Source organism: Carettochelys insculpta, chromosome 29 (assembly GCF_033958435.1).
Source record: "Carettochelys insculpta isolate YL-2023 chromosome 29, ASM3395843v1, whole genome shotgun sequence".
Taxonomy (NCBI): Eukaryota; Metazoa; Chordata; order Testudines; family Carettochelyidae; genus Carettochelys; species Carettochelys insculpta.
In genome coordinates this window covers 2208861-2269849 of record NC_134165.1, presented here as the reverse complement: position 1 = coordinate 2269849, position 60989 = coordinate 2208861, and the positions used below count along the sequence as shown (strand labels likewise).

The window sequence follows — 60989 nt, the reverse complement described above, 5'->3', positions numbered from 1 at the left end:
TTGCGCGGCATGGGTCCCAGGCCTGCAGCAAGGCTGGCGGGGCTGGCAGCTGGCCCCACCCACACCTGCTCCAGGCCCTTGGCTATAATGGGCCAGTAGGGCTGGGCCCCGGGCTGTGTAACGGAGCTCCTGAGCCCCCACCTAGGGTCAGGGCTGCTGAGTGTGTGGGGTGTAACGGGAGAGCGCCAGGGCAGGGGAAGCCCTAAGTGCCCGGCATTGTACAGACAGTGAAGGGGACGGTATCTCACCCCAGCCCATTAAATAACCAGCGGGGGGGGGGGGGGCGGGGTGTGTGTGTGTGTGTGTGTGAGAGAGAGAGAGAGAGAGCGCGCGCCAGAGGCTGGGCTCTGGAGGCGCAGCCGGGGGGCGGGGGGGGGGCAGGACGCCTGGGTTCGCTGCCCAGTTCGGGGAGGGGGGGCAAGGGGCAGGACGCCTGGGTTCTGTGCCCAGCTCGAGGCGGGCGCCGGGGGGGGCGTGCAGAACGCCGGGGTTCGGCTCCTGCCTGTGTACCCCGGTTAGCAGCTCCCGGCCGCCTCTGCCCCTGCGGCCCGCTAGGGGGCGCCAAGCCCCCACCGACCGGCCCGCGGGCGCCCGGCAGCGCCCATTCCCGTGAGCTACGTGCGGCTGCGCCGAGTTCCGCTCCGGGGCTGTTCTCGGCCCTGCCCGCCCACTGGCGGCTCCGCACGGCGGGGAGGGGGAGCGGGGACTGGTGGTTACCGGGGGGGGGGCAGCCCGGATTCCAGCGCTGCTTTTGCAGCAATGCCCCCCCCCCCCCCGGCGCTGTGCCTCAGTCGGTGTCTGTCTGTCTGTCTGTCGCTCTCTCACACACACACACACACACGTGCACCAGGCCCTGCCCCGCGCCTGGCTGGTGGGCGGTGTGGGAAAAACCAGCTCTCCGGCACGGGGCACTGGCGGGCCCGGTTTTGAGGGCGGGGGGGGGGGGGCCCGGCCCAGCAGCGCCGCCCCCTCCCCCCAGGTGGTGTGAAACCAGACCCTGGCGCACGCTAGGGCTGGCAACGGAGCCGCTGCAGCAGCTGGGCTGGGTGCGGGGTTGCGCGGGGGGGAGGAGACCAGACGGGCTATTGTGCCCTTGGCTGTGCCTGGGCTCCTGGAACCGGAGCTCGTCTCACAGCTGGGTCCGCTCAGCCACAGGCCCAAGAGGCTCATCCAGCGCCCAGGGCGGCTGCGCTCACAGCCCCACAGCCCAGCGCTGGCACTAGCCCCAGCCCCAGCCCCATGCCCTTGGCGCGGGGCTGGGCCTGGCTCAGATTTGCGCTGGGGTCGGGTGGGGCGGGGGGGGGGGCAGCTGGCTTTGGTTTCAGGAGCACCGTTTCCGTCAGGGCTATTTCCAGCACCAGCTCAGATCAAAGCGGCCCAGGCGGGTGGTTTCCTGACAGGCCTTTCTCAGCTGCTGGTGTGTGACCCCCGCTTGCCCCCCCCCCCCCGCCGCCCCACCTGCTGCCCAGGCCTGGGCTGGGGAAGGGGGCAGCCCGAGGCACCGCTAGGCCCAAACACCCCTCGATACCTGTGCCGTGCCCCCGCCCCACCCACCCACACACACAGTGGGGGCGGTGGCAAGGTGGGCCAGGAACCCAGGCATTCTGGCAGGAAGCCGCTGGCGGCCTCTGGGGATGGCTTTGGGGGTGGGGCGGGGGCTGGGTGGTGCCTAAGAGGCCTGTGGTGCCCATCGGCACAAGCCTTGGTGCGCACGGCAAAACTGATTCCGGCCTCTGCCGGGCAAATAATTCGCGCCAGCCCTGGTTGTGCTGAGGCCCAGAAACCTCACTCCATGCAGGGCAGAGACCAGCCAGGCCGAGTGAGCCTCGGACTTGGCCAGGCTTGGCTCATGGACCCAGAGGCACCAGGTCCTGCACCCAACCCTTTCTGTGCTGACTGGCGAGGCCACATAGTGTAGGACCAGCCTGCCTCCGCACAGTGCAGCCGTACCACCGCCTGCCACAAGGCCACACTGGTCTAAGCACCAACCAGCCCGTGACTCAACATGGGTGGGATCGGGATCAGCTCCCCTTAATCCACTAATGGGCCACGAGGCCTCAACTTGCTGTGGAACGTTCTTTTGAGCTGCGCTGGGCCAGGAATGCGCCCAGGGGGCTGCCCTGGAGGGGCTGCGTGGGCCGGGGCTGAGCTGGGCGGGCGGGGGCCGGGATCAGCTTTGTGCACTGCTCATTCAGTGCTTCCAGGGCTGTTTCCAAGACCCTGTCCTGGCTTGTTTCACACACCTGGGCTCATGGGCATCATGTAGCGCAGCAGCTGAGGCCATGGGAAGAACATTCCTGTGTCTGAGCAAAGGCCACCCTGGCACCGAGGCCCCCCCGCACTGAACAGGTCAAATTCATCACCACTTTACAGCTCAGTAAACTGAGGCACGGCGGGGGGGCGGATATGCTCCCCACATCACGTGGTCAGTGGATTAGCCTACTTTGAGCCCTTCCAGGCAGAGGGTGCTGCCTAAGCCGTCCCCTCACCTTGTGTCACAATATCCCTGCAGTGCCATGTTCCCGCAAGGGGCTGCTCCAGGAAGCCTGTGGTTCTCCCAACCGTCTCCTCTTTGGGCTGCACGTGGAGGGCTGCGGGGAGGGGCACAGGCACTGTACATCCCCTCCCACTGCTTGGTTTCTTAACAGTGCTGCAAAGGAGGAACCGAAACCCACTCCCGTCCCGGGACACAGGGCTGTGGCTTTGATGGCCTGCACCGGCTTTGGCGGGGGCATGGAAACCATCCCTCAGTTCCTCCTCACTGTGCAGGAAGGAACAGGATCTGACCCCCAGCTTCTCGCAGGAGCCAGGAGCCCCCTCCATGCTGGGCAGGTGGCAGGGGTCCCTCTAATTTTTTCTATCCATGTGCAGAATAAATTTTAGGTGCATGGATGTGTGTGCAGATGTGCACGCCCCACGGAAACACATGCTGCCAGGTGCGGGTGCTCTGCGAATCTGCCGGGCGGCACTTCAGTCTCTTGGGCGGCCACCCAAGGCCTCAACTTACAGGGACCGCTGGTGGCATTCCAGTGGCCTGCTTCCGCCTGTGTCTCAGGAGATCCCCATCCATTCCTGGCCTCTGGGGCTGTTCCTCAGTCCCCCCGTGCACAGCTCCTGGGAAAAGGTGGCAGTGGTGATGGAGAAACCACCAGCATAGGAGCCGGGTCTCCTGGGGCAGCTCTCATCCCAGCTGGACGGCCTGGAGCCTACGCTGGGTTCCAGAACCACAAGTCTCAGCTGCACAGAGACTGGCTTAGAACCAATCCCGCCCCCCAGTCCACCAGGTCACAGGACACTCCGGCCTCTGGGAAGAGGACCTGGGGGGCTTGGCTCCCTGAGCAGCTCCCCTCCCTTCCTGAGGTGGGACTGGAACCAGGACCTTGGATTCCCAGCCCCTGCGCTCACTCTTTGCTGGGGGACATTCCCCCCCTGCACACCCGGCTGCTCCCCCGCCCCCCACGGGACAGGCCCATTCTGCACATCCATCAGGCCACCCTGCAAGAAGTAACGCGAAGACTCAGTCTGGTCAGCCGTGTTTATTGCAGGGGCAGCTGGCGCGTCCCCTGGTGCAGACAGCAACCGCCCCCTCCCTCCTGCCCTGCCCAACAGCGGGCGCCCCAGGCCCAACCTGATGGACAGCAGAGGCAGAGCGGAGATGGAAAGCACAGAGGAGGAGGGGGAAACAGGGAGGGGCTCAGGATCCCCCCCAAGACCAAGCACCTGGCTGGGGAGAGATCACCTGGCACGTGGGCTCTCAGCGAGGCTCGTGGGGACTCCAGTCCAGCGCGAGGCTGGGGCCAGACTCCTGTTCCTGCTGAACTGAGCCAGTTTAACCAAAGCGACTGAGTATCAGCTCAGTAGGCACAGGAGGCAGAGCCCAGGAGCGCGGCATACAGGGCCCCCAGGGGACAGGAACCCAGGAGTCCTGCTGCCCCCCCGCCCCACAACGCCAGGCACAAGACGCTCCCCCTGCCCCTGGGGAACCGCCCAGCTGCAGAGGAGGGGACCCCAGGGGGCGGAACTTAGCCACTGTGAACACGATGCAGATGAGAACTCTGTTCACAGGTGAGCTAAGCCCTGCACCCCAGCGTCGGGCGGCACTGGGGCAGGGGGCAGCTCAGGGATCGGCTACACCAGGCCCTGGTCCTCAGTTCCCCCCACCCCCGAGCATCCTCATCACCTGCCCACAGCTCCCCTCCATTGTCCTGGGTCTCCCCGCCTCTTGCCCCGTACCGGACCCACCAGCGCCTCCACGCCCAGCTGCCTGCAGCCAGCTCCGGCCTGGGTTACTGTGATAGGTGCTCCTCTTCACCTCGGCTCCTGCAGCTGGCAGCAGAGGGCAGGAATGGCTCTGGCCGTCCCGCTAGCCAGTCCGTCCCCAGGGTGCTGTGGCTCACTGCCCGTTGGAAATCCCTGGCAATGTGATTTCGGGTGGTAGGATAAAAATCGCATCACCAGGAACCCCAGCTGGCAGGGGCAGGAGAAGCTGGCCTGGCTGCTGCCCCTGCTGGGGGCAGACCCCAGACCCATCCAGCAAGCTGAAAAGACAAGAGAGGAAGGAGACAGGATCAGGAGCAGCGTCCGCCCGCGCCTGTGATTGGTGAGTCAAGAACAGGTCAGATACACTCGTCTGCAGCGCCTCCCGCCCCCCAGCATGGTGCCCTGTGCTCAGATGCAGCCACCTCTGGGGTGGGGCGCGGGTGCCATGTATACAGGGGGGCCCTCCCTGACTCACCTCCAAGCAGCACAGCACCCCCTAGTGCTGTGCTGGCTCAGCAAGGAGTGAGCCTGCCCTTACAGCTCACCCCCAGCACACCAGTCCTACCAATCCCTTGTGAATGGGGGGGGGCGGGTCTCCCCACACCGTCTGCAGAGGGGCCTGGGGCTATGGCTGGTGCACATGGGCCACTCTCTACCTCCCAGGGTGCTTGGGAGGGGGCACAGTGTAACTTTGTAACATATGCTGGGGTGGGGCAGCCCCCCATGGGATTCAGGGAATAAAAAGGGGGGGTGTCAAAGTTTCTCCCTCCCGCTCTCCTCCTGCCTCGACCTCAGGATTGGACTCGCTGCCGGTCCGATGCCAGACCAAGCTGGCTGCTCTTTTGGCTGGGAAATGGCCGCCCCGCCCCGCCCCTCCCTCACAGCCTGGGGTGCCGCCCGGGTGCCCCGCTGCAGGGCTGGGCATGCAGCATGCCCCAGGGGCGGGGAGAGCAGACCTCCAGCAGCACAGAGGGGTGCTTTTCCTTTCCACTCCAGCAGCTGTGAAGTCTGGCTCAGTGCTGGGCCAGCCGGGGGAGGCTGCGTCTCAGCATCCCGGGATGGGGCAAAGCCAGCGCAAACCGCACTGGGCCCCAGGGAGGTGGGACACTGCCAGGGCTGGGCAGAGCGGGAAGGGGCACCAGAGGGAGGCCCGGACCAAGCTGTCCCGAATTGTGAGGCCCAGAACAGTGAGCACCGTAGGCCTAGGGCACCGGGCACGGCTTCACACCCTGCGTGGCGGGTGGCTGTGCTGTGCTTCAGCCTGGGCCCACAGACAGCTCACACCTGTGCTTCCTGACAGGCTCCCTCGTACGAAATCTCACCCGTGCCACACCCGAGCGCCAGCCCCAGGCCGATCACAGGCCGACACGCTGAAATCATACACGCCCTATTTGCACAGCCTGACTCACACACAGACGGCCAACCCTGCCGGCCCCAGGCCGATCATGCTCCCACACGAAGAAATCACACCCCACATGCAGAAATCACACCCCACTCACACAGACCACCCCCCACACAGACAGCCAACCCGCCAACCCCAGGCTGATCACACATCCCCACAGAAATCACACCCCACATGCAGAAATCACTCCCCTGGACACAGAAATCACATCCCAGGTACTGAAATCATACACACCCCGCTCACACAGACTAACCCATGCACACAGCTGGCCAGCCCTGCCGGCCCCAGGCCAATCATGCTCCCACACGAAGAAATCACACCCCACATGCAGAAATCACTCCCCCAGGCACAGCAATCACACCCTGCTCGCTCAGGCTGTCTCTCACACACACACACTCAAAGAGGCAGAGACCATGCCCGCTCTTCGTCTTGCATGCAAACGTCTCTTCCCCGTGCCACGTGCACTCTCTGACGCCGTCTCATGGCCAGTGAGGACGGGCAGGCCCAGGGCCAGGGGAGACTGGCATGACATCGGGTCTGAGCACCAAGCAGACTGGCGACTGGCACAGGGGCTGCTAAGCTGAGCTGCCTGCGCCACTCCCCGGCCCTGCATGCTCCAGCATTGCTGCTGGCCTGGGACAGGGCCCCTTCCCGGCCCTGGACCCGCCTTGGACCCAGGACCGGGTGGGCCAGGCCTGGCACCCAGGGGAAGTTGGCAGCTGCACCCATGGCGAGGAAATGACTTTGCGCTGCTGGGCTGGGCTGACGCTGTTTCCTAGAAGCCGGCGGAGGCACCCACCCGCCAAACCGCAGCCCCATCCCCCTCTGCCTGGCACTGCCGTGGGCTTAACTCCTTCCTCCTCCAGCCGCAGCCACGCTCCTTATCACCGTCCTCCCCGCAGATGCTGGGGGATCTGACCTGACGGGGGCCCCACTCCTCCCTCCTGCGCCTCCCCCGCTCATTCCTTCAGCCCCCACAAGCCCGCAGAGGAGAATCATTCGGTGACCTGTCCTTCTAGCTCCACGCCTGTCACACATGCTCCACTAGCAGAGCAGCGCGGCCACCTCTGGGGTGGGGTGGGAGGGCTGTTTATATAGGGACCCTTGCCTGGTGCTGGGATGCAGCTGCCTCTGGAGTGGGGTGTGGCAGCTGTTTGCAACATAAAACAGCAGCACTGCACAGGGACTGCTCATCCCAGCCTCGGGCAGCTGTGTGCTGTGTCTGCTGTCTGCAGAGACAGGAGGCAAAGATTTGCTACGTGGGGGAGCTGGGTTCCAGCCACAGCTACTGTACCCCTGGGCAGCTCAGGCCCCAGGCTGGGCGGTGAAAGGAAGCAGCATCGCCTCCTCCATGCCCCAGCTAGCTAGAGCAGAGGCGCTGTGTGCCGGTCCCTGGGGCACCCCAAAGCCCTGGGGGAGAGCAGGGACTCACCAGCCAAACAGGGGCATGGGCAGCCTCTGGGGGGGGGCAGGGGCTCCCCGCTCCCTTCTGGGTTCACCACTTCAGATCAGAACCACCAATACCTGCGGGGAAGAAGGCAAGGCACGGTGAGCAGCTGCCCAGGGACACTCCCTCACCTGAGGGAGACGACCCCCCTGCTCCATCCAGAGACCCCCCCAACTTCATCCAATTGGAGACCCCCATCTGATCAGAGACCCACCCCCTGCTCCATCCTATCTGAGACCCCCCCCATCTGATCCGCACCCCACCTATACCCACGACTGCCCTGGAGCCAAGCCCACACTGGGACCCCCAGCTCTGCGAGACAGACTGGAGTGTCGCCCCCCCAAGCCGCCCCCTCCACTCAGCCCTCCTTCTCCCCTCCCCCCAGGGCCGCCCAGCTTGTTTCTGGAGCAGTTAACGATGACCCTAAAAATAGCTTTGAGAAAGCACTGAGATTAAGTGGCAGCTCCGGAAACCCCGTCTCAGCAGGGTGGGGCCCTGGGCCTTCGGCTGCTCCCAGCCACCCTGCCCGAGCGCCTTTTCATTCTCAGGCCTCGTACTCTCCAGCTGCGCCTGCCAGGGCCCCCAGCGCCCGGCGACCCTTCCCCTGCGAGCGATGCTCTGCCCGCCCGGCCTGCCCGCTCCAGCTGGCGCCGGGCTGCAGGGCAGGGTGGCCTTGGGAAGTCAGCGCAGGGCAGGCGCGGCTGCCTCTGCTCAGGAGGCCCAGGACGAGGACAGCAGGGGTCTGTTTGGGGCGGAATGACGGGGGGCTGAGGGAACAGGATGGAGGGGGCCCCGTGTGGCGCAGCAGCTGAGCACAATCACTGCTCTGCAACGGCTGACAAGAGCCTGCTGTGCGCCAAGCCCAGGCTGCGCCGATTCCACTGCTAACAGAAGCCAGGCGCCCTGGCCTCCAGCCCCGCTCCCAAGAGCCAGCACGCTGCCAAGCCCTGCCCAGGACCCTTCTTCACCTGCCTCGCCACGCCCCCGCCCAGGGATGAGGAAGAGGGGCAGGCGCTGGAGTGCCTCTTCCTCCCAACCCCACGGCCAGAGCGGGGCACGCCGGGAGAAACTGCTGCGGGTGGCTGGCAGAGTCGGCCTGGGCCGCGTGCGACCCGAGGGTCATAGCCGGGCTCTTGCCCCAGCACCTGCACAGCTAGTAACAAAGGAGGGGACAAGAGCAGGGCTCTCGGCTCTATGAGACCAGAGTGACACCCTTGTCCATGTCTGGGTGCCTCGGCGCTACCGTAAAACACCTAATACGTAGCGTACAGCTCCCGGCACAAGGGGTTGTGGGCCATGTCTGGGTGCCTCGGCGCTACCATAGGACTAATTAATCGGGAAGGTGACACTCTTGCTCCAGACACCTCGGGACATTTCAGCACAGACCCCGGGCTGAGTTACCAGGGGGCTCCTGCCCCATGGGCACATCTGGCCAGCTGGCTTTCTCGTGGCGTTATTTTCTGCCAATGGCCTGCTACCGATCTATGAAACAGGCGTTGCCAGCAGGGCCTGGAGACCGTAACCCATTATGCTGAACTTCACAGACCCCCCCACCCCCCGAGATGGGTGCCTACACTGTGCCAGTGGGAAGCAGCCCGTGCCCCAAAGGGTCTACAAACGAAACACCCCCAGGCTGGGAGAAAACAGGCCCAGAGGGGGGATGTGCACCCACGTGTCCTGAATTCCCATATGCCGCACTACCCACTAGACCACACTACTGCATTCCAACAGCTTTCACCACCGAGAGGCAACTCCAGGGGACCAGGGCCAGGAGCCCTGCAGGGAGCCCACCACCAACCAACACAGCACCAGGCAGGAAGGATCATGGCATGAGTGAGTCAAGGAGCCAGGAAGCAGAAGCGGCTCCATGAGACCAGAGCCGTCTGAACATGGAAGCAACGGCAGCGGCTGACACGGCGTCACCTTTTCCTCCCAGGGTGAACAAATTCGTGAACACGGCGCTGAGGGAGAACGACTCCAATGCTGCTTGGGAGAGGCTACATCGGGAACACATTACGCTCCTCGTAACAGCCGAGGCTCGGCTGCGGGGCTAGCTCTGAGGACAGGAAGCCCTCCAGCGAGTTAGCTAAACTCTTTCTGAAACATTTTCCATCGCTTCCCTGGGGTTGGAAAATGTCAGCTCATTTTGTGTGTTTTCTAACCATCTCCAGAGGTTCTGGAGGAAAAAAGTCCTGTGTAAACTGAGAAACGATAATAACAATGATTTAAATTGAGCAAATTCTCCACAATTCAGAGCATATTTTCCCCACCGCTCGGAAATTGGTGATTCATTTAAAAGGAAAATAGGCAGAGAATGCCCAAAATAAATTACATTTCGTGTAAAAGGCCTTTTTATAGCAACTTCTCGCCTGTCTGACTCAGTAGTTATCCGCATTGTCTATAGCAGGTTTTCACCCAGCACTAAGATGCAGACAGCTCTGAGGAGGAGCATTGGCACTGCAGTGCTACAGGAGGCCTGTTTACCCAGCACTGAAATGCAGCTATGTCTGGGGAGGGCTGAAACAGCTTTTAACACAGCAATGCTGCTGCACAAGGCTTGCTAATTCAGCACAAAGAATCAGTCAGCGCTGGGGTGGAAAACGGCAGCTGTTTCACCATCACACACCAGTCGCGCAGGGTGCAGGAAGGGGACAAAGGAGCCAGCGTGTGGCTGAGAACATGGGCCAGAACGTGAGGGTCGGTGTCAGGCTTTGGCGCTGAGTAACTTACTAAAGCTGCCACCACCCAAAAGCTGGCTCTCCAGGAGCCCTGGGTCCATGGAGTCGCTGGGCGAGAGAGTCCCTTGCTCATTCCCCGCTGGCTTTTCCGGGGAAATTTAGCCCCATCAAGTACCTGCCCGCCCTGTCTCTGCTTGAACGTGCGAGCAGTGAGCTCCTCCCTAGCAGCGGTGCTGTTGTGGCAGGCCAGTGACTAAGCGCCGGCAGCGTGGATTCCAGGGTGGGGGTTTAGGCCGTTCCCAAAGGAGTATTTCACTGCCACGTGGTCTCAGAATCAACCTTCGAGGGGATCCTTCCCCCCGGCTGGTGTTTCCCCCCAGGACAGCTGGGCTCCTTCCCCTTCCCTGCCCTGACAGAACCCGACCTACCTCGCCCCTTCCAGCCCCGGATCTCATAGAGGTTTACAAGGCAGCTCTGGCACTGTTCCCACCCCCCCACAGGGGGACACTGATGCTCTAAGTGGGGCAGCCGCTTGCTCCAGAGCACCCCACGGGCCTATGGCAAAGGCAGGAACAGAATCCAGCACCAGGGATGAGTAATCTTCATGTCCTGATCTTGCAGGGCCTCAAGGGCTATTTGTCCTCAAATAACCCACTCCTATCTCAGCGCCTCGGTAAGGTCTGGAATTTCCCGTGGCAGCCAGGGCCCAGAGAAGGCTGTGCCTCTTATGGCCAGATTTCTTCAGCTCCAGATATTGTCGAGCCACCTTGGAACAATCCATCCCAAAGTTACAGGTTCATTTTGTCCCAACAAAATCTCTCCCTCCCCAGTCCCAACACACGGCCACAGATTGAAACGCTTGTGGGGGAAGATGACCCCCAAAGTGGATCAGAAACCAAGATCCAAAGGACCAGGCGATAGGGGGCCAGGTGGGGAGAGGTGTGACCTTGCTGTTTCTCATGCTATGGAGTTTCCTGCTTCAAGCACCAGCTTCTGGAGTCATGTGATAATCTCAGCCTCCGTTTAAAAAATGCTAACAGAATGTGCTCAGCAGCGATGGGGAAGGAGCAGAAGGTTTTGGGGGGCCAGCTCCAAGGCTCAGAAGCTCACCCACATGCTAGTGGGCATTTCCCTTGTGCCCCAGATTCTCAGTTTTCAATTTTTTTAAAATGGGTATTGGGGTCAGCATTCCCTCTACACTGAGAGGTGGGCGGCTGCCCGGGAGAGATTCAGGTGCCACCCAGTTGACAGCAGAGTGCCCACAGTTGTCAGCGTGTGTTTCTATTGGCGGTGCACATTTGCACATGCCTGGGTGCACCTAATAAAATTTATTCCACTAATGGATGGAAAGAACTAGCGGGAACAATGGTCGCGGTCACGAAGATACCTGCTGAAATGTGACCCAAGTGGAAGCAATGTCTGCCTGAGTTTGTAGAGAGCCTGGAACAAGAGCTAGGTGAGGTGTAACCTGACTCGTTCCACTCTGGAAAGAAAAGCCGATGCCCCAGTGCTAAAAGCCAACTCCGCTCACTATTCGATCCGTCACTAAGGGAGGCTGGCCGAAGGGCCTCGTTCACTGCAAACCACCTCCCATTTTGGTGCCAGCGATGGGTGTCCTTTGGGAGACGCCACTGCGGATTTCTCTGCTCCAGGCTGGGACCAGCTGAGCCCATGGACAAGTCTCCCCAAGGGAGAGCCCAGTGGAGCAGGGTCCATGTGTACGCACGCGCTACCCACCCTCATCAGCATTTCATTCTGCATGTTGGGTGGGCAGAGCTTTGCGGAATTCCCACCCCCCCGCTCTGTCTCCGCGGCGCAATGGGGAGCATCCGGGCACACAGTCTGTCCAGAAACGATGTCACCAGCCCCAGCCAGAAGAGCTTGGTTGGCATCCAAGCCCAGCGGGGGTGGTTTTTTACAGCTGAGCTGCAGGCTTCCTGGGTGGGAGGTGGGCTGGCAGGGTGGGGGGCAATGCATTTCAAGCTCTGGGAGGTTGCGGGCTGGAAATCCACAGCTGGTTTGAAGCTGGGTTCCAGCGGGAGCTGTGAAAGTCACTCCCATGAAGAGGGCTTTGCCCAGGGCGACTAGCTACAAGTCCAGCCCCCAGGAGTGACTTGGCTCTTGCTGAGGAAGGAGATGATCTGCATTTGGGGTCGAGGTGGGGAACCAGCCTGGTTTCAAGCTGTGCTTGCACACGGAAAGCAGCAGAGTGCATGGGCTGAGCTGGACAGGCTCCGACATTCCCACTCAGCTCCCAGCTGAAGCTCTGGCTCCTGCCGGTTGCGTCCAAAGCACTTGCAAGTAAAACCCAGCGGTTCTCTGTTTCGGCTATTTCCCTGGAAGGGGCTAGTCCCACCCGGGGTGCATCTTGCTGTATGAACAGGGGACGCTTCCTGGAGAGATGAGTTCGAGGCCTGTGCCAACAGCCCCAGAGGAACACACCTTTCCAGTCCTGCCCAAGGTTCAAAGCAATTCTATTTGCCCACATATGCCCCAGCCCTGCCAGACCCGACCACCTGTAGCCACCCCTCGTCCCCACCTGGTCCCCAAGGGAACACAAGGGAAGTGCAAGGAAATCTTTTTCCCGCCCGGCATTTCCTTGACCTGTGGAACTCCCTGCAGCAGGAAGGCCCCGAAGCCAAGAGCTCAGCCAGGCTCGCAGAGCAACTGGAGACAGAAACAGCGGGCACGGCTAACGCGTGTCATAAGCGTTCCCACCACAGGCGTTTCAGAAAGGAAATTAAACCTCCTGCGTCAGGTTTAGAGCTGGTCCATAAGCAGCAGGGATCGTTCTGTGCCTGTGCCTGGCCACACAGGGTCCGTCTCTGGGCCTGCAGCTCCCAGGCCCTGCCGTGATACCCCTCCTAAAGAACAATCTATCAGGATGTTTCCAGCTGCTGCCGAGGCATCTGGATCTGGCCACCAGGAGAGACAGGAGGCTGTGACAATGGGCCTGAGAATGCTTCGCCCGGGGCGAAACAGCCAGCAAGGGGTGGATCTAGAGACACAGCCCAAGTGCTCTGGTTCCCATTAGCCTGCCCACAGACCCCAGCAGCCTCCAGTCAAATCACATGAGGTCTGTGATTTACAGTCTTAAGGGACCTGGTGCCTTTAATTCCTGCATTGCATCCCAGTGGGATCCAGCCTCTTTATCCCCCGCTGCAGCCTTCGCTGGGAACATGGCCTCTCCAGAGGCTGGGGTCTGGCAGGGCTGGGACCATGGGTGCTGCTGCTCAAGGACTGGCACAGCCCTGCCAGCTGACTCCTGGCACTCAGGAGGCAATGCTGTCTGGTGGGAAGAGCTGCCATCCCTGGGGGCTACGGCTCTTCCTGGTTCGGGGAAGGGAGTGGAGTGCAATGGTTAGAGTGGCGGAGCCGTGAGTCACGATTTGGGGGTTCTGCCCCTGGTGAGAAAGCTCTTACCCAACAGTGCACAGTGGGGGTGGGGGGCAGCACACAGCTGGCTTTCCTGGGTTGCCCAGCACTGGCCCTGCTTTCCCAGGCCTGCCTGTGTCTCCAGACAGCCGAGTCAGGCTGGGTCACAACCTGACTGCTCCCTCTGGGCCCTGGCGGGTCTATATCGGGGCCGCCCCTTGTACGGTACTGATGGAGCCCTAGTAAAAATAACCCCAGGCAGCCGCGTGCCATGTGCTGTGGAGAATGCACAAACCTGCTCTGCCGTCTGTCCATCTGCCCTCGTGGCTCAGCCCCTGGGGCCTTCCCTTGCATGGGGTCAATCTGATCCCTTGGGCCACCATGCCTCTGCAATCTGGCTCTGCTGGGCTGCAGCCCACCAACGACAGGTGCCCTGAAATCTCTCAGCCCCAAGTCACAGGGCTGGGGGCTTGAGCATGCAGTCCCCCCAAACGCCACAGGCTGGGAAGCTGGAGGCAAACAATACCAGAGCAAAGACAAGATGGGGCGGGAAAGCAAAGTCAGCTCAGCTGTGAACTTTGCCCTCCCACCTCAAGCAGCAAAGAGCCGCCGGGACAGGACCGGCAGGACGGGAGTGCGTGGGGGCTCCGTGGGAGCCACCTGGGCTGGGGACAGGGTAGAAGAGCTGCCATGTGGCATGGTGGTGGGGTTAGAGCTGGAAGGCAGGAGTCGACTCCTAGCTGCGGTCCCCCACCTTAGCCCAGGAGCTTCAGGATCTACGGATAGGTCTACATGAAGCAGAAGATCAATTCTTTTAGGGTTCCATTTAGCGTGCCTGGTGGGGGGATGCGCTAAATCGAACTCTCAGGGCTCCACTGGCAGCCCTGGTGCTCCCGCAAGGCGTAAGGGAAGTCGAGGGGAGAGTTTCCCCCCTTGGCCTCCCGCACTGTGGACGGACAGAAAACTCCATCTAGGATACGTCGGTTCCGGCGACGCAACTGTCGTCGCTGGAATTGCACATCTGAGACCGACTTTTCGGCCTAGCTGAGACCTGGCCTCGGTCTCCAGGGCTCTGCTGCGGGAGGTGAGCTGGACCAATTGAAGGAAGAAGCAGGGACCGTGACGCAGGCCTCCCGGGCAGGGCCCCTCTAATTTTTTTCCATTCACTGGCGGAATAAATTTTGTTTTGTGAACCTTGTGCGGATCTGCAGCACTGACAGACACACGCTGCCGGCGGGGGGTGCTCTGCTGATCGGCTGGGCAGCGCCTGAACTCTCCTGGCTGCCCCAGTGCTCTGCGTCCAGGGAACCCTGCCCCCGGGTTTTCTCTCGGCTGAGGCATGAGATGGGGAGAAGGTGACCGCCATGGCTGTGAGAGAAGCAGCAGCAGGGGTGGTACCCGGCATATCCTTCCCCCACAGCAGAGCTCCTGCAGCAAACCAACAGACGAGTAAATTAAAGAGACTAGAAACAGGAGGGAGTCTGGGGCAATCAGCCCTTCTTCCTGGGAGAACGACAGGGCCCCCCTGGGCTTGATGCAGTCACTGGAGCCAAGAAGCATCAGTCACCCTGGGCCTCTGAGGAACGACAGAACGCTAGAACTGGAAGGGACCTCGCGAGGTCATCGACTGCAGGCCCCTGCCCGGCTCGTGGCAGGACCAAGCACCATCTAGATCACCCCTGACAGATGTGTCTCTAACCTGCTCGTCAGTATCTCCAGCGATGGAGATCCCACAACCTCGCCAGGCAGTTCATTCCAGCGTTTGGCCACCCTGACAGGTAGGAACTTTTCCCTGACGTCCAACCTGCACCTCCCGTGCTGCATTCTAAGCTCCTTGTCCTAAATGCAGGACCAACACCAGCCGGCACGAAACCCTGTAAGTACTAGGAAGCCTACAGCCAAGGGGGTTTGACCCCACACCTCCACAGGAGACTAGGAGAGCACCTCAGACCACACAAAGAGAGAGGACTGAAGTGTGCGCACTCAGAGTCTGTCTGCAGGGAGACCTTGGGAAGCCTGAGGCAGAGCGCCCAAAGATGAGCACCCAATGGTGACACGCCCTGGAGGCTCTGGCTGGGGCGTAAGGCAAAGCTTGTCGCAACTTTCCTTCACCTGCAGGGATTTCTTGCCGGCAGTTATGTCGCTGTCCACAAGGTGGAGCCAGGTTGGACTAAATGATTGGCCTTTGGGGAAGGAGAGGGGCAGAAGGTGATGACTTAGCAACTGCTCTGTTATTTACTGCAGCCAGGACGAAGCCAAAGGAGCATTGTTCCTGGCCCCGGCCCCACCCCGCCCTTCGCAGGGTAGGTGTGGAGGAGCTGGTTTGGACGGAATCGCTTCTGCAAACATTGACTCATGGTGGCCAAGTTGAGTCTCGCTGGGATACATCTGCAGCCGAGGATTGGGATCAGAATCGGGCCCGGCCCCTGAAAACACGGTCTGGGTTGAGGGGTAAGGGCTAGATTCTGACCAGCAAATGTGGAGTGACTCCAGGGAAGTCGCTGGCTGGAAATCTGACTCAAGTTAGACTTTCTGTTCTCACTGCTAGATAAAACTCAGCCCCAGGTGGATGGAGAGATTTCTCCAGCGATCTGCAAACCCAAACAAGTGATAGCGGAGGATCAGCACAAGGGTCAGGACAAGGCCTTCTCTGCCCTGCCACAGACCTCCTGTGGACTATACGTCCAGGTTCTCAGTCCCAGTGCCTAACTCCCTGGGATTCACTTTGTCCCTGATCTTTCAAATACTCAAAGCAAAGCTCAGTGGACTCTGTTGTGCTGTCATCTGATTTATCTTGGGCACCACCCCATCTGCGATCTCAAACAGGAGGCATGGAGATCTCCAGCACTCCCCAGTGTGGTCTCATTCAGGCTGCATTTGCTAAAACAGGTTTGCAAACTTCTGTCTGAATTTTAGATTTGCAAACAAACGTCACATCTTGATCCTGCCCACGTGAGCACCGTGGCCCGGAGGTTCCTCAGCTTTCTGGCAATTAGACCTGGCTGAAGTTTTTCAAAGAAACATCCCGCCACATCAGGAAATGCCGTTTCTTTGTCTCAGCTGAAAAGGTTCAATTCCATTTCTTTTATTTAAAAAGGCAAAAAATGTGAATTTTCATCTCAGTTCCAAATTGGTATTTTCATTTCATTTGGGTTTCCAAAACCCAGGAAGGGAAAGTCCCCCTTCTGGACCCCAACTTCCAACTACTTCTCCCCTTTTTTTCAGTCAAAGAAAAAGAGGGAATGTTTCTTTTTTAAAAGGTATAAAAGTACCCCCGATTTGCAAAATCAGACATTTTTCCGAATTCCAAAAGAAAAATTTCCATTCAGAACAATTCAGCACGAAAAGTTTCTTTCTGCAAGTTTCTCTTGAAAAAGATCAATGGATTTTCAGTCCAAAATGTTGATCAAAATAGTTTCTCTCAAATCTAGTCAAAGAAATAACACTGGATTTTTCCACCAGTTCTGTTCACAACTATAACAACCTTGAAATCCTTATCAATTGCCTTCTGCAGAGAGACATTTTGCCTGTCTCTTATCTGAGGTTCCTGCAGTCAATCCAGGACTCCTGGGCTCTGTACCTAGTTTAAGTTTAAAGCCAGAAAGGACGTTTAAGATCATCTGGACTTGATTTTTATTGGTAAACGGCAATTTCACTACACACAAGCCGAGGGGAAAATATTTCCATGGATAGTAACTGAAACTTACAGACAGGCAAAGAAAGAAAAATGGTTCTTGGGAGCTAGAGGCTGACTGAGGGAAATTTACTTTATGTATTTTGATGCGGTGGTGACAATTTGAGTTTTAGCAGTTAGAAAACTTTCACTTTTTGCATTTCAAACATCACTTGTCATGAAATAATTATTTTCTGACCCCCCCGCCACATAATTTCCCAAACTGTAAAAATTGAAACTGAAAAATATACAAAAGCCTCAAATCCAGAATTTTGCATGACTGTCAAAACGTAAACAGACAAAAACTGAAAAAAAATGCTTAAAATAAACATGACTCTTACCCCCCAACCAAAAATTATATAAGTACAAAAAAACCAAATTCTGCCAAGCCTATGCATGACTCAAAGCCTTCATTTTTATCCAGATAACGAGAACAAAGACCTGAGCAAGTCACACCCCTGCCTGATGCCTCAGTTTCCCCACATGTAAAATGGGGGTAAAGACACTGAGTTGTAAGGCGCTCTGGAGTCAGTGCCCAAGCGAACAGTCTTATTAGGATGTCGCTCACACATACAAGACCGTGCTAAATTTCTGTGCACAAAAATGCTCACTTAACGAGGCAGCACAGCCCCTAAGAGGAACTCCCTGAACATTTATCTTTAAAGTCTGTGCCGAAAGCAAGCTGTGCTTGCACGCTGCGAGTGTTGGGTCCCAACATCTGCTCATGTGCCTATTGACACTGGCTGCCCAAGGGAAGACCAAGAGCTGAGAAATGGAGCTTTAAGGATCTTTTGTCGTTTCCATGCTCCCAAACCAACAGGAAGTCAAGTCCACCCAGAGTACGAAGGAAAGGGATCAGCAAAGAGAACTGGAGACATCCTGACTCTCACGAGGGCTTGTCTATACTTACCGCAGAATCACTGCTCCAGAGGCTGATCTTCCGGGTTCGATTTAGTGGGTCTAGTAAATACCTGCTGAACCGCACGCTGAGGGCACCCCATCAACCCCGATACCCCTCGTGCTCATGAGGCGGAAGGGAAGCTGATGGGAAAGTTTTGCCTGCTGACTTCCTGCTGTGGGGCTTGTGCGGAAAATCGATCTAAGCTACACCGACTCCAGCTACGCAATTCACGTAACCGGACTCGCGTACCTGACACACATTTGCTCCCTTTGGGCAGGCCTGGCTTAAACAGGAGCTAAGCAGGAATCATTCCAGCTGACTTACACGCTCCAGAAGCTACAGCTTCTAAAGTGAGTTGGAGATCCCTTCCCCAAGGCCCTGATTCGTCACAGCACGTACACACATGCTGAACTGGGGCCTTAATAACCAGGGATGCTGCCTCATATCTTTCAGGTAGATGAACGTGATCAACAAAGCAGGAGTACTTAACTGCACGGGTTGGTTACGAGTGTTTATCACGTGTGCAGCGTCACCTGGTTTTATAGGTATGGCTACGCTAACCTGGGGTGTTTAGCAGGGCTGTGGTTTTCAAAAGCAACAACGGGTTTGACGTGCCACAACGTCGTGCATCCCAGCAGAGAGGCTTTTAAAGAGGTTGATCATTTTCAGAGGCGCTTCGAATATCAGGCCTCTAATTGGCTCCCCAAAATCATTAGCCAACAGCAGCCCATCTTGTCCCATTAACATGTGTATATACACAGGGTCCCGGTCCGTATGTGGTCACTTCCGGATTGTCTATACAACCGTGGCCTGTGTATACACGCAAACATAAAAGGTATAGCGTGCGGTGACCTCTCTAGGAGCCAGTGCAGCCTAGTGGAAGGAGCACAGGACTGGGACATAGAAAACCTGGTTCTTAGCTTTACCAACTGCCTGCTGGGTAACCGGGGTGCACACCTCTGAGCCTCACCATCCCCATCTGTACGACACGGGCTTGGAGATCTCCTGCTGGAAAGCGCTGGCTAAGTGCAAGGAATTACGTAAAGTTGCCTAAGTAGTTACATTCTAAAAGATCTTTTCCAACAGCTTACAACTTTCACTTTCAGGCTAAGCCCTTCCACCTCTCGCCTCTGCTGGAAACTTTGAACAAGACCAAGTCAGCTGGTTTTGAGCACAAAGTGGAAAGAAGGGGGCTGGTTGGTTTCCTTCCCTTAAAACTGGCATTGTGGGAACTTCTCATACGCCCGCGGAGAGGGAGCAGAGTTGCACATGTACCGGTATCACTGTAATCGTATCGTTTGCTCACATGGTATATTTTATTAGGAGACCGTGGAGCTCTTAGCGGGGGCTGGGGCGGTGCCAATAGGCCCATTTTGCAGACAGGAAAACCAAGGCACAAAGCAGGAAAGAGACTTTCCCAAGATCACACAGCGAGTCACCCAGAGCCACGAACAGAACCCAGGTGTCCCAACTTGTGCACCTCTGATCACTAGCCCAAGCTCCCTCTCATTGTATGGGAAGGAATCCAGAGGCCTGGATTCCCAGCCAGGGTTCCCTCTAATTTTTTCCATCCGTGGGCAGAATAAATTTTGTTGTGTGCACTGAAGCCTGTATGGATGTGCACCACAAGTAGAAACACAGGCTGCCAGCGACCTGCTAATCAGCTGGGCGGCAGCCGACTCCCTCCTGGGCAGCTGGCCCAGCGCTCAGCTTCTAGGGAACATGGCCTCTAGAGAGTGCCTGATCCTGTCTACACGGCTTAGTATCAGCTGCAGAAACTCCAGGAAGAGACGTGTCATGCAGCGAGATGGATGTTATCCTGCCCAGCTCCGCCCAGCCAATGACATCACCATAGCCCTAGTAACCCATGTACTTCGAAAGGGAATGGGTGGAAGGGACCCAACAAAACAGGGACAAACAATGAACAAACTCAGCTGCTGAAACCAAACGTCTGATGATGCCCAAGAGGGCGATAAAAGTTTTATTGCCACTTGTTTGGGAAAACCTGTGTGTTCCCACTTGGAATGCCACCGGGACCAGAGCGAGGCCAGATCACGCCTCGGAACGGAAGCCAGGACTCCTGGGTCCTATGCTGAGCGGCAGGAAGGGGAGTGAGGCCTAGGGGCTTGAACAAAGGTCTGGGAGGGGAGCGGTTTCTAGTGGCTAGCACAGGGGGAGTCAGGAGCAGCTTTCTCTGGAAGCTGAGCACTGGGGCGGCTGCCCAGGAGAGGTTCAGGCCCTGCCCAGCTGATCAGCAGACCCCACAGCCGGCAGCCTGTGTTTCTAGTGGCGGTGCACAGAACAAAATGTATTCCACCCTGGACGGAAACAATGAGCGGGAACGCTGCTCAGGACTCCCGGCTCTTGGGGGGTGAGTGCAATTTAGCGGGTCGACCTGTGTTCCGTTCCCAGGTCTTCATACAGCAACACATTGCCTGGCTCTCTGCCTCCATTTGCCCACCTGTCAAATGGGGGCAATCCTGACCTATCTCCCGCAGGCACAAGGGGGCGGAGATTGTAAGGCTCAAATAACCTTTTCTACCACCCCAGTCACCAGTTCCTGAGCCCTCTAAGGAGACTGCAGCTGAGTTACCGGGATGTCGCGAGCGGAACTGTTTCTGTGCTGTGTTTTTTCCCCAAAACTATTTATCAATGAGGGGACAGAGCTTCAGATGCGAGTGTGCCCTGGCTTCCCTACAAAGGCTGCCCAGGCTGCAAGCCAACCCCCAGCTACAGAAACGGCCAGGACCTGGGATGTGGGATGCTGCTGGGTGGGGTGGGGTGAGGCGCCCCGCAGGACCTGCCCCACTACCTCGGCAGAGGGTAGATCCAGCTGGGGGCACCCCAGCAAGTCGGACTTGTGCTGAACTTTACCACCAACTTCCTTCATGGCGACAGTGCAGGGCTGGGGAACCAGAGCCCTGCCAGCAATGTGCCCTTCCCAGATATTGCCTTTTTCCACAGACACAAGGCTAGTGTCCCAGCCAGCGTGCCCTCCAATTTTCCCGTCAATGTGCGGGATAAATTTTGCTTTGTGCACCGAGGTATGGGCCCATGTGCACCATCCTAGAAACACAGGCTGCTGGCTGCTGCCAGCGGTGGCGCTCCACTAGTCAGCTGGACGGCATTTCAACCTCCTGGGGGGCTGCCCAAGCACTCAGCTTTCAGGGAACTCTGTCCCCAACCCCCGTCAGTTTCAGCGGGAGACCCCAGCCTCTTGAGCCCAACGGAGCCACGCCAATTCACGCCCCTCGGCTCCATTGAGTCCCATGGGGTGACGCTGATTGAGGCCAACTGGGGATCTGGCCCTAGGCTTTGCAGCAGCTCCTCTCCTTTGTCCAGGGTCAGGAGCTGCCACCTGGGTCACTCCCCTCCACGTCACACTTCCAAAGCGAGGTGTCTGTGCCGAGTCCCCCCAGCGCACCTGCGGGGCTCACCCACCCACAGGAGGCAGGTATCCACCGGCTGCTGTGTGGGAGCGAGGGCTCTGCATGCCCCATACCTGCCCCTCTCTGCTACTCTGGTTACATATTAATGGCGTTGGAGTGACAAGCGATTCCAAGCAGCATCGGCTCTACCTTTAACCTTCTCTGGGGGAGTCAGGTGACACAGCCGGGAAGGGTTCGGTTTGTGGAGCACCATGAGGGGAAATCAGTAAAGCTCTGTGCCTCAGTTTCCTTTCCCACTTTTTGTCTGGTCGGCCTGTGAGCTCCGTTGGGAGCAGTCTGTCTCCCACACTGTCTGGGCAGCACCCAGCACGACAGGGGCCCTGATCTTGGCCGGGGTCTGAGCAGCACCCAGCACGACAGGGCCCCTGATCTTGGCCAGGGTCTGAGCAGCGCCCAGCACAACAGGGCCCCTGATCTTGGCCGGGGTCTGGGCAGTGCCCAGCGTGATAGGCGCTCTAATCTCAGCCGGGGTCTGGGCTGTGCCCAGCACAACAGGGGCTCTGATTTTAGGTGGAACACAGTAAAACACATAATGAACTAAACAACAAGCGTAAGGCTGCTACTGTGAGGCACCTACTGCGGTAGCTATCGTATTATTTTCTTTTGGTTCGGCGCAATCAGCCATGCCCAGGCCCAGGCACCAAACACCCTGCCGGGTCTTTAAAATGAACAAACCAAATTCAAGAGCCACTCAGCTCCCTCAGTCAACCCAGCTACTCGGCAACCTGACAACGCCTGTCTGCATGTCTGCCCAGTGCCATCTCAAAGGCCAGGGAAAGCAGAGCTCTGAGCTGTCTCACCACCGGGCAGGACGCCTGGAGACTAGTGGCCAGAGCCGGTTCACCAGCCCGCTGGGACAAGTCACTTCGTCTCTTTTGGCGTCGACTTCTCCCTCTTGAAATGGAGCTAGTAGTGGGACCGTGAGGTGTAAAACCCCAGAGGGGGGTCACGATCTTAGCTGGAACATGTGCGTGGCAACAGATGCCAGAGTGCATGTGTACCTCCTGCACACAAGATGGTGTGTGTGTGTGTGTGTGTGTGTGCATAAAAATAACTGTCCCCCTGCTAGTTCTCATGTCACCGGTCCACTGATGTCCCCCCTGCGAACGTCACGCAGTCGACCTGACACCAGGAGCTTCCACAGCAGCTCAGCCAATCCGCCAAACACACGATGGTGTCACCGCCTGGCCCGCTCGCTCCCTCCCCAACATTGCTGCCAACTCTGAGGGGCCAAACGTCACCCGCCAGCCCCTCCAAAACCTGAGATCTGCTGAAAAACCCTGCCCCCGCCCCAGCTCAGAGGGAGGGATGGGGATTGCTGATTCCTGTCTAGTTTCTGTGCCTGCAGGGAGCACTTGAGCCATGTTTTGGAGCATTTCTCGCCAGTCACCTTGGCCAGAAAGGCCCTTTTCCAATGACAGCCGAAGTCTGGTGTGATCACCGCACACCAGGAGGGGAGACTCCAGGAAGGCTTCAAAGACCAGGAGAGAGGTGGAGTCGTCGGTGGGAACAAATTTGGCTCCACCACATGGGTCTGATTTGAGCCCTTGCTTCGGCCGTGCTCAGAGTCCAGCTGGCCCTGTTGTGACTCTCAGGGCCAGGTCCCTCTCAGACCCTAGCAGTGCTGAAGATCAGTCCAGATCTCTATGGACAACGCACTCTGTAGCAGAACCCTCAAAATCTGCGGCTATCCACTCTACACCCGCAGATCTCGGCACCCGCACAGGTGGCTGTGAACACTCACGGCTCATTTTTACGGATGAGCCTACCAATTCTGCACCCACATGGGGCTCTCTCTGCGGCCCAGGGACTGTCTTTTGGTCCTGAGTCCACACAGTACCAGCACAATAGGCATCTAGTCCACGACTGGGGCTCCTGGCCACTACAGTAATACACCAGAAAAAAACCCCAAAAACCACACAACACGCACGATTCCTGGTCCTAACCGCTGCCGTAATACAAAAGGGTAAGAACCAGCGTCACCTGTAAGCTAAGCACTAGAGAGACTCAGCTGTTGCCCAGCTGATCAGCAGAGCACCCACAGCCAGCAACATGTGTTTCTAGCGGTGCACGTGGCACACTGCACATAATAAAATGTATTCCACCCATGGATGGTATAAAACAAGTGGGCCCATTGGTAAGGATGTGCGCAGGGCATGCACGTCATTTTCACAGCAGGAGGCCCGGAACCCCTCTCCAGAAACTGACCACACCCAAGCTCAGTGCCCCACAGAGCCCGGACGGAGGCTGAGGCCTCCTTTCAAAACACCGCCCTTGCCTGCAACAGGCCTAGGACAATATGCCTTCAAATGTCTGGGGAATAAAAGGAAAAGGGAAGCACTTAGTGAAAAGGCAGATTGTGTCCCACCAGTGTTCCCTGTAAGCGGAGCGCTTGGGCAGCCACCCAGAAGAGATTCAGGCACCGCCCAGCTGGTTAGCAGAGCGCCCAGCGCCGGCAGCGTGTGTTCTATTGGTGGTACACAGCTGTACATGTCTCGGTGCACCGAACAAAATTTATTCCACACACAGGTGGAAAAAATGAGCGGGAACATTGGTCCCTAGCTGCCCCCACCCCCCCCACCAGCCCCACCCTGAGTCTCACTGAATTGGAAACACAACACATGTACCCCTGGCGGTTCTCAGACCTTGACTGGCTTCTGTCTGGGTAACAATGGATCCAGCCAGCTGGGCCTACCCACGCCTGCCTCGGGCTACGGCCGCTACAGAGGGAGTTTTGTTACAAGGGGTGGCACTGCAGCGTTTCCCTAAGAGAGCAGCAGAAGGACGTGGCAAGTTGGCTTCGGAGGGAAGGGGACACGGCCAGCACAGAGTGCGGGGAGAAGCCGGAGGCTTGCCCTGAGGTCAGTGTTGTGACAGACCTGGAGGTTATAAAGAGAAGTCTGATAAATGGGGTGGTCTAGAGATAAGGCTGGAAGTGGGGTATAATGGTTAGAGCAGGGCGGGAGCCCATGAGTCAGGACTTTGAGTCCTATCCCCAGCTCTGGGAGGGAAGCAGGGTCCAGTGGTCAGAGCAGCGAAGTGTGTTCAGCACCTAGCTCAGGGTGCGGCCCGAGGAAAAGGCGGATGGAAGTCAGGACTCTAAGGTCCTGCTCCTAGCTCTCGTATGGGAGCCTCGTCGAATGGTCACAGCTCCTATGCCCGAACCTTGCCTGCTGGACAGGCCACGTGCACGGTGACCTCTAATTTTTTTTTACCCATGTGTGGAACAAATTTTTATGTGCACAAGGCACGTGGGGATGTGCACCAGCAGCAGAAACCCACCTTGCCAGCAGTGGGGGCTCTGCAAATCAGCTGGGCAGCACCTGAATCTCTCCTGCACCGCCACCGGAGAGCTGAGCTTACAGGGAGCGCTGGCTGTGTCCCTCCTCTGTGCCTCGGTTTCCCCATCGGCACAACAGCACAAGCTCAACAGAGCAGAGCACAGCTATGACCCTTCAATTCTGCGTTCCTGGGAAGGACGGCTCAAGAGACGGACAAATCAAGTGTCGTCATGCTGGTTTTGATCTCTCTTACTTCCCCTGCCCCTGTGAGTGCTCCTTTAAGTCTGAAAATTAATAGAAAAAAAGATCATTGACAACAGCTACACATTAAAACCACAGAATCTCCTCGCAAGCACTCTGCACCCATTTCTCTGCAAATAATTCCTCTACCTTTGGCCTTGTTTTGTCCTGAGGACCTCTTATGTCTGGACTGAGCCAAGGGCCTGATAGACCCCTGTTGGCTTTGGGCCAGCCCCAAGAAAAAGATTTGGCAGTGTTCTAATTTTTTTTCCATCCATGGGCGGAATGAATTTTATTCTGTGCTCTGAGGCATGTGTGGCTGTGCACCACCAATAGAAACAGAGGCTGCTGGCTGCAGGCACTCTGCTAATCAGCTGGGCGGCACCTGACTCTCTTCTGGGCAGCCGCCCAAGCACTCAGCTTACAGGGAACACTGATCCTAGGATACTGTGGTGGGATTTGTTCTGTGTTTGAGCAGTGTCTGACACAGTAGAGTCCAGGCCTATGACTGGGGCACCCCAGAGATACCATAATACATTGAATAAATAACATACAGCTCCCAGCACAGAAGGTCCCTGTCTGGGGTGTCTATGCAGTAGCGTAATACACCTAATATAAATAAGTAACAATGAATAAGCAGGTAGATCATTTGCTCTTAAAAGTGACTAGACCCCTGGAGAAGCCTGGGGTGGAGGCTGGAAATAATCAGTGGGGAAGAGGAGGGAAAATTTTATCCCAGTGGCGTTACTCTTCCTCTTAAACTAAGCGCCAGAGGCACGGAAAAGTTCTCGGACCTCGCCCCCCAAACACCTGCCAGCACTGGGTCTCTGCAGCCTGACAGGTGCCCGGTCCCTCCTCTCGTAGGACCCTAGTTGTTACAGAGAGCAAAGGTGCAGCACAGCAGACGTGTAAGGAGCCAGCGTTACCGAGAGATTCTGGGCCGAACTCCAACTCCTCCCCCCATTATTTTCACCAGCGCACAAGAGTGAGAGTCCACTGCCAGATGGCGGGGGGGGGGCAGTTCACAACCCAATTTCACTCTCACAACCTGTGTCATCAGAACGGAAATTGACACATCCTGCGTACTTGGAAGCGCACAGCTGGGTCAGCCCCAGACACCTGCCCCACATACTCCCCGCTCTGGGTGAATTCAGACAGGGAGCCCTCGAGCTGCTGGATCCCCATGGAGTTCAGATTTCTCATGCGCAGTTTCTATTTTGTGCGTGTGTGACAGGTGTCATTTTCTTTTCAGGCTTCAGGGGCAGGCCTTGGAATGCACCATGGGGCATTTTGTTTAACCATTGGCGCCAGCAGGGATCTGACTGTGCTGAGAACTGAGGAGAGGCTGCTGGCAGGGTGGGGTCGGCTGGCGAGAACGAACAGCACTGGAGAGATTAGCTAGGAGAGAACAAGCCCTGTCTGACTGGGGTGGGGGTGCGTGGGAGGGACCTAGACAGACCCCAAATGTTCTCCACGCTGCTGAAGTCAATAGCTGACATTTGCGGTGAGCCCTTTTATGTAAGGTTGTCTCGTGGCGGGAGCAGGGGGTGGTTTAAGGAATTCCAGTCCATGCCCATTTCCGTGTCTGGCAGCCAGGGTTTCCGCTAATTTTTTCCAACCAAGGGCGGACTAAATTTTGTTAAATGTGCCGAGGCACGTGCGGATGTGCACCACCGATCAAAACACAAACTGGTGGCTGTGGGAACTCTGCTAATCAGCTGGACGGCACCCGAATCCCCCCTGGGTGGCCGCCCAAGCGCTCTGCTTACAGGGAACGCTGGTGGCCGCCACACCGCCATCGTCTAACTTAGCTGAGACGTGCCCTGGCAGGAGATGGCAGCTTTCATCCAGCCCTCAGTGGGCACCCGCCGCGTCGTCGTGCTGGGCTCTGTCTCTCTGCACTAGGGCCATTTTACCAGGGTCTTTAACCTCTCAGCCAGAGACAGCCCAGCCAATGGCCAGGGCCCCAGTCCTGTTCTGACACAAACCTGGAGTGGCTCAGCAAAGAGGATCGGCTCAGACCCTGGATCGGGGGGAATCTTGGGATGTAGAAAGTACCACTGCTGGGAGTCACATCTCTGCTCCCCTCTCTTGCATGTTGGGGGGGCACGTGTCAGTTTCAGCCTCCGTCTATCCGCATCTGTCTGGCCAAACCCTCTCTCCTCCTGCTTCGGAAATGATCACCAGGACAGCTGGCGGGGGGGAGCACTACCCTCCACCTCCCTGCCCCCTGCCCAACTGCCCTACCCAAGCGCCAAGCTGAGCGCGCAGCTGTGCTGCCCGTGGGGATTCAACATGCACAAAGATCTCACGGCTGAACCCCGGGGGTGACCCCAGTTGCACCCAGACTTGATGGACAGTTTGGGGATCCCCCCTCCAACCACAGGATTGGGTCTTGCAGCCACACGTGCCATGGGTGTTAAACGGGCCATTGCGTTGCAGCAAGGGCTGGAGTAGGGCGGCTGGAGGAAATGGAGGCTATGGGGGAGGGAAAAGAGGCTCCAACACAAGGGCAGCTCATGGGCCTGGGGGAGTGCCCAGGGGTAAGGGGGCAGAATGGCCCTGCCCCACAGGGGGTACCTGCCAAAGAGGCCCCTTGACCCACGATCTAGTGGTGCATGCGGCGGGGGAGTCTGGACTCCGGCTTGCGGGGAGCAGGGTGGGTGGCAAATGGGCTCAGAAATGCCCAAGTTCTTGCTCAACTCTGGGGCAGAAAAAAATTTGTTGTGTGCACCGAGGCGTGTGTGGAGTTGCACCACCAGTAGCTACGTACACTGATGGCTCCCTGCGCTCTGCTGAACGGCTGGGCAGCGCCTGAATGTCTCCGGGGCGGCCGCCCCAGCGCTCTGCTTCCAGGGAACAGGGGTTAGGCCCTTCCAAACCGATAGACCCCAGATGCATGGGGCAATTGTGCGAGCACAGGTAAGTGTGTCCAGGTGTGTGTGCCCAGGAGACAACAACAAGAGCCCAGTGGCAACTTACAGACTCAAATGGTTGGGAGCATCAGATTTCAGGGCCAAGACCTGCGTCACCTGACCCAGTGCGTCTTGGCCCACAAAAGTTTATGCTCCAAGCACTCGGTTAGTCTCTCAAGTGCCACAGGATTTCTTCCTGTGGTTGCTCCTACAGACGCAGATGACAACCCTGCTGGTACTCGCCCAGGAGAAATCACCTTGCCCAAGGGCACAGGGAGACTATAAGACCTTCAAAGGAGCTGAGCAGTGAACGCTGCCAAAAGCAGCTCCCAGACTCTCACAGGATCAGGCTCGTGCCTTGTTTCCCCTCAGGGCTGGATCGCCCACTGGGGCCACGAGGCTCTGCTCCCTCAGAAAAAGCTGACAGGACAGGAATGGGGCTTGCCCAACTCCCATCTCCCATTCAGACACTGTTGCTGTGTGAAACTGGCCTCCCTCATTCCTTTCTCTGGGGCAGAGGGAGACAACTTCTCCGCGGGGTTCCCATGAGCTGGAGGGATCCCTGAGGGACCAGGCCGGAATTCTCACCACTAGACAACGCTTCCTTCCCAGAGCAGCCACAGCCCAACGCCCCCAGAGCCAATCGGAGCCAACACCTCCCAAGGACATTCTCGGGGTGGGAAACATGGCACGCCCGACGAGTGGAGAGTCCATCAGCGTTCCCATAGGCGTCGGATCAGGTCCTCGCTCGGCCATGTGGCCCCTTGCTGGGACCTGAGTCCACCCACCTTGTGCTGCTGGGTTCGCCCAGCTCCTGCTAACATCTCCAGGTGCGGAGGAGGCCTTGCACTGCGCTCCCCCTTGGGGGCCAGTCCTCTGCCGTCAGAGCTGGCTGCTGCTTCCCAAGACCCATAAATACCAGCTGGGCTCCTTTTTTTGCTGTCTGCCCTACCCATGGAGTCCCCTGAACAGATCCCAGCCTGCTTTAAACAAAGGGAGCTTGTTCCTTATCCAGGGAAGGAGCTATTTCCAGGGGCCTCCTTCTTTTTTTCCCCTTGCAAAACAAAATAAAGCTGAGATCAGCTTTGAAACCCAACGCAAGCTTCCCAGGGCTGGAGCTTCCCCCTCCTCGCATGTGTGGGTGGGGGGTGCAGAGTGTGGGTCACCCCCGTTCCCCTCATTTGCAATCCAATTCAGGGTGAAACAGATCTGTGGGGGGCTCAAAGCGTCTTGGCCTTTTTGGGTTGGTGAGAATTAAAACCCCAGGAGGCCCGGGTGGCCCTAGGGTCTGCTGGTGGTGGTCCAGGGCGGCCAGATCCAGGCAGGCAGTGGCTGTATATGGCTGTAACATGCAGCGCTTAACCTGAGGCAAACCAACCCAGCAACCTGTCTATGGACCCCACCCAGCACCAAGACTTCGGCAAAACGGGGAGGGACAGATGGGCGGGCAACCAGGCACCTTGGACTGGACCCCGGGCTTATTCAGGTCACCTTGCGGGGACCCTCTGGAGGGCAGCCGGGTTTGGTTTATAAAGTAAGTGACTATGTGTAGAAAAGGCTGGTGTTTGTCCTGGCCGGCCGACGGGTTGTGCTTTTGTGCACACGCGGCAGTGGGGTGCTTGACCAGGCCCACCCAGTGGCTGGGAGAGGTGGAAATCTAATCTGATTCTCCGCCAAGGAGGGAACAGCGCCGCACAGAGAGACCTGCTCCCATATCGTCTAAGCCCATTCGCGGTTCCAAGGACACTTTGTCCCCCACCTGAGCTACCCTATGTTTGAGGAGCTCCTTCCGGGCCCACCTAAACGCGGTCTTGTGCTCCTGCCTCCAGGACCTCCCTGGCTGAGTCTCCCTCCGGGGCAAACTGAAGCCTCAGCAGTTTTGCACCTCTGGCTTTTACGTCACAAAGGAAACCGAATTTTGGCCCGCCAGGCCAGGCCCGTCTTGGGACCAGCCCAGGATCCCAAAAGGAGGGAAACGACACACCAAAAGGAACTCCTGCCAGGGTCCCGTGATGCAGGGCTGCTGGGGCGTTGGCAGGAGAAACTGATGACAGATTGATGGCGGGACCTGGGGGTGGGAGAGCTGCCCTCCTGGCCGTCTCGGGAGCAGGCGCGCCACGGCAGCCAATGGGAGCTGACGGCGCAGTGCACTCAGGGTCCTACATGGACAAAGGGTCTGCAAACCTCATCCCACCCGCCCTTACCCGTCACATGGGGTGGCACAAAATCAGTGTTGCCCACACCCCGTTTTTTTTCTTGTTTAGCAAGCGCTGCAGCGTCTGTGCTCTGTCCAGGGCATTCCCAGCAGCGGCGGCCAGATCCTGCCAGGAACTACACCAGTTTACACCTGCGGCAGAGCCAGCCCCCAGCCTTAACACACTGAGCACCGACCAACTCGAGACAGCGGTGGGCGTGCAGAAGAGATGCCACGTGCATCGTGCGAGCCACCAAAGTTCACAGATTTTTTTCACGCTTCACAATCACCCACGTGGCTTATTCGGCTTTTTTACCCTGGACCGGTTGGACAACAGCCGGTCCCTGGGCAGGCCGGGCACCCACACCTCCAGGCCAGCTTTATTTAGGAAACAGCTGAGCGGAGGTCCCGACGCCGAAAGAGGCCTGCTGGGAAAACCGAGCGTGCGCGGGACTGCAGCTGGCGAGGACCAGAACACTCGAGCGCACAAAAGGGAAGCGAGAGAGACACAAGGAAAGAATGAATCACGCTCGAAAGAGGCGGCCGCCAAGTCAAATAGGTGGCGAAAGTCCCCCGCCCCGCGCACGCCCCGAAGAGCGGCCTGGAGGGGCTGTGCTTGGTACCAACTCCCCACCCGAGCGAGCCCACCTCCCCGTCCAGCTGTCCTTATATAACTCAGCAGTGGGCGGTTATACAACTACAAAGGGGCGCCGCCACCAAACGCCTCTTGGCCAAACTTCTCTGCGCTCCGGCGCATTTGACGGGAGGTTGGATTGGCGGCCTCAGCCCCTCCGCCCGCCAGCCAGAGCCTTGCGAAGCTCCTTCCTGGCTGGGATTTATTCCGATCTGGCCGCCGATTTCCCAGCACGCCCGTGGGCCCCCGCCTTCCCTTCTGCCCCCACCACGCCGGGGAAGAGCTCACATCCCATCGTGCCCGGAGGCAAACGTCACCGCGGCACCCGAGCGCTTGGAGAGCGTCTCTGCCCTTGCGACTGGACCCGATCAGTTGTCCCTCAAGCTTTCCACCCCCGAGGAAATCCGCCTGCGCTGCCCGGTCCTGCCTTCGGGCCCGATGAGTGTCAGCGTGGAGCACAAAAGCCCAAGCAGCCCCGTAGCACCTTACAGACTAACGAGTTCCCTCCTTAGGTGAGGAGCTTACGTGGAAAGACCCACTTCATCGGGGCGGCGGGCGCTTCGCTTGGGAAACCTCCAAACCTGGGCAAGGGTCACTGCAATGGCCCACATGGGGTTTAAACGCACACGGCCAGAACCACGACACCCCTGAGAGGAAGAAAACCTCCCTCCGCCCTCTCGACATTTTTTCCATCCCTGCAAGAAGACGCCGGGTTTAGTTGTTTACATTTATCGTATGTCTCTGCGTATTCCACCAGCCCAACTCTATGGGGACCTCCATTGATGCACGGCAGAATCTGGCCCCTCCACATGGGGACTGTGGCAAGAAGTTTGCCCATGTGCCGAGGATCTGCAACACCACCGAAACGTGAGCCTGCTTTTCCGACAGCCAGCCACAGTCTGGGGAGCCGAAAAAGATTCTCTTCTCTCTCGGCTCAGAAAAAATAAAATCACTAGAGGCGCCGGAGCTCAAAGAGACAGAAACCCCAAGAAGTTACTTACCAGTTTGGAAATTCTTTGCTGCAGAGGCTGTGATCCGCAGAGTCCCCCAGATAATTCCACTGGGACAGACAGACAGACAGGAAGGACAGGAAAGCCAGGCTGGGCGCTTACCCATCTAAAGTCACTGACTTTTACTCAAAGGGAAATCCTTTTTAAAACCTTAGCCCCACCCCTGTTTGCTAATTACCAGGGCAGACGGACAGAGGAGGCAGGAGGTAGGCGGGACCTCCTTACTGTAATGCGTGGAGTAGCAATGACTCCCTTTCAAGTCGCTGGACCTGCTGACTCAGTGGGAGACAGGACAGGGCAGGGGATTGGGATTCCTTCCAGGAAGCATGATTTTGCCGGGGAAAACAGCAGCCGCAGCGCGTGGCAGGAAAGGGAGACACCCACCCACCCGAGCGGGGCTGAATACGCCCACCGACCTGGGGTGGTTTTAGATGCGAGCTCAGAGGAGACCCTGACTTCACGGTGCTGGCTGCTCGGGCCTAGAGAGGGTTCGTCTCCAGAAACTCTTCTGTCAGCACAGAACGAAGGGAGGCGGCTCCTGATATCCCCAGCCTTGCATGGTCTGGAGCACACTGCTGTGGGACTGGGCCGAAAAGAGCCTCTGGCTTTCGGGACGTTTGCCTAGGAGATGACAAATGAAGATGGAGCGAGGGCGGATTCAGCTCGTATGGAGACAAATGCTAAGAAACAGCCTCAGTCAATAGTTCTAGCATCGTGTGTTAGGACTCCCAATCATGGCCCAGGCATCCAATGTGCTCAAGGTTGTACACGCACAGAACAAAGAGACAGGCCTTGCCCACAGAGCTTCCAGTTTGAACCCTGAATCCATATGTAAACTTGATTCTCATCTATAGCACTGGTCTATGATTCAGTGCTATTCCTGACTCTGACACTGTCCTTCTGTGTGACCTCGGGTGAGTCACTTATCCTGCTAGGCCTCAGTTTTTCCATCTATAAAATGGGGATAATTATACTGTCCTCCTTTGGAAAGCATTTGACAATATACAGATGAAACATGCTTTATAAGAGGTACTTATAGTAGTGAAGTTAAGATCATGAGTACATGTTTGGAAGATTGGCTCCCAAGATGTTTTGGAGTTATACCCATGGTACCTCAACAAGACTGTGGTATCACCCACCCTGAGCATTTGGGAGTCATGAACAAAGGAGCCTCCTCCTCAGATTGTGAGACCAGATTAAAAATTATGTGTTTTTTTTTTTTCTATATGTGGGGCTCTTTTGATCTGCCTTCTTGTTTCTGAGGCTTCCAAGTTGCACTTAGGCCATGTCTTCAAGCTTTTCTCTGCAATCACTTGAAGCATTTCTTTAAACAAAAGTCAAGACCCTGAGGAAATCCCCAGTCTCCGGGAGCTGGGCCTTTTTAGAATGCGCCAAGCATTCGGGGACTCACAGTACTGTCACACAATTTGGCAAGACCGGCTGGATCCTTCCATTGAGAGGCAAAATGGCTCTAAGATCAGGTCAAGGCCATCACAAGAGATGGGTGGAGCCCAGGGCAACCACCTCCCAGAGCCCCAGGTAGGGGGTCCTGAGCCACCCCTCTGCGCCAGAGGTCTCACTCCACCCCCTCCCTGCCCCCTTACCCCCACCCCGAGCAACCAGGCCGGGGATTACCTGGTGCCCTCCCCTGCCTCCGGAAGATTTAAGGATAAATGCAGTACAACAGCACAGTGATGGGAATTGGGCAAATACCTTTGCTAGCTTGTGTGATGGTCTGTGGGGAGCCACCTGCAGTCGGATCTGCTTAGGCATCGCCTCCACAGGGTCAGACCTTAAGGAGAGAAACCGTCAGATGTGTCTTCGAAATGTATCCCGCCAGTGCCTCCATCCAGCCATCCCTCACCAATGTGCCCTCTAATTTTTTTCACCCATGCGCAGAATAAATCGTGATCTGTGCACCAAGACGTGCAGATGTGCACTCCCCACCGGCTCTGGGCGCTCTGCTGATCAGCTGGGCGGTGCTGGACTCTCCTGGGCAGCCGCCCACGTGCTCAGCTTGCAGGGAACGCTGCTCCTGACTTACAGCTGTCATGGCAAGAGTGAATCTGGAGGTGAGAGGTGCTCAGACCCGGTCTGGGGCAGAAAGACAGGGTAAGGAGAGCTGGCAGCGATGCAGCCATAGTTGGCAGGGTGGAGATGGGGCAACCTGATCAGAGCCAACTCAAGAGCAGCAGAGTGGAAAGGATCTGAACTGGGAGGAGGGTGTGAGGAAAATGACAATGAAATCCTCGTGGCAAATGTTTGCAGAGAGCCATGTGCATTCTGCTCTGGAGCATAGCAAACGTGCACATCCCAGAACAAAATGCCTTGGCTGCATTATGGGGTGTACAGCTCTGAAAAAGATTTGCATGGCTGGGATGGAGAATCTGCAGCACATGAGCTCCCTGCATGACACGGTGGCCAAAAGGGGTAAGGCCACGCCAGGATGCATAACAAGGGAATCTCATGCAGGAGCAGAGAGATTATTTTACCTCTATATTTGGTACTGGTGCGACCACTCCTGGAACACTGTGTCCAGATTTGATGCCCACCGGTCAAGAAGGGTGATGTTAAACTGGAGAGGGTTCGGAGAAGAGCAGGGTGAGAAAACCTGCCTGCTAGCGATAAGCTAAATAGACTGAGCAATTTGAGTGTAAAAGAAGGGGTGTGTTCCCTACAGTTTAAGAGGATCTACCTGGAGATAGCATGCCCTGTAAGCTGAGCGTTGGGGCATCGGCCCAGGAGAGAGTCAGGTGCTGCCCAGATAATTAGCAGAGTGCCCAGAGCGTGTGTTTCTATTGGTGGTACACATGCCTAAGTGCACAGAACAAAATTTATCCTGCACATGGATGGAAAAAAATCACCCAGGTAACAGACTATTCATAACGGGCTCTTCAGACTACCAGAGGAAGGTCTCACACAATCCAATGACAAGAACCAAAGATTCAGACAGGACTCAAGGTGTGCATTCTTTAACAGCCACTGCAACAGTCTACCAAGGGTCGTGAGGGATTCAGCATCATCGGCTGCTTTTCAGTCGGGACTGGGTGCGTTTCTCAACATGCTGCTTGGGGGATTCTTTTGGGGCAGTTCTTAGGCCTATGTGATGCCAGCGGCCTTGGGGTCTCTGACTCTATAGACCCAGAAGAGTGCTTTGGGCTTTCCTTCACTGCAGAAGAATCCAGCACGGCAGCCTGAGGGGAGACACATTCAGCGGACCAAACTCTGATGGAAACCACTTCTCCCACTGATATTTGCTCAGCTAAATGATCACCTACTATTGCTACTGATACCTGGCTGAGATGTCAGCTACCGGGGAGACGCAGCATTCCTGGTTTCTGTGCCCAGCTCTTGGAAGGGAGCAGCATCTAGTGGTTATAGCAGAGGGGAGTTGGGGGTGTAGAGACTGGAATGGGGGAGCTGGAGTGAGGGCTAGTGCAGTCTGCTCCCCGTTCTAGATAGAGAGCATGGGGTAGTGGTTAGATTAGGGGGCTGGGAAGCTGGGTGGGGGTCTGTACCGAACTCTGGGGGAGAAGACATAGAGGGGTAGGCAGTTCAGTCCCTATCTTCACAAAAGAAAACAGCTGTCCTGTAACACCTTAAAAACTGACAAAATGATCCACTAGGTGATTAGCTTTTGTGGGGCAGACCCACTTCTCCAGACCTGGAAAATTCTGAATTTGAGGTTTAGTAGGTTTTTGATAGGAGAAATCTCAGGGCAGCTGGGCTCTGTCCCCAGTTTTGCCATGGGTTCGTGGTGCCGTGTGCGATTGTGTGGAGAGAGCATCGTCCCAGTGGGGGTGCAGGTTTGGATTTCAAATCCCTTTTTGTTTGCTGGGTGCCGAGCCCTGCTCACATTTTGGCCCTGGCCTGTTTCTGGTCCCAGCCCCATTCCTGCTGAGTGAGTTATGTCTGTTGTTATTTAACCATTCAGAGGGCTTTTTTTTTTTTTAATTATTTTGTTTTTTTATTTCCAAATCCAAAAGCCTAATTGCTGCCTGTGTAGGAGGTGCTGATTGACTCAACAGTAACACACCTTTGGGCATCTGTTATCAGAAGTGGAGATCGACACTGAGGGCTGCTTCAGCCACCAGCTGCACAAGGGAAAAGACAGCGGATTGGCCGGGGTTCAGGCGAGAGGACTCCAGAGGGTTCTTCTAGCCAGAGCAATTTACAAACTACCCACCTGAAGAGCAAATGAACATCCTCCTCGTTTGCAGCCAAAATTCTCTTTGCCTTCCTAAACAACTGGTGCAAATTGTTCGACAGCTGCCAAGCTCCACCCCAGAGGTGGCTGCATGTCAATGTGGGGAGTGAGGCCTGCAAACACAGGCTGGGACCATTCATCTTTGAAGTTTGAGGGGTGGAACCAGCAGCTGTTTAAGAAGGACCAACTCTAAGCAAGATTTCAGGGTAAAGAGTACAGAACCCTGTATCCAGCTGAAAGTACAACAACGGGACTTAGTGAGGGTCAATGGAATTAAACCTATCTGAGCAACCCAGCCGCTGTTTGCCTTTGAAGAAAACAAAGGGAAGATTTAAGGGCATTATGCCCTAGGCATTTGTTTGTTTGCGGTAGCACCTAGGCACCGCCGTCATGGACCAGGAGATGATTTTGCTGGGCACTGTGTGTTATTCATTGTGTATTACAGCAGCACCCAGGAGCCGCAGGTGTGGCCTGGCACCCCCTCTGTGCTAGGTGCTGCACAAACACAGAAGAGAAAGGTGGTCTCTCTCTGCCCCCACAAGGTACCAATTTAATTCAACTTCCGCTGACACTTGCCTGCTCCTAAGGCAAAGAGCAGAACACACATTTCTGCTGCACCAGACCACTCCTCACCCCCCAAATAACACAGCCCCGCACCCTGGAAGGGAGAAACACTGACCCAAACCTCCAGACTTGCTAGTACTGGAGGAGATATGACCCTGGAGAACAAACCTGGTCCCTCCACTCCTTGAGCAGATGTGGACTTACAGCAAACCCTGGGAGTCCCTTCAGCTTTATCTGATTTGCTCTGGCCCTCCGGGCCTGCTGCCCCAGACTCCTCCAGCCTGAGCCTAGCTGAGCAACAAGCCCCGTTCTAGATCTCTGTCCTGTTCTAGATCCCAGAGCCTCAGGGTGGCCTGGCAGCAAGTCTTGCTCTAGATCCCCGCCTGCTGTGCCCCCCAAGTCTTGTTCTAAACCCCCACTGTGACCTCCCCCAGTCTGATTCTAGAGCCGCTACTGTGACCCCCAGGCCTTGTTCTAGACCCCCACACTGTCAGCCCGCCGTTACAAACCCCCCTCCCAGGTACGACCACCCCCGAGACGTGGTAAGCCGCAGCCGCAGCCCCACCCCCCCCTTCGGGCTCTCGGCCGCATCTGCCAGGCTATTAGGAAGAGTTCGGCCCACGCGTTCCGCCCGCAGGGCCCCGATGATCTCGCTGCCCGCGCGGCTCGGCTCCGCCCGGCCCCGGCCCCGCCCCCGGAGCGCAGGCTCCCCCCGCCCGGCCCCGCCCCGCCCCGCCCTACCCCGCGTTACCCGGCAACCGGCCATACAAACTGGGGGGAGGGAGGAAGGTGGGGAAGTGGGAGCTCAAGGCGGGCTGATATATAGGGGGGCTGGGGGTTTGGGGGGCTGATATATAGGGGGGCTGGGGGCTTGGGGGGGCTGATATAAAGGTATGGTTGGGGCTTGGGGGGCTGATATATAGGGGGGCTGGGGGCTTGGGGGGGCTGATATACAGGTATGGTTGGGGCTTGGGGGGCTGATATATAGGGGGGCTGGGGGCTTGGGGGACTGATATACAGGTATGGTTGGGGTTTGGGGGGCTGATATACAGGTGGGGCTGGGGGTTTGGGGGGCTGATATATAGGGGAGCTGGGGGCTTGGGGGGCTGATATACAGGTATGGTTGGGGTTTGGGGGGCTGATATACAGGTGGGGCTGGGGGCTTGGGGGGCTGATATACAGGTATGGTTGGGGTTTGGGGGGCTGATATACAGGTGGGGTTGGGGTTTGGGGGGCTGATATACAGGCGGGAAGAGCGTGGGTGGCTGTCACATCCCTGCCACTTCCCCAGGGCTCCCTGGGGCTTGTGGGAGAGGGGCAGAAGGGAATTCACTCCTTAGTTAACACCCTGAGTCTTCCAAAAAACACTTCCTTCCATATTCATGAGGATTTCAGGGCAAATGAAAGATCTGGGCCAAGCAGGCTCAGCCTATTGGCAGCCTTCGGCACCACTGGCTTGTTTGGTCAGGGTTGTCTTCCCCCAAGGCCTTTAATCCTGCAGCAGGCCATTAATAAAGCAGGTTAATACAGGTGGCGGAAACTGAGGCACGGAAAGGCACAGGGATCAGATTAGCAGTCTCCACACTGCACCATTTGAACCCAGCAGTACACTGCGACACCAGTGTAGAGGTGCTGAGCTAGGCAGTACAGGAACCTTTCATCTGATATAATGACTTTCACACGAGGTGGCACTGGGGTAGCTCAGACGCACCCTCCGAATTGATCTGGCAAGACCAAGCCTACGCAGTTATTTCAGGGCATAGAGACATAGCTCTTTGGTCTCCTAAACCGGTCTGAGCTCTCACCAGGCGCCCCCCCAACAATCCCATTTCTGAATTTATCCAGCTGAAATCCAAGCAGAGGTAGACACCGTGCGGGCTGGAGTCTTTTCTGGGGCAGTGCTCCACTGAAATCAGTGGAACTGTCCCCCCCAGTGTGATCTTTTTTAACTATCTCAGTGTAAGACCCTCATGCAGCCACAGCGGAGATGGAGCAAGTTGTGGTCACACCGGTTTAGACCACGACTTGCTGCACAGAGCTTTGGCCTGGCTAGGAGATAGTTGTGGGTCAGACCAGTGGTTCTCAACCCGGGGGACGTGCACCCTGGGGGGTGCTCACAGGCACTCCAGGGGTACTCGACTCATCTGAATCAGTGCTTCTCAAGCTGGCTCTTGCAGCAGGGGTGGTCATGAGGCAGGCGTGGGGGTCTCACAAAAGCACAGCTGGCATTAGGAGGTGGCAAGTAGTGGAGATGCACTGGTGCCCACACCATGGGGCCCCCCTGCAAACCTAAGTTACTTGCCTCAGCCCCACCCCACCCCCACGGCAGGGCTCGGGGGCTTCAGACAAGGCTCACAAGGCTCAGAATCACCCTGAAGCGTGAGCATAATACTCGCATTCCAGGGGGTTTATTTTACAATGACAGGATACCAGTGAGAATACAGGCACCTTTGGGGGCCGGTTGAACCTCTCTAACCTGGCACTCTCTCATCCGGCAACATCCTTAATCCGGCATGACGGTAGTTAGCCGGACGACTGCATCTCGTGGGTGTGGCCAAAATTCTTGCGCTCCCATAACGTCTGTTTCCAGCCACCAGTCCTGACTCTCAGTTCTGTGCTGTTATTTAGTTGCAAGTTACCCCTAAATATCTTCTAAGAGCCTGGTCAGCAGTGGAAGTGTTGGTAATGTGCTATAAAATATGGCCCTCCCATGGTCTGGCAAATTCTCTTGCCTGGCACCGGTCAGGTCCCGGGGTGCCGGATTAGAGAGGTTCAACCTGTGCTAGGGTGGCTGTGACATTTGCATGCTAGGTCTGGTTTTGTAAGCAAATAACTTTTAAGTGAAGTGAAACTGGGGGTTCTCAGGGCCAGTCAGATTCCTGAAAGGGGCAAAGTCATCTGGAAAGGGTGAAAACCATCGCGCTAGCCAATTCCCCTCTGGTGGCGGGAGCGACCCTGGGCAGAGCCCAGCCCCCTCCTGACACAGATGGAGAGCCAAGGGGCCATGTGGTGCTTCACTCAGCTCCGCTGTCCACTGCTCCAGAAAATCTGGGGCTTGGAGACACAAGGTGGCCCAAGGAGGCCCAGAATCCATCCTGCTGTCTCCAAAGCCGCATGCTTCCAGCTGCACACGCTGAACAAGACCAGCCTGCCCCGCAGGGCTGCCATGTGCTCTCCAGCCCCTGCGATGTGTGCTTGCTGCAGTACACCCACCATTGCCAGAGCAGCAGCACACTCCATTTTCTGCCTGTGCCTCTCCTACAGGAAGATTAGGGAAAACCCAGGAATTCCCCCTCTGCTTTTGTCAGCCCATAGGTAACAGACCATCTCTGGCTTGCGTCAGACACTGGTGGAGGCCAGATTTGCTTTCCTGTGATAAGCAGGGCTGCGCGCGTGCGTGCGCGCACACACACACACACACACACACACACACCCCAGGCTGTTATTGCCATAGCAACGCTACACACAGACATTAAACAGTGTTTTACTTCGGAAGTCGGCAAAGCCGCAGGACGTCACTGTGGTTATTCCAGCTATGTGAGGCCTATAATATAACACTTAATTCAGTGCAGGTTGCCCAGGGGGCTGAAGTTAAGAGACTCTTTTTTTTCTCTCAATGCAAATCTCTGTAATTTGAGCTGCCTTCCATGCCATTCCCCCTGCCCACCCCAAGTGTTTTTTTCCTGCCATAGCAACAGGCTGTTTTATTGACTGCGGGTGTCCCTGTGTTGTTCACCCTGCAACTGTCTGTCCGGGAGTCTCAGGCACAAAGTAACCTAGAGCCCAGAAATGAACGTCACACACGCATTTGTCAGCCAGGGATCTGAACGTGCTTCAGCCATTGGTTATCCCTGCCTTGAGACCCTCCCCTGTGAGGGAAAATTTATGACTAGACTCTTTGTAGAAAGGGGAAAACTGAGGCACAGCGAGACAAAGGAAGGCCTCAAAGTCACATGGTGAGCAGGTGGCCAAGTTTGAGGCCTGTCTCCAAGTCTCCTGCACAGCCCCTCTACCTTTTTCCATCTGTGGGCGGAATCATTTTTGTTCTGTGCACCGAGCCATGTGCGGCCATGTACCACCCATGGAGACACAGGCTGCTGGCTGTGGGCGCTCTGCTAACCAGCTGGGCGGCCCCTGGCACTCTCCTGAGCAGCCGCCCCAGTGCTCAGCTTACAGGGAACACTGCCCCTGCCCCAGCAACTGGACCGCATTGTGACCCAGAGCTGGGAACACGCATAAGAAGTCCTGACCAGTGGTCCCTTCCTGTTCTAACCACTGCCCCTTTGTCCCCTGCTCCTGCTGCTAGACAACTGCCTCCACCCAAAGCTGGGACTATAACCCGGGCACCTACCCTGCCGCCTCTCTAAGCACACACGTAGACAGCTTCAAGTATCCCCCATTTGGTTCTGGGAGGCGCTGAAAGCCAACCAGTCAGATCCCCAGCTGGTGCAAATCAGTCAAGGGGACCCGATCCGGAGCTGGCATAACTTAACATGGCTCCACTGAAGTCAGTGGAGCTCTGCTGGTTTTCCCCAGCTAAAGCCCTGGCCCAGGAGGTGCAGTGTCACCTCTCAGACATGCCAGTGGCCGCTTCAGCCTCATGTGGTTCTAGTGAGTCAGCATGAGTGGGGTGGGCCTGGCAGTCCAGCCATGCCACCAGGGTGTCTCTGTCACTCAGACCCTCCTGCCCTAGGGGAATTGGTTAGTTGGGCCGTGCCCGGATTCCTCAGCCGGGGAACTGCTTCATGGCGAGTCCTGGGGTACTGGAAGAAGAGCAGTCTCCTGAGCCATGCTCCTGCCGCACAGTGCCCCCACCTCTCCAGCACCACGCTGGGGCCTGGAGGAACAGCACTAACTTTGGGGACAGAAGCCACCTGGGATTTCCTTGGTAGCTGCCCATTCAAGTAACCAGAGCCAATGCAGCTGGAATCAGCGCAGTCCCGCAGACCTATAGCAAAGGGTTTCACTGTAGTTAAACGATTTTTTCCCCTACGGGGAATAATTATTTAATTTCTCTTCAAGTAGCACTTTGGACAGTTAGTGCAATAGCAGAGTGTCTATTTACCTACTTACTATTTTTCTTTCTTTCTTTCTTTCTTTTCATGCCAAGACCAGAAAGGACCACTGTGATCATCTAAGCCAACCTCCTGGGTCACACAGGCCAGAGAAAGGTCCCTCATAACTTCCTAGACCAGATCTTTTTGGGAATAAAAAACAACCCATTTTTTTTTTATAATGCCCAGAGATGGAGAAGCGCAACAACCTGGGTGAATTGCTCCAATAGTTAATTACCCTCACTATTAAACTTCTATCCACCCACCGTTCTACCACCTTTCTTTCTCTCCCTGCCCTTGCACACCCATCTGTCTGTCTGTCTGTCTGAACTAAAGCATTCCTTCCCAGAGCGTCTGCCCACTCTACGGACCCTACAAGAGATAAAGCCCCGTACTTGCCAGGCAAACCCCTTCCCAACTGCTCCAGCCTGGCCAGGAGGGGTTAACCAAGGGCTCCAGCTGTGTGCTCTGCTGTGGCTGAATATTACAACCTCATCATCTTGTTCCTGGCTGGCGTCACAGCAGGTCACCATGGAGACGCTTGGAAGTTCCTAAATACAATTATCGTGAGGTTTTAAATTTCCTCCCATGCTCAGAATGAGGCTAAACAATAGCAGGATAGAAACAATGTTCCTGGTGCATCCCAGGGCGGGCAGCAGAACTGGCTCTCACGCACACTCCCTCCGGTGCACTACCCCCTGCTGTCCCATGCTCCTGCTCCATTGTGTGCTCTTGTGCAACACGCTCACCCACACTTTTCTGTAAACCCATTTTCACACTTCCTGTATCTCTCTCTTTTTCCTTGTAATACTCCTTTTGGTATGCATTCGTACAGCTCCTAGCACAGGGGACGCCCAGCCCATGATGGGGCTCACAGCCCTACCACTACTGTAACACACCTGCTTGATACGTACACCCCTTGCCCAGACCATGCCAGCAGGAAATTCACACACACACAAGCGCAAGCCACCACTCTGGGGGCAGAGGGAGAGCGACCCAGGCCCTGTCCCGCATACAGAACTGCCAGGCCAACTGCAAACCCTGATCTTTTTACGGGCGGGTTCCGGGAGGCATCTTTGCAGCACAGATGACTGGTGAATATGTGTAGAAGCTTTTCACGAGCAAGTGACTCACTTCTCTGCGGGAAGATGGTGCCTTAGTTTTGCTTTTGTTTGGTATCCCTGCACCATGTTGTTATGTGCCACACTCCAAATTTCTCCCCACAGTGGGGGTGGATCAGACCCACGATGAGCCCAAACCTACGACGCTCTGGAGAAATGCGACCCGAACCTTTAAAAATAAACCCAGCCAGCAAGACCAAGACGCAGGACCAGGTTGTTGGGTGGTTCTCCCCTCCTCCCACCTAGACAATCTCACACCACGGCAACCCAGCCAGCTGTGTCCCCTCCCCGTCGCCTGGCCCAAACATCTGGATTGCTCAGAACGCTCACTTCCTGTTGGCGCCGAGATGATGAAAGCTGGAGGTAAAAATAAAACGAGTCCTTTGGAAAAGCTAAAGCAGGCAAACCGCAGTCTCTCAAGTGCCTCCAACTGCTCAGCACAGACATTTGGTATCAGTTAGGACAGAGGATTTTTTTTTCCAGTTACTAATTTTAAATGTACACACGCCGCATTCAGACACACACAAAGAATGTTCTCACATGCACTGCATCCAAATAATTGCACACAATTGCTGCGTGCAAACACATACAAATGTTGCTTCGAAACAATATTCATACACATGCCACATGCAGACGTTCAGCATTCAAATATACACACAGATGCCTCATTCTCTCTCGCAGACACACACGCACATATGCAATTGTACACAGTGGGGCAGCGGAGCTGAGTTTTAATTGAAAAACCTCTAACTGGGAATTGGTCAGCCATGATCACTGAGTGTGACAACAGGGGCGAGAAAAGTGCACACGTTAATACCAAGGGGACTGATTTACAGCTGAGCCATGTGTACTCGTGTGTTTCTGTGCAACATGCTCATGTGCAAAGGGATTATTGACTCCACTGGACAAAATGGGGAAACTGAGGCACAGAGTGAGGTTGCTGTTTTTCCACACGCTCATGTATTGAATCAGATAATAGATAAGTCACCCCATTCATACTGCCACCATCTGCCAAGGTCAAGTGTCTTCCCACTACGCTTGATGACCATTGCGCCATCACTGCGGTGCATGGGCACCCACGGTGTTTGTACATGGTTACGGCCCCTTTGATTCTAGGGCACCTCCCAAAGTGGGAGAAAACCTGCTGGTGCTCCTTTTGCTTTGCCACAGAAATACAAGCACGCCTCAGGTGGGATGCGGCTCTGGGCTCTTTGGTTGCCCCCCATCCAGATCAGAGGTGGCTTCGCTGCAGGGGTTCATCTAGGAAACACCTCCTGCAAGGTAAAGAACACCTGACAACTGGACGATATTCTTCAAGAGGCCGCGGAGATGGTCTAGAGGCAGTGTAGGGTGTCAGGGCTCTTGGATTATAATCCCAGCCCTGGAAAGGACTAGAGGCTATGGGAGCTGGGAGTCAGGACTCCTGGGTTCTCTTTGCGAACAGGGGTGAAAGGAACTCAGCACGTCTCACAGGTCAGGGGGCTGGAGCAGTGTTTCTAGTGGGAAAGCTGAGACCTGTTGAACCGAAGTGTAAACCCCAGTGACAAGGGACACCCCATCAAGCCAAGCAGTGCAGCACCCCCCACGCCCTCTGTTTCAGTGCCTACTGCAACGCTGCCAGCTCAGAGTCCTGAATCCCAGGGTCTGTTCTGGGTTGTGGGAGGGGAATGGGGTCTAGTGGTTAGAGACTTGGGCTGCGTTGCTGGTTCCAGGAAGGCCGGCAGGTCAATGGCTGGGGGGAGGGCTAAAAGTCAGGCCTCCTGGGTTTCCTTCTTGTCTCTAGCAGGCAGTGGGGATGCCTGTGACTGAAAGCACAGAGCAGGAGACCTAGCTCCGTTACAACCAATGGTGCCACGCCCATTTACACCAGTTGAGGGCCTACATCCTGCATGACATTGGGAGATGCGCCACTCACTCCCTAGGTGCTGGGGGCACAAGCCTCATCCCTGCTCCGTGCCTCAGTTTCCCCATCTGCGAAACGGTGGTAGGGGCTGGGGAGGGGAAGGCAGCGGTGACATTTCTTCATCTCCAATCAGCGGGGGAAGGTGGCTTGCAGTTGCTCTGCAGCTGCCCTGTTCTCCCCAGTCCACAGAGGTGGCAAAGGAACCAGTCATCCTTCCCTAATACCAGGCAGACATGCGCAGAACATGCATCCCACATGTATGTGCGCACACTGGCAGTTTCTGCTGGAGACACAGATTTTTCCGAGCCAGTGCCTCACTCCCCTGGCACGCCCTTTCCCGTAAACAACTTCCCTGCAGGCCGGTGGTGAAAAGGCGCTTTAATAGCTCTGGCACTGTGGCCACGCCGAGGACGCTGGTTGGATTTAGCCCTGGAAGCAGCGGCTCGACAAGATATTTCAGCAACCAGGGCCTGATTATGAGTTTAAAATCCCCTTTCCTGACTTCTGTTGAGCTTTGATTTAAAATCCTGGGCTGCCCCGCCTCCTCTCGCCTGGCTATAAATACAGGGTTGCTATAGACTCACGTCTCAGGGACTGGTTTTTGTTGGGTTGTTTTCGTCTGCAGAAGGTTTATTTTTTGCATTTGATCTTGCTGAGGGGAATGACCTCTCCTTCCAATTTAACTGGGCCGATCCACCCCTGGGGCAAAAGAGAGATTCCAGGGAGAGGATTCCGGGTTCTGTGCCTAGCTCCAGAGTGTGCCAAGTGGGGGGTGGACATCTCATAAGCAGGGGGCACAGCACAATCGGCTACTGGGTCTCAGGCTTGTCCGTCTCATTAAAAATGCTGCAATCTGGTACCGGTTTTATGTCTGGGCATCCACATTTCTACGCCGCTTCCTAACATTTTACATTCTACAGATTTATTTTCTTATACAGGCCCAAAGCGTTTTTTTTTTCCCTCATATGACTATAACCAAAATTTCCATCGGTCTGGGTTACATCAGACAGGTGGGGGGGAAGTACTGCTAACTGCAGGCATGCAAAGCGGGGGCCCAGCGTAAAATGTTTGCTCACCCCTGCTCTAGAGGTCAGCCAGCAGGGGACTGGGAGTCAGGACGCCTGCATTTTCTTCCAGAATCTGGGAAGAAGTGTGGCCCAGCAGGCAGGAGGAGGGAGGGGCAGGACTCCTGGGCTCTGTTCTCTACTTTTAGCTGGAGCGTGGTTCACAGCAGAGATTGAGGGACTTGGAGTCAGAGCTCCTGTTCCCATGCGTGAAAAGGTGCTAGGGGCTGAGCCCAGGGCCCCAGTACGTGGAGCTGCACAGCGAGCGCAGAATCGGAGCCTTCACTACAAAATGGTTGTGTGTTTCTAGCCTTCCTGGTTGCTATGTGGAGCTGGAAGGTGTGAGTCCAGGGCAGTGCCACTTGGCCACAGCTCTAGGGGGGAGACGTGGTCAGAACAATAACGCAAGGGCCCCACGAGAAATGTGATCTATTCCCAGCTCTGCCCTGGCTCAGCTTTAAGCAAGTTGTGTGACTTTTTGTGCCTCAGTTTCCCCATCAATAACCCTGGGTGCTGATACTTCACATCCCCTGGGGGACCAGTGAGGCTACATGAATTCATGTGAATGCTCTCACACCCTCGCACTTGTGCCTATTGCAGAGCAGTCGCCGGGGACCCTGCCTGTGCTATATTAACTCTTAAAATGCTGGCATCCTTCCAGCCTGGCAGCCAAATGAAGACTTAGGAGGACGGCTGCCTGTCTAGCTAGCTAATCTCTCCCGAGCCACATCTAGTGTCTGAAGTGCAGGAGACAGCCAGTCACGAGGCCCGGCATCTATTCCTGGTCCTGACATTGACTCCATGGGTAACCCTGGGCCAGTTTGCCTTCCTGTCCCCTTGCCTCAGTTTCCCCCAGTGTCAAACAGAGAGGATCCTGCTGTCTCCACTGGGGGGGCAGGGAGATGGTGCGTGAATGATTGCAAAGGGGCATCGGCAGCCAGAGCAAGTACTTGGTCTTTAGCATTCACCCAGGCACCACCAGGGACAATAGGAATTTTGTTGTCTGCATCAGTCAGAGCTTAGGGGGCATCTGACGTCCTGGGGCTCCCAAGAGCTAAAGAAATAGCAATGGGGCTGAGAGGGAGGGTGGACCTGTGGATATAGGGCACTGGACTAGGATCCAATCCCCATAGGGCTACTGCTGGTTCTGCCACTGCCTTACTGGGTGACCCTGGGTATGTCACTTTGTCTCTCTGGGCCTCAGTTCCTTCACCTAGAAAAGGAGAATAGAATCTGCAAGGCTGCGACTGTCTCTCACTATGTGTCCAGCGCTGCAGGGCCCCCATCGCAGTCTGGCCAGTACAGGGTAAGACTCTGATCTCAAATGTAATGTAACAGCAGCCCCCTAGGAAGCAGGGAGGCCATCTGGGTAAGCTGAGGCAGGGAATGGGGATGCGACTTGCCAAGCCATAAAGCAAGTTGCAGGCTGGTCCATAACTGGACACCTAGGTGCCACCATCACACACCTGACAGACACTGTGCGGCTCCCAGCCCAGCAGGCTTGTGCTCCATGTGATTCAGAAGGAGCTGTCCTTGCCTTTGGTGGTTACGAGTTGAGTGACAAGGAAACCAGGGAGTTCAGGGCACTGCAACAGTGGGAAAACCAGGAGAGGGCCGGAGCTCTCCCAGCCTGTCACGGCATTTCAAGCTGTCACATGGCAGGAAGATCAAAGCACCCACACGCTGTTGGCGTCCCTGTTCAAAATGGATTTTGACCACGAGGGAGATACAGTTGCTCCAGACATGGGCGTGGCAGGAGGGGTCCAGGAGCTATTTCTGTACGAAATAACATCAATGTATTTCAAATCCCTAGTGGTGTTCATGTGGAGAGGCAGTAATCAGACAGCTCCAGGCCTGGGGAGAGAGCCATGTCCCATACCCTGGGCCCGAGTGCTTGGAGCTGCACTGTGAGCTCAGAATCAGAGCTCTCACCCCAAAACAATCATGTGTTTCTAGCCCTCCCGGATGCAAAGCAGAGCTGGAAGGCGTGAGCCCAGGGGCAGTGACACTTGCCTGAGCATGAGACTCCCTCTAATTTTTTCCATCTGTGTGTGGAATAATTTTATTATGTGCACCGAAACATGTGCACCACCAGTAGAAACACGGTCCCGGCTGTGGGCACTCTGCTAATCAGTTGGGTGGCACCTGGTCAGCTGCCCAAGTGCACATCTTATAGGGAACATTGGGAGGCCACTGGCACAGGGGAGTTTAGGGTTCCCAGTTGCTGTCATTGTGCTCTGGACAGCACTAGAGTTTACAGAAGGCCTTTCTGAGCTGGTGTCACTTGGAATTTGATTGGTTTGAAGGCCTCCGGGGCTATAGTTTCAGGTGCTCTGTTGACTCCAGCAGGGACTGGCCACCCTCTCTCACACCACAACGTTTGGAGACCTTTTCCCCCTCCATTTTATGTGAGCCAGTAACACCAATCCCTTAATCCATCGTGAAGCCCTCCACCCAGTCCGTATAGCCGCTCTGTGTCCATTGACTGGCTTTTTCTGAGCCACAAACCTGCAGCACTCACTGCCACAACCTGCCAAGTGCTTGGCGAATCCAAAACAATTTCAGTCATTCTTACGGTGAACAGGAATCTCCAGGGTTGTAAGACGTTAAATAAATAACCAGGAGTCCCAGGAAGGGTAAATTCTCCTGCAGCAGAGCATGAGTCACCCTCTGACTCAGCAGTGCTCAGCCTGAGCCCAGCCCATTAGCAGTGCACCCACAGCCGGCAGCATGTGCTCCTCTTGGTGGTGCACATTTCTTGGTGCACAGAACAAAATTTATTCTGCCCATAGATGGAAAAAGTTTGAGGGAAGCCTGGCGGCTTCTGCCCTCAGCCCAGCTCTATGCACACTGGACCCTGACGCCATGCCCTGCAGCTGATTGCTCTACTCAGACCCTCGGAGACCTCTCCAGAGTCACTGCATTCCAGGCTCAGGCATGAAGAAAATCCAGACGCCTGGTAAATAATTTATCTGGTTTCATTTTTATTTGTGTCACTAGGACGAGGGGCTGGTGGGTTTAAAGAGATGTAGCTGCCGCTGTCTTTGGGGGCCATAAAAATTAATGAGTCAGCCATATCTGTGACCTCCAGTGGGCTGGAGCCACAGCTGCTTGTGCTGTGAGGAAGCGAGACAAGGGTTAATCAGGGAGATGGGAGAGGGAGAGACCTTTCTCAGGATAAGAGAGGAAGCTGAAAGAGGGGGTTGGAGCCTTTGGCCTCTGTTCTCTGCAGTCCCAGATAGTCAAACAGTACGCCTCTTGGAAGGGACGATGGGGCTGAGCTGGATCTGTGTAGCCCATGGCACTCACAGGCAGCGTTCCCTTTAATTTTTTCCATCTATGTGCGGAATAAATTTTATTACATGCACTGAGGCATGTGTGGATCTGCACCACCAGTAGCAACACACACTGTCGGCCGTAGGCGCTCTGCGAATCAGCTGAATCTCTCCCAGGCAGCCGCCCAAGAGCGCAGCATACAGGGAACGCTGGTCACAGGTAGAAAAGCCAGGAGGACAGGACTCCATGGAGTTTGGGAGCAGGTATAACCTGGGGATTACTTTCAAGCCCCGGCCTGCTGGCTTTTGCACATTGATTGTGCGTGTCACGAAGAGTTTCTCATCCAGATGGGCAAGGCAGACCAGGGACGGTGGGAGGGAACAAGGCTCCAGCTGGCCTGCAGATCAGTGTCAGAGCCGGGGATGGATCCTAGGCATCCTGTCTGCCCAACTGCTGCCCTATCCACTAGGAAGCCCTGCTCCTGCCCAGCCGCAACTTGCACCCTTGGGGCTGGGAGCAGCAGTTGCCCCCAAGCCTCAGGGCTTGTGCCGCCTGTGCTCCAGAGCCCACCCTCCCCCCGCCTCGGCTTCACCCGCTGCCCAGCTGCTCCCAGCTGTAACCAAAACTGTGAAACCGAGTCCGGCCAAGGTGCTGGCTGAGAACAACCCCCTCCCCGTCGCCTGCCTCTGTGCCTTCCTCGGCAGAGAGGGCCCCTGAGGCGGCTGGCAGGCGGCCTGCTCCCAGCACCATCCCAGCTCAGAAATGTCCTTTCTAGGTAATTACTGTTCACCAGCCGGCAGGGTCCTCGAGCCGGCCCTGCGCACAGCACCCCCCACACCCAGACGGGACGCATTCCACCGGCCTGACTCACCCGCCCAGTGTGCGCGCGGGGGGGAGACGCTGTGCAGCAGGAATGATTGTTTTGACTATTATGGGGTGCAGGCGGCTGGGCAGTGGAGGAGGGCAGGCGAGCCCTGGTGTAGAGGGGATCCAGGGCGTGGAAGGCAGTGGGGTTGGGGCCATGTAATGCCACCGGCAGCACAACCCCCGGAGCGCGAGCGGTACGCTTGGGAACACACAATGTTCACGCACAGCCTCGAGCGTACGCAAACACTAAGCCCACCATTATGGGTAACACCCAGAAACGCACCCAGCAGCCACAGTGCTGCCTAGTGGCTAGAGCACTAGCTCTGTGGCGTCCGACCTGTCCTGCTGCTACAGTGAACCAGCCAGGTGATTCTGAAAATATGTGGATTGTTTGAGCCAACTAGCCACATTCAAATGGCCAAAGAGCCACATGTGGTTAGCGCGTTTATAGAACCGTAGAGCACGAGAACCGGAAGGGGCCATCAAGTCCGGTTCCCTGCCCTCTGGGCAGGACCAAACACCATCTAGATCATCCCCGAGAGGTGTCTACCTAACCTGCTCTTAAATATCTCCAGCAATGGAGATTCCACAACCTCCGCAGGTATTTAACCACCCTGACAGCTCAAAAGTTTTTTTCTAGTCTAATCTAAACCTCCCTTGCTGCAGTTTAAGGCAACATTTGGATTCTTTTCATAAGTCTGCCAGTGGATGACCTTGGGCATCTCACGTGCCCCTCTGTGCCTCAGTTTCCCCATCTGCAGAATAAGGCTATCAGTACTGCCCTCCTTTGTAAACCGCTTTGTGAGTTGTTGGGGTAAGTCTACACAGCACAGATATTTTGAAATAACTGCCGTTATTACAAAATAACTATCCTTGCGTCTACACAATGTAACTGCTATTCCAAAATGAGTTCAAAATAGCGTTGAGTTACTTTGAAATTGGTACTCTAATGCTATGAGGAGTAGCGCCTATTTCAAAACAGGCGCTGTTAAGACAGAGAGGAGAGAATATTTCGAATGCATCCAATGGCTTTATTTTGAAATAGGCTCTGCGTGCACAGACCCTGTATTTGAAATAGCTGAGTGCTAGTTCGAAGTGCGTTTTTGTGTGCAGCAGTGTTATTTTGCAATGGCTATTTCCAAATGGCTTATTTCGGCGTAAGGCTGCTGTGTAGACAAACCAGTGAAGAGCTAGATGTTCACGTTTTAATAGTCACACAACAACACAACCACATGCACTTCTGCTCACAATCACATAAACAACTGTACACAATGCACACGCGACAGAACACGCTCTCGAGTTCCCACACGGCTGCAGACAACACCTCGGTATGCCACCACAACACACACAAGCTTCACACTCAGACTCACAAGACGAAGCGAGGCAATACAACAAACGAGAAGGGGCACAAAGAACACACACAAACCACAAATATTTGCACACAACCACTAATAAGCCTCCAACAAACCACACACATGCGCAACCATGAGATGGTGATGTATTAATGCCTGCATGTGGCCACATGTCACACACACACACACACACACTCAGCTATTACCGTTGTGTAACTAGTCTGCAAATGTAGCCCCACCACGGTCTCAAATATTCTCATGCAAGCAACATTCAGTGCCAGGGAGGGTCTGGATCTCCTCCCTTCACTGTGCGCCTGCATGTGTCTGTGCGTGTCTCTTTCTCTCTCACACACACACACACAAACACACTTTGACTCGATTTGAACAATCACTACTCAAACACACTATGACCAGCCCCGAGAGTGCAAAGATTGGGAACCCAACCGACAAAATCGTGAGATTTCGTTAGAAAAACATTTTCTCCTTTGTATTCTGCTTTCCCAGCTATTCGGGTGGGCGTTTGGATCATGCGCTGGATTTTCCGTGCAAGGCCCAGGAACTTTCTTTTCTACAGGGAAAAGCAAGAGTCCCACCTCATGCAGGACTCCTGTCGTGATAAACTCCCGAGAGCTGGCCCCACTCCAGACAGAACAAGCATGCTCCGAGTCCCAGAAACCCAAACACAACTTCAAATCAACGCCCTGTTGACATTCCCCGCTCCCGTCCCCCCGTCTGTTTCTGAGGAGGGGGTGGAAAGATTTGCCTGACTTGAACCTGTGAATGAGTCACTTGGCAGCAGTGGTGAGGGGCACCGATGTAGCTGCTTGCAGACGTACCGCCATGGCTCACACACTTGGCTTTCCACATGCTCCACATGTTTGCACACCTTACAAAGCCAGCCAGTGCTGATGGATGATCGTTGGCTGTCCTGGAGGATGGACAGCAGTGTGTGTGTGTGTGTGCGCGTGCCTCTGGTTACCGCTAGATTATAATCACCCAGGAACATTTCACAGCCGTTTCACTGCCCCCATCCCGGATCTGCGTGGGAACATGGGATGTTTTACTAACAGGCTGGAGCCAAAGCTTTATTCAAAGCTCCTCACTCAGCAACACCTTGACTCCATTAATACCCCCGCCCCCCAACTTCTCCTCTTCGCCCTAAATGTAGATGGCTTTTTCTCCCGTCTGCTGGCACGCAAGCCGCCTCTGGAGTTTAACTGGGGCCTGGCCCTGCTGGCTTGTAGCCAGATTCCCCAACGGGCTTAATTTTGTAACACAGAATAGACCTTTACTGCTGCTTTGAAACCGAGTTTGGCACATTCTGGCGGGTGATTCCACACACCTCTAACTTCCAGCCCTCTCTGCCCCCACTGAAGCCTATGTTCCCTGCAAGTGGAGCACTTGGGCAGCCGCCCAGGAGCAATTCAGGTGCCGCCCAGTTGATCAGCAGAGCGCCCCCAGCCTGTGTTTCTAACGGTGGTGTACATCTGCACATGCCTCCATGCACACAACAAAATTTATTCTTCCCCGGAGGGAAAAATTAGAGGGAACCTTGATTGAAACCCCAGGCCAGAAACGAGCTCAGTAGCTGGAGGGCTGATGGCTAAGACCCCTGGGTTGTCAACCCAGGTCCAGGAAGAGAGTGTAGTCTGGTGGTTAGAGCACCAAGGAACTGGATTCTATGAATCTGGGACAGCCATGTTCTGTTCACTCTGTTCTGGCATGTAATCAACTGGGGCTGGGCATCAGGACCAATGTTCTACCTAATTTTTTGCACATGTGCAGATCAGCAGAGCGCCCCTAGCCGGCAGCGTGTGTTTCCATTGGTGGCGCACATCGGCCCAGGCCTCTGTGCACAGAACAAAATTTATTCTGCATATAGCCGGAAAAAATTAGCCAGAACACTGCTCCCGTCCCAAAGAAGTCGTCCCACGACCAGACTTCCCTTTGCTGCTCGTGTGTGTTATTCCAGACTTTAGCGTGGTGAGTAATACTGGGAATACTGACTAAGGGCTGAGCAAGGATCTCTGGAGCTGGCGCTCTAATAATAATAATATGTTGCATTTATAGCCAGCCTTTGATCCCAAGAGAAATTAATGAGGCGCTGCTGTAATTAGCAAACTTAGGCTGCTCATTGACGTAACTCACTTCAAAGCCTTTGTCATGGGGGTGCTTTTAAATCCTGTTAGTCAGCCGCTAGGGAATGGCTTCTCTTCTAATTGCTGTAGGTTCTTAGGGGTTTTTACCCGGCACTAGAGTGGACCAGATTAGTTGGTGCAAATGTTGAGCCTGACAAATGTGCGTCTCTCTTGCCACATCAGGACTCGTTATCAAATCAGGCCAATCTGACGGTTGGGGCCGAGTGGAAAGGACAGGAAAGTGTGTCACCTGGAGGGAGAGGCAGGAGGAGGGGAAAAGGGAACAGCGGAGAGGGAGGAAGATTTCTGCAGCTGTTGAAAGGTGGGAGTGAAGCAGCATGGCAGGAGAAGTGGATGGCTCCTGTTTCCAGGTAGCCAGTTGCATGGAGAGGAGGGATGATTTTGTGACAGAAGCAGAGGCCTGAAAGTTAAAACCTCTTGGGCTCTCTTTGCAGCTGAGAGAGGGAAGTTGGGTTTAGCTGTTAGAGCAGGGGACTTAGCATCAGGATTACTGGGTTCTTGCACTTGGGCAGCTGCCCAGAAGAGCATCAAATGCCACCCATGCACCCAGAGCTGGCAGCCTGTGTTTCTACTGGTGGTGCACATTTGCATGTGCCCCGGTGCACAGAACAAAATTTATTCTGCACATAGATGGCAAAAAATAGTGGGAACATTGGTTAGGACTCCTGGCTTCTGTTGCTAGCACAGATGAGGAGCTGGGATCTCACAGGAGAGGGAAAGCACTAGCAAGCAGGACCTTGGCCCTGAGGCCTGTGAGGAGTTAACCACCTGACTGTGTAGATGATAAGAGGACCAGAGCCTAGCAAAGCAATCCGAGCTCAGCCCTTTCTCTGCTCAGTGTTCACCTTGAGCCCTGCCCAGTGCATGGTCTTCTCCAAGCACATGTCACTGTGCAGTAACCCTTGCTGCCGGGGGTTTCCTTCTGTGCATGTCAGCCGGATCTCCCATGGGTGGAAATCAGTCACTCCTGGGGAGTCTGTGAGCCCAGATGGCACAAGTCAGCCTGGTTCGCCTGAATAACACAAGCTGAACATCCAGTGAAAAGGCCTCCGGGCCTTATCCTGACTTGTGTTTTTACACTGTGTGGTCATTTGCCCCACTGAAAAGTGAGTCAGGTCAGACTGGGTGTTTTCAGCATGGGAGTAAGTGGCTGCCAGACAGTAGAGCATTGGGGCCCACCAGTTTATACAATTTAATAATGCAGCAGGGCGAGGCCGACTGAGAACCACTCATCTGCCCCCAGGCAGAGTCACACACACACCCTCTCACTCACCCAACAGCCCTTCACTCCCTCCGTGCCAGCATGCTCAGATCTAAACGCTGTGTTGATGTTAATGGTAAAACAAAGTGGTACATCACGCCCAGGTTGGGCAAATGGGTTTCTGTACATCTGGGCGGTACAGTTGGGTTAGCTAAAAATAAAAGTTTTGCTTAAGAGTCATACAAGACATATCTCCTATATATTTGAGAGAGTTTGTCTGTTTGTCTGTCAATTTGGCCAAGACCTTCCCCTAACCAGTAAGAGCTTGGACCACCAGACCCAGTGTGCAGCTTCCACCTGTCGTAACTTAAAGCAAGTTCAAGGTTTGGTTGTGCCAGGACAAAGGGATGTGCCTGGAATGGGACTGCTTCTCAGGAAACCATACAGAAAAGAGACAGGTGGGTAAAAGGGGCTTGTGGGGGGCACGCTCCCCCACCCCCACTGGGGTCTGTTGCAGTTTTGAGTCTCCCCCCGATTCGTACAGGGACATTGATGGGTGTTCCCCTTCGTCAGGGAGCGAGGGGAAAGAGCACGCTTTGCTGCATTCCTCACGCTGGCTGGTGGTGAAATCTGGACCTGCCCCAGCTGGGGGACACGCACCCCTTCCCTGGCTGTGCCAGCTGCAATGGCCATGGAGAGGGCTCTTACCTGCCCTTAAGCCGCTGTGGTGTGGTAGGGCTGGGGCAGTCCTCTCTCCCCAGGCCAGATTGCATCCTGACCCATCCCCAGCCCCAGCCCCACCCTAGAGCCATGGTTTCAATGGAACGTGGACATTATTATTTTATTTCCCAAAAAGCAAACATTAAGGGAGCTAAAGGTCCGAACAATGCCGGGTAAATCTTCTAGTCATATATCATAACCAAGATTTAGGTGTACAAGTTTAACAGAACTGGTTTGACTATTAGCAATCAATTATTCATACTGCAATAGGACTATCACGAGAGGTGACTGTTCTAGCACCACAGAGCCAATTACACGTTTCCTACGAGTTGAAGTTGGACAAGATTCATGCACAAAGCCGTTTACAGGCTACAGTGATAAGGAGCGAACTCTGGAGTCTTAGCCAAACCCCATCCTCCTTCCCTAGTCTCCACACGTGTTTCTACTGAGCTGCTCTGCAGCCTTGTCCTGCTCTATCTGCCACCTTACCCCCACGGCCCACCCCAGAGGTAGCCGCTCTTCCCCATGCAGCATGTAATGTGTATTGTGATCCTTTGGTATGAAAGGTGCAGCTTAATGTAAACGCAAGGTAATTATTCTCATTCTAATAATCTCGAATGATCAAGGGCATGTTCAGCAGGCCCAGCCTGCAAGAGGCATAACCAGGGTTTAGAACCCAGGATGGGTTTTATAATCCTGGGGCAGGTACCAGAAAATTGCCTGATGCATCTTGCCTGCCTGAGGGCGAACTTGGGGAAGACCTTTTGATTCACTGAACGAGTAGGATCGAGCCCAAAGCTAATGTTGTTTGTCAATTTCCACCCATCAATTATCTGAAGGGGAAAGAGAAAAGCATCTCTAGCTGGTGACAGCACTGGGCACCTTTTCACACACAGCCCAGGGGCTGTTTCACAATAACTGCCACAACAAAGGGCTGGCAGAAGAACTCTGTGTTCCAGAGGTGCTGTGAAGTTTCGGGGTGGGTTTATTGGTAGGGTCACAGATGGGAGCTGGTGGAGATCCCAGCGGCGTTACAGGCCCCACCTCCTTCGAGGGACTTGGGATTGTCCTTTTGTGGGATATGCCGGAAGGTTATGTTTAAATGCCACATAATTTATGGGCTGCATGCAGCGGGTGTGGGTGAGAAGACAACGGTTTTGCAACTGACAAAGATTTATCTGTCAAGAAGTAGCAGGCATGGATTAAGGACTATAGGCTAATTAAGGTAAAGGCTTGGTTGTGCCAGGAAAATGGGATGTGTCACGAAGGGGACTGCTGCTCATAAAACCGAAAAGGAAAGAGACAGAATCACCAGGTAGGTGAAAGGGGCTGGCTGGGGGCATGCTCTCCCCACAGCTAGGACTGCCCCACTTCCAAGCCTCCCACTGCTAGGTGCCTTTTAGGGAGAGAGGTGCTGTTGGTTTCTACTGAGGCTAGGCTGGAACTGGATGAGGTCAGTGACCTTAAACTTCTCCTTTGCTGCGGTATGATCCCAAATCCACTGGAAAAACACAGTCAGTCTCCAGCAAGAATGGCTGCGGGAAATATGTGCAACAGATGTAAACAGCGCCTGCCTGAGTTTGCAGGCAGCCTGAAAACACTGCCCTGAGATGCCTGGGGGTGAGCGGCCCCCAGGAGTTCCAATGGGGTGTTTACTGCAATCCACCCAGCATGCTGTCCCTTGTGTCTTGGGTTGTCGCAATGATAGATCTGATTGCTGTCATAGTAACTGAGTGAGATGTTTAGGGGTTTGGCCTCGCTTGGGGTCTGCAACCGAAACAGAGAGAAGAGCCATTTTTTCAAATTCAGTTACCAAACGAATACTTCAAGAGCCGCGCTGGAATGAGAGGGGTCTCAATAACTCATGTCCAGCTGTACTTTCTGTCACCCCTATTTTAAGAGCAGCGCACACACAATTTGTACCAGCTAGAAAGTTGTCACCCCCCTCTCCAGTCTTTACCCACCTCAGCCCCCAAATCCACCCCCTGTCCCCAAGCTTTACCCCCACCCCACCTGCCATCCCCAGGTTTAACCCGCCTCAGCCCCAATCTGCCCAGTGGATCCAGATTTTCCTTGCCCACCCTCTGCTCTCCCCCACACATGCTCTGGGTCCCCCTTAAACATTTCAGGCCAGAGTGCCTGCAACTTTCCCAGACTCTCCCCACCCAGTGACACTGGACTCACCGGGTCCCAGAGCCAGGTGGGGAGCTGGGCGAGGTCCTGGGGAGCTGACCTTGCACTGCGAGACACAGCTCCAGGCTCTGGAAGCTGCTGTGGAACGAGGAGGAGCTGGGGTGGGGTGGGCTGCGCTGCCTGGGAGAAGGCGCTGGCTCCGCGGAGAGGGAAGCTGCACCTCCCCTGCCTCTTCCTCCTTAGCGTGGCTGGGCAGCTCTGGCAGGGGCAGGCATGGCTCCAGCAGGGGAAGACTCGGCTGCCCTTCCCTCTGCTCACTTCCCCCATCATGCAGGGCTGGCAGCTCCCTGTGCTGCCCCCACTGAAATAATGGAACTAATTTGCTTTTAAACCAGTTCAATTTAGTTCCGTTATTTCAGCAGAGGAGCCGCAAGAGGAGACAGCAGCAGAGCGCTCGGAGCCGCAAGTGGCTCCTTAAAGAGCCACATGCGGCTCTGGGGCAGCAGGTTGCCGACCCCTGGCCTAACTAGGTAGTTTCTAGCTTGGAGCATGTGGTGGGATGAAAGGGAAAGCAGCTGTCTGTGTTCAAGTGATTTCTTCCTTAACTTGGTGACTCCAAACAATACCCAACACGTGCAACCCGCACAGCTGCAGGGTGGAAGTCATTGGCCAATGTAGTGGCATCTAGGCCACTTGCAGAGAGAAAGAATAAATCTCCTCTCCAGCCTTAGCTGAGGACCAGTGGGCTTTCAGCTCAAGTTGTGGAGGCTCCTGCACCAAGCTCCAGAGGTCCCAGGTGTGAATCCGCCGATTGGCAGTTACATGTGTACAAAGGGAAAGGCATCGGCCACTGGGAATAGCATCTCGTTCTTTCCTCCCCAGTCTGATGTGGTGGGGCAGAAGGAATGTGTACGTCACAGCTTGTGTGGACACAGCTGGGAGCTTTCATTTAGCTAGCTGGGGCCCAGGAGCAGCAAAGATTCGGTGCAAGTGGTACGAGCCAGCCACGGCTCAGCTGCTCCACTACCCCAGCTGGCTCCATTAAGTTAGCTCAGATGTGTCCCTGTGAGCTGCTGTCGTTCCCTGAGAATGGTGTATTCACACCCAATGCCAGCTGCCTCCTGGGGCAGGTCAGGCGAGACAATCGCAGGGCTTCACCCAAAGTTCCAGTGCCACAGCTCGTAACTCAGAAAACAACCAGACAATGCCAGGCGGAGCCGGCAGGAAATGCTCTCCTGTGGCATGTCTGGGCTGGGCGCACATGAGTGGTGGCTTATGAGCTCACACAAGTTCCTCCATAACAGCAGCTGCAATGAGAGGGAAGGGGCAGCTGGACTGCACTGGTATGGCTCTTTTCTGCATCCCGGGGCCCACAGGGGCAGATTGTGAGTTACAGCAGCCCAGTGGCTGCTCTAAATTACACCAGCCTCAGAAGGTCTCTAGAACACAGAGAGATGGGTAAAAGCCTCCCCCATTTCCTGCCCTCCTCCCCCCCAGGAACTGAGTCACTCAGAATGAGCCCCTCATGCATTTACCCACAGGACAAGGAAGGAGCAGAGAGTGGCCCCCTGCTCCTCACCCCTACAACTCATGAGGGAATGACTCAGTAAGGGATCAGCGAGCTCTGCAGAGCCTCACTCTCTCCTCAGAGCAGGGGGCATGTCGAGGGAGGAAGGGACACACGGCTGGGGTGTTCTTGCCCTCACACCTTTCCCCAACCATTGAGCACAGCCCCACGCTGCTCTAACCTATGTTATGGGCCAAACAGGTGTTGGAGGTAGTGCTGGGGGTGGGCAAGATACAGCCTGTGGACCGGATCCGGCCTGCCAAACCTTTCTGTCTGCCCTGCCCCTGCATGCTCACTCTGGTTCTCTGTGCTTCCGTGTGGGGAGAGAGGCTTCATGTGCTGCTCTGCTCCCAGCAAAATCTCTCAGCTTCCATTGGCCGGTTTCCAGCCAATAGGAGCTGGGAGATTTTGCTGGGGGCGGGCATCACACGAAGACTTGTCCCCAGCACAGAGAGCCACATGGGGCAGTCTAGGGCTGCTGGCAAGCCTGGAAGCCTGCCTGAGAGTGAGGCTGGCTGGCAGCTGCGTAGGTAAGTGCCTCGCGGCCAGAGCCTGCCTCTGGCACTGCACCCCCCTACACCCCTCTCCCAGGCCAGAATTCTCTCCTGCACCCATCCCCCTCCCAGACCCTGCACCCCAATGCCCTGGCCCAGCCACCACCCCCTTACCAAAATCTTGGCCTGGCTCCTCCCATCCACAATTATTGGCCACCTCTGACTTAATGGCACAGAGCCCTCTACCCCCATACCACACCCAGCACAGGGGAGGCACAGCCAAGGAGCTACAGCCAGCCCCAGTGCTGGGAAGGAGAGTGGGTTACTCCCTCTCCAGCAGGGTTCAGGTTTTTCCCACACCCTGGTCCCCTCCCCACCTGCTTCCTTCCTTCCTCCCTTCCTTCCGAAGCCTGGTTTGTTCTCTGGAAGAACCAGTGTTTCCCCAGTGACATGTGCCCCCCCCACCCCACCCCCCCGCATAACCTGGCTGCTTCCTCCAGCCCTTCGGGACAGCAGCCAGCCAGAGGGAGGATTCTAAAAAAGGAAAGTCTCTAAGGACAGGCCCAGCTCAGAAGCTGCCAGAAAAGCCCCAACTATCTGAGAAAGTCATTCCCAAGGAGCAAGGGCCTGGAATCCAGTAGCATGGAGGCCTTGGTAACTGGGCGGGTGGAGAGAGGGGGCGGCCCAGGCTTCAGTCATTTCACTGTCTCTTGCGCCACAGGAACCCCCGCGCTGCCCTCTCTTTCACCCATCTCTCTGCCTGGGTGGTGTGGCTCAAATACCAGCCCAGAACTCCGCACACTTGGATCCTAGTGCCAGCCCTGCTGGCTGACCTGGCTCTGTGCCTCAGTTTCCCTTCCCATCCTTTATCCATGGCTGTGAGCTCTTTGGGGCAGGGCAGATCTCACTCGCCCATCCAGGCAATGCCCAGCACAATGCAGCCCTGCTCTCAGCCGGGGCTTCTGCGCATGACTGTAACATAAATGCCACCACTAATCTCTGTTACCTGATTATAGAGGGAGAGGGTGAGCTTGCTGTTACAGGCAGGATCCCAATGGTCTACTCCCAGTTCAGGGAAAGCAGGTCAGAGGAGAGGGGCTAGGAGTCAGGGTTCCTTCATTCCAGCCCCAGCTGCTGGAAGGGTGAGTCTAGTGGTTAGAGGAGAAGGAGATGGGTGAGCTGGGAGCAGAACTCCTAGGTTCTGTCTGCAGCTCTATGAGAGGCCTGGAGCCCAGTGTGGTGAGACTGGTTGTCAGAACTCCTTTGTTTAATCCCTAGCTCTGCTAGGGAGTGAGTAAGCTCGGGGAAGACGCTCCACCCAGGGTTTTCTCCATCTGGGGGTGGAATAAATTTTGTTCTGTGCACCAAACCATGTGTGGGTGTGCACCACCTCTGGAAACACATGCTGCCAGCTGCGGGTGCCTGTGAATCCTCCACTAATCAGCTGGGAGGCCCCTAAATCTCTTCTGAGCAGCTGCCACCCAAGAACTCAGCTTACAGGGAACAGTGACACTTAACCACAACCAGTGCCTCAGTTTCCCCCCTGAAAGAGGCAGACCCAGGGGATGAGAAGGACTAAGTGTTATGAAAGGAGTGAGCAGGAGGCCCGTCCGCTGGCTGAGGAGGGCCCCATGTGGGCAGCCCTGCAATGGCCAGACAGCCACAGACAAACCCCCTTGCAGGCCAGAGCTGTGGGAGAGGCCGGGGTAAGGGGATGCCCAGGAGCATGAGGCCAGCTGGAATTCTGCCTAAGCCTGACCACATCTGAAGGCCGACTCCTGCCTTGCACTCTACCCCCAGCCGCCAGCTTCCTGGAAGTAGGGCGCTGCTTGCGAGCAGACGGCTGGG

The 60989-nt window shown here is 55.8% G+C and overlaps 2 long non-coding RNA genes across 2 annotated transcripts; one reads left to right on the top strand and one right to left on the bottom strand.

Moving 5' to 3' along the window:
• Positions 1–3527: 3527 nt before the first annotated feature.
• Positions 3528–31554, bottom strand: LOC142003374 (uncharacterized). The gene is made up of 3 exons (XR_012642815.1): positions 31451–31554; positions 7095–7186; positions 3528–4538 (listed from the first exon to the last, which is right to left on the bottom strand). It is a non-coding gene; the product is annotated as an uncharacterized LOC142003374 (long non-coding RNA).
• Positions 31555–32859: 1305 nt separating this feature from the next.
• LOC142003375 (uncharacterized) lies at positions 32860–41453 on the top strand. The gene is made up of 3 exons (XR_012642816.1): positions 32860–32998; positions 35446–36208; positions 41346–41453. It is a non-coding gene; the product is annotated as an uncharacterized LOC142003375 (long non-coding RNA).
• The last annotated feature ends 19536 nt before the right edge of the window (positions 41454–60989 follow it).